Source organism: Somniosus microcephalus, chromosome 7 (genome assembly GCF_052327205.1).
Source record: "Somniosus microcephalus isolate GS21.2 chromosome 7, FLI_Smic_1.0, whole genome shotgun sequence".
In the NCBI taxonomy this organism is placed as follows: domain Eukaryota; kingdom Metazoa; phylum Chordata; class Chondrichthyes; order Squaliformes; family Somniosidae; genus Somniosus; species Somniosus microcephalus.
Genome location: NC_140993.1, coordinates 105,729,974 through 105,802,062, shown reverse-complemented (window position 1 = coordinate 105,802,062; position 72,089 = coordinate 105,729,974). Strand labels below are relative to the sequence as shown.

The 72,089-nt window shown below is 42.7% G+C and overlaps 1 protein-coding gene across 3 annotated transcripts; it reads right to left on the bottom strand.

Moving 5' to 3' along the window:
• Positions 1–37,407: 37,407 nt before the first annotated feature.
• On the bottom strand, positions 37,408–70,381 carry LOC147114830 (uncharacterized). 3 transcript variants are annotated; one of them, XM_085992809.1, is made up of 10 exons: positions 69,642–70,380; positions 64,717–67,279; positions 56,957–57,065; positions 56,013–56,082; positions 53,727–53,847; positions 52,425–52,556; positions 51,280–51,369; positions 50,350–50,493; positions 49,813–49,997; positions 37,408–40,563 (listed from the first exon to the last, which is right to left on the bottom strand). In XM_085992809.1, exons 1-10 carry the CDS (start codon positions 69,683–69,685, stop codon positions 40,431–40,433), a joined length of 3,591 nt encoding a protein of 1,196 aa, XP_085848935.1. In that variant the 5' UTR covers positions 69,686–70,380; the 3' UTR covers positions 37,408–40,430. The 3 variants fall into 3 exon arrangements, with proteins under 3 accessions (XP_085848935.1, XP_085848936.1, XP_085848937.1); XM_085992810.1 differs by having other exon boundaries at positions 64,738–67,279; positions 69,642–70,379; XM_085992811.1 differs by lacking the exon at positions 51,280–51,369 and having other exon boundaries at positions 69,642–70,381.
• Positions 70,382–72,089: the final 1,708 nt, after the last annotated feature.

Sequence of the window (72,089 nt, the reverse complement as noted above, 5' to 3'; positions counted from 1 at the left end):
ATCATCAATGTACACTACAAACAGCAAAGGACCCAGTATCCCTGCGGTACACCACTGGATACAGGCTTCCAGTCACAAAAACAACCTTCGACCATCACCCTCTGCCTCCTGCCGCAAAGCCAATTTTGGATCCAATGTGCAAATTGCCCTGGTTCCCATGAATTCTTACCTTCTTGACCAGTCTCCCATGCCGGACTTTGTCAAAAGCCTTACTGAAGTCCATGTAGACTACATCAACTACACTACCCTCATCTGTGGAAATATAGAATATCATACATATAGTTTTGTGTCAGTCTTGCAAAGTATGATGGGATAGTTGACATGGGTTAAAAGTTTAAGTATTGGTTTAGTTGATGCAAGACTGTTGGAACACGGCCAGAACAGAATGTGCTAGGTACCAAAACCGCTCCCAAGGTGCAGCCTGTAACTGAACAATGTAAGAGGAATAGGAGTAAGTCTGTGGTGACAGATGTCTTTGTGTATGTAGCAATGATTAACTATGTGAACATACAGGAATGTGACAAGATGTTCTATTCATTGTTCTTGTGCATGAAACGGTTTGATGTATGATAATGATGTGTCAATCAGGAGTTGTTTACTTCACTGTATAAATATAGAGTCCGAATTCATGCTTGTTGAAGTTGTTGCCTCAGCCATTGACTGAGACACCCTTCCCTTGTGCAAGTAAAACATTAAAGTGTTACTTTTCTGATGAAACCCGGTGTCTAGAGTCTTACTCGGAGTCGAGATTTCGACAGTATTCTTTGGAGGTTCCACCGAGATCGCTTGCTGTTGGCTGGTGAGTAAACGGACGGAATCATTGTGCTTGCCTGGGGATGGTTCTCTGCTGGCCAGTTAAAGAGATTCCTCCTTTGGCACGCTCTAAATGTGTTCTGTTTGCCACTACCCACAGTACTGCGATCAGTTAAGACTCATGTTTCAGGGCTTAATACACATCTCGCGATTGTTTCCTCTTTCAGGATATGGAACAGAGGAACCATGCTTGAGGATCTGAATCCTGAAACACCGTCGAGAAAAGGCAAAGTAAAGGTACCTAGATAAGGATAAGAAAGCGCTATAGAAGTAAGACTGCAGCAGGTAAAGAGGGGAGAAAGAGAGAGAGTCCCTCAGCAGGGTTAAAATCCCTGAAAAGCTGGGGATAGGAAGTCCCGCGGCGGAACGTATTGTTTGGGAATTGATTGTTGTATTTTTACAAGGACTTGCATTAGCCCTGCATCTTTTTCCTCTGGTGAGATACCTTCCATGAGGGTTCGTGTCCCTCGCATTAAAGCATAAGGATTTGATTACTAAGACTAATGTGACTTGGTCTGTAGGGGCGTACAACGCAGACCGAGATATAGTTGAAATAAGTTAATAATTGCTACAACCATTGTTTACTGTCTACTTGTTGATTGTTGGTGAGATTGTTAAGAATGGGCGCCTGTACAAGCAAACCACCCGAGAAAGGCATGCCGGCAGCCTTTATGCTTAAAAATTGTGGTCAGTCATCTATCGATCATCTACCAAATTGGTCCAAATGGACGATAAGTAAAGCTAGACCCTTTCCCCCAGATGGTTCATTTAACATAGAAAGAATTACTTGCCTCGAGGAATGTTTAACGGACAAGAGAGAAATAGAGAACAGCCAGATAAAAAGACTGCCTCTATGTTTGTTGAGTCAGAAGAAAAAATTTACCCCGAAGAAACACCTTTCTCCTCTATTATGGTAGGACAACAAGGTAACTATAGAAGGATGAATAGAGGGGAATATAGAGGAAGACGTGATAGAGGAAGAGGGTATGGATGATCTGGTAATTGTTACAATTGCGGACAACCCGGACATTGGGCAAACCAATGCCCTGCGAAAAATCGTCAGAACCAAACCTCCAATAATGGACCTCCGTTAGAGAATAAAGGTCCTAATTTCACCGTCCATAACCCTTTTTCGGACCAGTCAGGAGGTTACCCTACAAACGGACAGGGATTTAGGAGAAATAGAGATCAGAATTACTGACTGACACCAGCAGCCCCAGGCGCCACAGACCACCAAATGCCCGTTGTTTCTTTAAATTCACGCAGCGAACCTGAAATTAAAATGCAAATAGCTGGAAGACCTATGTCATTTTTAGTAGACACAGGAGCAACCTTTTCGGTGTTAGGGAAAGGATATTCTGAAGGAATGCCTATTAATGGGAAAAAGACCCCGATAGCTGGATTGGCTGGAATACTACAATGCTTGAATCAATCGACTCCCCTCACAGTAAAAGTAGAAGAATTTGAGGAAGAACACTCCTTTCTGTTATCAGGAGATGCCTCTATGAATTTATGTGGAAGAGACTTGCTGTGCAAAATGAATGCTACAATCATTTGCTCCCCATCAGGAGTAACGGTAGAAATCCCAGTAGATAAGGCATATGCGTACCCAGTAACAGAAATAAAACACCCTGTTCTTTACGCATGGGAAATTGCCGACCCAAGTTTGAGTCCCGAACTTGTCAGTCTGTTAGGAGCGTGGGGATTCGTTACAAGCTCCATAAAACAATACCAGGAATCCCTGAAACTAGGAAAATGGCATTTAAAATTGCACTGCACGGCCTGTTATGACAAAACAGGACAAGATTTCACGATTCAAAACTTTTATCAGCCGTTTTTAAATTTAAAATACCTCCTAACTATTAGACAAATTTTCGACGGCCCAGAAGGCGTTGCAGCCTTAATTAACCTCTCACAAGCTACGAAGGCACTCTACAAGGTAAATGATGCCGATCCTCACTGCACTCTTGCAGTAGCCAAATTTCACCATTCTAAAGATTTAGGACCTATGGTGAAGCGTATGGGCTCTCTACCCACCTCGAAAACTTGGTGTAGGGGTGGTGCCACACTTACAGAATACGGAGATAAGGGATTTTCCGTTAGATTAAATCGGAAAATAACTTGACGGACTCCTGACAAGAGAAGAAAAATTGGAAGCAAGAACGTGGCTATGCCAAGAGGCTGAAATGCTTTTAAAACAAGTACCCGATATTTTGTGGGCAAAACACCCAAACGAAGTGGGAAAGATGTATACTGTGCAGCCCTATAAAGTTACAATTAATCCAGCTGTACCATTACCCAAAAGGTCACAGTATCCATTGTCAGAGAAAGCAGAAAAAGGAATTGAGCCAGTGATGGAATCATTGTTAAAACAGGGAATTAACGCCGGATAGAATAAAGGTCGTTTGCAACACACCGTTGCCAAAGACTAAAAGAGAAATGAAGCATTTTCTAGGAATGACTGGCTATTGTAGACAATGGATATTGAACTATTCAGAAATAACCAGACCACTATTGGACATGAGCATGTCATCACTTCCAGAAGAATTAAATTGGATACCTGAGCCACAGGACGCCTTTCATCAACTGAAACAAGCCATGGTTTCAGCCCCAGCGTTGGGACTGCCAGGCTATGCTAAACCCTTTAATCTATTTGTCCACCAAAAATCTGGCTTTGCCCAATCAGTCCTGACACAGTTACATGGGGATAAGCAATGACCGGTAGCTTTCTTTAGTATTCAGTTGGATCCAGTGGCAAGAGGATTACACAACACCTTACCTCCGCCAGAGCCACTAAATACGAAGTTGAATTGTCGTCAAATCCGAGACTGATAATCAAAAGATGCACCACTCTAAACCCAGCTACATTATTGCCAACAGAGGAAGATGGAGATCCACATTCATGTGAAGAAGTTACGCAATCAGTTTCGAAACCTCGTATCGATCTAACCGATGTTCCCCTGTCCAGCCCAGATTTGTTTATTGAAGGACATTGTGCCTCGCTTTGGGATACCAGCAAAACTGTCAAGTGACAATGGATCCCACTTTACAGGGACAGTGATCAAGGAACTATGCAAAGCCTTACAGATTAACCAGCACCTTCATTGCAGTTATCATCCACAGTCGGCTGGACTAGTGGAAAGATACAATGGGATGCTGAAAAATAAGCTTGCAAAACTGTGTAAAGAAACTGGACTTAAATGGGTTGAATTGTTGCCCATAGCTTTAATGACAATGCGGTCTGCTACCAATAGAACTACAGGATTGTCGCCTCACGAGATCGTCATGGGAAGACCACAGAGATTGCCCTTTTCGGCACCTTTAACAGCTAGACAAATGGACATTCATAAAATGGAGGAAGATATGTTGAGTTATTGCATTGCACTAACCAAATGCATTTCTAGTTTCCATCAACAGGTGAAGGAAGCCCAGGTCGACCCCGCTGAAGGAAAGTGCCATACTTTTGAGCCAGGAGATAACGTCTACATAAAAATCTTTAAGCGAAAGAATAGCCTTCAACCCAGATTTGAGGGACCCTTCCAGGTACTCCTGACCACAAACACCGCTGTAAAAGTAAAGGAGCGACCAACATGGATACACGTGTCCCATTGTAAGAAGGCATCAGTTGGAGACGATACACTGCCAAGATGAACTGGATTTGGACTCTAATAAGACTGTTCCCTTTGTTAACGATAATTGAAACTGCCATATGGATTTACCCAGATCCCCTGAAGGGCAAACCATGCACAGAAGAATGTGTACTTTTAAACAGTAATCTCTTTTATATTATATGCTATAACGAGACTATGAAGGTTCAGCTTCAGGATCACACTATGCAGGTACCCCCGTATCAACTCCTGAGTCTTAGGATTAGGTAGGATAAGATAGTAGAAGAAGATAGTGGACAGAAGCTTGATAAGCTATGGGTTACATGTCCCGATACTGTGTTACCAAGTGAAAGAACTACGAATGAAGGAGTTATCTGTAGTGGTAATTCCAGGGGAGGACTGGCACTGACGGCCAGGCCAATGTTTTGCAACAATCCAGTTACACAGCCCTTCGTTTCAACATTAGCCACTCAGAAAAGAAAACCTAATAGGAAAGGTAAGAAACAGGGAAGAAGAGGTAGAAGGCTGTTAAACAAACATGACTACCATCATGTTAATACTTTTGTATACATGAGTTACTTGTATGCTAAAAGACAGAACCTTACTAAATGCTGGGTATGCAGTCACATCCCTATACATGCAGAGGGTGGAATACCTCTGCGGCCCATTCCCTTTAAAATAGAGGAGATGGTAGGGTGGTTATTACAATCTAATACTACCTGGAATAATGAGGACACAGTACAAACCCAAAATAGCTTAAATTCAGATCTACTGGAAAATGAGTGGAAGGGAGCAGGATATAACCCCACGAAATTCGAAGGATGGTTTCATCCCCAATATGATAATCAAAGAAATCCAGAAAGTTTAATAGTCACCTCAAGGGGGGGCGCTAAAAAAAATACAAAAGGAAAGGCCTGCCTGGTAAACAACGATGGGGAAGGATTGATGGTCGGATGGAGCGAGTGCAAATGTAATTACACTTTGACCAAAACCACTACTAAACCACCAGGTGCAGTTGAATGGCCCTACTCAGGACAATGGAACCTATCCACAGTGCAAAATCTTACCAGCAAGAAACCCTGGGAGGGGGAGCAAGGAATAGGAATGATGCACCAGATATGGAACAAATTTGAAGCCTATAATAATACTTATTTTATCTGTGGGCATAGAGCATACCCTTGGCTACCACAAAATTGGACTCATGATGATGGAAGAATATGAGAATATTGATGGAGATACTTTTGAAATGGAGTTTGCCAAATTAGGACAGATAGAAATTCCATAGAGTTGTCCTTAAAAAGGACAAAAGGGGGGAATGTGGAAATATAGAATATCATACATATAGTTTTGTGTCAGTCTTGCAAAGTATGATGGGATAGTTGACATGGGTTAAAAGTTTAAGTATTGGTTTAGTTGATGCAAGACTGTTGGAACACGGCCAGAACAGAATGTGCTAGGTACCAAAACCGCTCCCAAGGTGCAGCCTGTAACTGAACAATGTAAGAGGAATAGGAGTAAGTCTGTGGTGACAGGTGTCTTTGTGTATGTAGCAATGATTAACTATGTGAACGTACAGGAATGTGACAAGATGTTCTATTCATTGTTCTTGTGCATGAAACGGTTTGATGTATGATAATGATGTGTCAATCAGGAGTTGTTTACTTCACTGTATAAATATAGAGTCCGAATTCGTGCTTGTTGAAGTTGTTGCCTCAGCCATTGACTAAGACATGCTTCCCTTGTTGCACCAAATAAAACATTAAAGTGTTACTTTTCTGACGGAACCCGGTGTCTAGAGTCTTACTCGGAGTCGAGATTTCGACACATCCACACACCTAGTCACCCCCTCGAAAAATTCAATCAAATTGGTTAGACGTGATCTCCCTCTGACAAAGCAATGCTGACTATCCTTGATTAATCCTTGCCTCTCCAATTGGAGACTAATTCTGTCCCTCAGAATTTTTTCCAATAATTTCCCTACCACTGATGTTAGGCTCACTGGCCTGTAATTCGCTGGTTTATCCCTACTACCCTTCTTGAATAATGGTACTACGTTAGCTGTCCTCCAGTCCTCTGGCACCTCCCCTGTGGCTAGAGAGGTTCTGAAAATTTGTGTCAGAGCCCCTGCAATCTCTTCCCTTGCCTTACACAGCAGCCTGGGATACGTTTCGTCTGGGCTTGGGGATTTATCCACTTTTAAGCCCGCTAAAACCGCTAGTACCTCCTCCCTCTCAATACTAATTTGTTCAATTATATCACAATCCCCCTGCCTGATTTCTATACCTACATCGTCCTTCTCCATAGTGAACACAGATGCAAAATATTCATTTAAAACCTCACCCATATCTTCCGGCTCTATGCACAGATTGCCACTTTGGTCCCTAATGGGCCCTACTCTTTCCCTGGTTAGCCTCTTGCCCTTAATATACTTATAAAACACCTTGGGATTTTCCTTTATTTTGCCCGCAAGTGTTTTTTCATGCCCCCTCTTCGCTCTCCTAATTTCTTTTTTAGGTACCCCCCTGCACTTTCCATACTCCTCTAGGGCTTCCACTGTTTTTAGTCCTTTGTATCTGCCAAAAGTCTCCCTTTTTTTCCTAATCCATTCTTGTATATCCCTTGACATGATGGATGCTGACAAAATATTGGTAGCAGTGGAAAAGGTAGAAGCAATGGAAGGGGTGAAAATTAATAGACAGGATGTACTAGAAAGGCTGGGTATGCCTAGAGTGGATAAGTCGCCTAGTCCAAATAGCTTGCATCCCAGATTGCTAAGGGAATTGGGGGAGGATATAGCAGAAGGACTTGCCATAATTTTCCAATCTTCCCTTGATGCGGGGGAGGTGCCTGAGGATTGGAAAGTGGCAAATGTGTCACAATTATTCAAGAAATGGTGTAAGGGCAATCCTAGTAACTACAGGCAGGTCAGTTTAAGATCAGTGGTGGGTAAAGTTTTAGAAACAATAATCAAGGAAAAAATTAACAGGCACTTGGAGAGATTTAAGCTAATTAAGGAGAGCCAACATGGATTTGTAAAAGGCAGATCATGTTTGACTAATCTAATGGAATTTTTTGATGAAGTAACAGGGAGGATTGATGAAAGGAATGCAATGGATGTTGTCTACATGGATTTTAGGAAGGCGAATGACAAAGTACCACATAGAAGACTGGTTAACAAAATTGAGGCTCATGAAATAGGTGGGTCAGTGGCAGTTTGGATAAGGAATTGGTTTAAGGACAGAAAACAGTGAGTTGTGGTAAATGGCTGTTTTTCAGACTGGAGGATGGTAGACAGTGGTGTTCCCCAAGCGTCAGTGCTGGGGCCACTGCTTTTTTTGATATAAATGACCTAGATATTGGGATACAAAGTCGAATTTCTAAATTTGCCGATGACACCAAACTTGGGGGGTGTGGCAAAGTGATGACGATACCAATCGACTGCAACAGGACATAGAAAGGCTAGCAGAATGGGCAGACAAGTGGCAGATGAAATTTAATACAGAGAAGTGTGAGGTGATGCATTTTGGCAGAAGGAACAGGGAGAGGCAATATAAACTTAATGGCACAGTTTTAAAGAGTGTGCAGGGACAGAGGGACCTGGGAGTTAATGTGAATAGGTTCCTGAAGGTGGCAGGACATATTGAGAGAATGGTTAGCAAAGCATATGGGATCTTGGGTTTCATAAATAGAGGTATCGAGTACAAAAGTAGAGAAGTTATACTGAACCTTTATAAAGCGCTGGTTAGGCCACAACTGGACTATTGCGTCCAGTTCTGGTCACCACACTTTAGGAAGGATGTGAATGCACTTGAGAGGGTGCAGAGGAGATTTACCAGAATGGTTCTGGGGATGGGGGATCTTTGCTACAAGGACAGGTTGGAGAAGCTGGATTAGTTTTCATTAGAGCAAAGGAGGTTGAGGGGTGATTTGATAGAGGTACACAAGATTATGACGGGTTTGGATAGGCTAGATGGGGAAAGGCTGTTCCCACTAGTTGATGGTACAAGGACTAGGGGACACACATTTAAGGTTTTGGGCAAGAGATAGAGAGGGGATGTGAAGAAAATCTTTTTTATGCAGCGAGTGGTGAGGACCTGGAACTTGCTGCCAACGGAAGTGGTGGAAGTGGAGACACTCAATGTTTTCAAGGGGAGACTGGATAGGCACTTGAGGGAAATAAACTTGCAGAGCTACAGGGGTAGAGCGGGGGAATGGGACTGACTGGATTGCTCTACAGAGAGGCGGCATAGACTCGATGGGCTGAATGGACTCCTGCTGTGCCGTTATGACTATGACTCTATAACACAAAGCACTACAACTAGTGTAGGCAAAAAGCAGCAACTCCTTTCCCCTCTTCTCTGAATTCCCACTTTTTCCAAATTCCCAAATAAAATACTCTGTTCAAGTCCACTCCATAATCCCGCTCTGTGCTCTGCAGAAATGTTTACTTTTATACACTAGGAGCCTCACCCAATTTACAAGTGATGACTCATCTCCCCTGCTCCTGGTGATTAGTGCCTATTCAAGACAAACACTTACAGCTGATTGACAGTTAACTGCCACTGGCAGTCAGCTTTTGTTAACTACAATTTTTAAAGTTCTAGTTTAAAATCAAAATCTTAAACTAAATTTCACTTTTTACAGCTTCTATTTAACCAATACATACCAGAAATTCCCACTCTTTCCAAATTCCCCCAAAAAGCACTCTGTTCAAGTCCACTCCGTTTAATCCTGCTCTGGGCAGACCGTAAACAATAAGCAATCTGTTAACCTATGTTAGTAATCAATAAATATCTATTGTGTTGGGAGGTTCCAGAACTTGAATGTTCGGCAGCAGTTGTCTAGGATAGGCCTGACCTTTGAGTTGTGAAAACACAAAGATACAAAAAACAGATGTGACCTGTCAGGGTTTTTAAAGCTGCAAAGGCAAGCATTTGCCAGACTCAGGAGATTAGAATTCAAGAGAACGGTTATTTTGTTTAAGTCAAGCAAGACAACTCACTAATGTGGGTAAGCATGCACCTTCATTATTTTGTATTATAATACAGATAAGTTGTAATGATTGAACTAAGTGACTCCGATGAGAACGGCTCTGTTATGTGTTCAGAATCTGGCCTTGTCCTACAAAGTGCTTTCTCTGTGTCAGCTTTCAAAAAGATTGTGGAGGAGCACATGTGAAAGACAGATATCTAGTTAAGATTTCAAAGGGATAATATTGGGCATCATCATCATATAGTTAGATATGTTCGGTGCAGGCACATCCCTAAATGTTAGACACGCTTATGGCTGTGCCTGGGGGAATATCGAAGACCCTAAACTTGTAGCAACATTAATTGCTATCACATTTCAGACATTGCCAATAGACACACAAGATGTTGGGAGGGACTTAATTCATATATACACAGCAGGGAAGTTAGTTGACAGGGGGCTCCACCAGGGGAAAGGCTGGCTAGAAAGAAAAGTATTCAGCACAGTACCAGGGCAGGGTCATGATATCATAGTTCCAGTTACTGGATAGACAAAGTAAACTCCTGATTCTGAAGGATATGGGGGCACTTGTGAGTGACTAGTGACACTAACCCAAGAGAATAACTAGCAATGTTGCAAATTTTGTAACAGGACATAAAGGTTGACGAACAATTAATAGTACCAAATTTGGTTAGCAGTAGCATCAATGGTTACCACCGTCAGACTGCGGGGTCGATTTTCGTGGAGCCGTCAGGCGGGGTTTCAGGCATATGGGGGAGGGGAAATCCCAAATTTGGGGGTCCCGACACCATCCCGCCCAAAACCCCGCTCCACGCAACTTTCAGGGGCGGCGGGTACCCGCCCCGCACAGGGACCCGCCGAAACCAGGTGGGAAGGGATTAGTGCCAATTAACTGCTGGGCGGGCTCAACAAGGTCAATCAAGGGAAAATCGCGCGGATTGGCCGGACGTCGAAGTAGGCGGGTCTAAAACCCGAAAGTTGTAGTCCCGCCTCCTTCCCGACAGCTTCGGGAAAATCGACCCCTGCTTGTCCAATATCCAGTATTGGATGAGCAGAAATTTCCCCCAACTAAATATTGGGAAGACCAAAGCCACTGTCTTCGGTCCTCGCCACAAACTCTGTTCCCAAGTCACCGACTCCATCCCTCTCCCTGGCAACTGTCTGAGGCTGAGCCAGACCGTTCGCAACCTTGGTGTTGTATTTGACCGCGAGATGAGCTTCCGACCACATATCCGCGCCATCACCAAGACTACCTACTTCTTTCCAGCTCCGTAACATCGCCTGACTCCGCCCCTGCCTCAGTTCATCTGTTGCTGAAACCCTCATCCATGCCAGACTTGACTATTCCAATGCTCTCCTGGCCGGCCTCCCATCTTCCTCCCTCTATAAACTTGAGCTCATCCAAAACTCTGCTGCCCGTATCCTAACTCGCAGCAAGTCCCGTTCACCCATCACCCCTGTGCTCACTGACCTACATTGGCTCCCATTCCAGCAATGCCTTCATTGTAAAATTCGCATCCTTGTTTTGAAATCCCTCCACAACCTCTTCCAGCCCTACAACCCTCCGAGATCTCTGCGCTCCTCCAATTCTTGCCTCTTACACATCCCCTATTTTAATCGCTCCATTGGTGGCCGTGCTGTCATCTGCATAGGCCCTGAACTCTGGATTTCCCTCCTGAAACCTCTCCGCCTCTACCTCTCGCTCCTTTAAGACGCTCCTTAAAATCTCTCTCTTTGGCCAAGGTTTTGGTTATCTGTCGTAATATCTCCTTATGTGGCTCGGTGTCAAATTTTGTTTGATAATGCTCCTGGGACATTTTACTATGGTAAAGGCACTATATACATGCAAGTTGTTGTTGTGCAGAGGCATAAATATAATCTCCAAAAGCAGTTCCTAGGATACATGTTCATTAAGGAATCCATAAATGAGACAAAACTCTACATTTAGTTCATTGTTAGTTTTTTTTAATACGAGGCAAATAACTATTCAGTATAAACATTACCACAGCCTGAATTCCAGATTGTAGGAGGTGTATATGCCTATTAATAAGGGACCCATTAAATTAGCGTTTTGTTTTACCTTTGCCATGTTTTGTAGTTTATGCTATTTGTGGAACAGAACTTTACTTTGGGGTGTGTGCAGTTTAAGCAAAATAAATGCAATTTCTCCAATATAAATGTTCTTTTAAAGAAAATTTAGTCAAATTCATTGTCAATACCAAATTGAATATTTATAAATAGCAAATATTGTAATAACCAGCTGCAAAAGGTGAAAGAATGACTTGCATTTATATAGCACCTTTCACGACCACCAGATGTCCCAAAGTGCTTTACAGCCAATGAAGTACTTTTTGAAGTGTAGTCACTGTTGTAATGTAGGAAACGCAGCAGCCAATTTGCACACAGCAAACTCTCACAAACAGCAATGTGATAATGACCAGATAATCTGTTTTAGTGATGTTGATTGAGGGATAAATATTAGCCAGGCTACCCCGCTCTTTTTCTTAATAGTGCCATGGGATCTTTTACGTCCACCCGAGAGGGCAGATGAGGCCCCGGTTTAAAAGTTTCATCTGAAGGACGGCACCTCCGACAGTGCAGCACTCCCTCAATACTGCACTGGGAGTGTCAGTCTAGATTTTTGTGCTCAAGTCTCTGGCGTGGGACTTGAACCCACAACCTTCTGACTCGGAGGTGAGGGTGTGCTACCCACTGAGCCATGGCTGACAAGAATTGCTCTTTATTGCTTGTATTAGTTAGTGGCTATTTCTGGAAAAATACAACAAAATATGTTTTTACCTAACTGAATAAAATATAGATGAATAGTATCTTTTTCCAACAATGTTAATTTTTATGCTTGTTTAGATGAGGGCTGTCCATGTTAGGGAATGGAAGATCTTCTCTGAACCAATGTCTGGTGCAGCATGGTCATTCCCGGGTCAAATACAGTACAGCCAATTTAACCTCAATTAGTACCAAATTGGAAGATGGTTGTACTATGGGCATTAACTCACAGTGAACTGTGTTAAGATGGCCTAAACCCAGGTAGGATCCTTACAGCTAGCAGAGAGATTTCATTTTTATCCTATCACTCTAAAGTGGATTTAAAGCCAGGTTCTAGGGGTATGGGTTAAATGTAGAAATAAAGATGATAAGCTTGAACATAAGAATTAGGAGCAGGAGCAGGCCATACAGCCCCTCGAGCCTGCTCTGCCATTCAATGAGATCATGGCTGATCTTCTACATCAACTCCAGCTTCCCACCCTATCCCCATATCCCTCGACTCCCTTAGTGCCCAAAAGTCTATTGATCTGAGTCTTGAATATACTCAGTCTTGAATATACTCATTGATTGTGCATCCACAGCCCTCTGGGGTATGGAATGCCAAAGATTCACAATCCTCTGAAGAAATTTCTCCTCATCTCAGTCCTAAGTAGCTGACCCCTTATCCTGAGACTATGCCCCCAGTTCTGGACTCCAGCCAGGGGAAACAGCCTCTCAGCATCTACCCTGTCAAGCCCTCTAAGAATTTTATACGTTTCAATGAGATCCCCTCTCATTCTTCTAAACGCCAGAGAATATAGACCCATTCTACACAATCTCTCCTCATAGGACAACCCTCTCAGCCCAGGAATCAATCTAGTGAGCCTTTGTTGCACCCTCTCTAAGGCAAGTATATCCTTTGAGAAATTAGATCGGTCTACAGAAAATAAGCAGTTTGTCTAAAATTTGGTTCCTTTGTCACAGTACTTTGGTGCACAGATCATTTGGTCCATAGGTGCAAATTGCATTTAATCAAAATCTCAACTGAGAAGAGAGGGTCCTGTTATGTATTGTGTGTTCTCCTCCCACCTGTGGTGGCACTGTCACAGGAGATAAATGGTTGGGTATTCTCTCAGTTAAGTTTAGCTCTCTTTGTTCGGAACTTGCCAGAACTTCCTTTCCTTCCAATAAAGCACTTCATGTTTGAATCTCTGAGTTCTGAGTCCTAAATTGTGTCTAGGTAGAAAGGTACCGACACAACAAGTGGCAATGAGGAGCGGATGAATCTGCGTACGTTACGGGTGCAGTGAGTAAACAGAAAATTTAATTTGAAACGTGAGATGGCTACTATATTAGGAAGCATTGGTGATTTTGATGAAAATGTGGAGCAATGGAGCGCATATATGGAACGTTTTGACTATTTTGTATTGGCGAAAACGGTGGCAAATGAAAAGGTCGTGCCTACCTTTTTGAGTGTAATCGGGCCGAAGGCTTTCAATTTACTTCGCAGCCTCGTGCAGCCAGATAAGCCAGGAACTAAAACATATAAGCAACTAGTGGAAATTCTTGGAGCACATTTTTCACCAAAACCTCTGGTTATTGCTGAGAGATTTAGATTTCACAAACGGAATCAAGAGGAGGGGGAATCAGTGACGATGTTTATTGCTGTTTTTAAAAAGGTTGTCGGAACACTGCCAGTTCAAGGAGGTGCTGAATGACACCATTAGAGACAGACTTGTGTGTGGTCTGCAAAATGCAGCCACACTGAAGCGCCTTCTTACTGAGGACAACCTTACTCTTGAAAAGGCCATTGAAGTTAGTGTCTCCATGGAGATGGCGGAAAAGGAGGCTCACAAGTTGAGTTCAACAGGGAGAGTTCACAAGGTGTCGTCTGAGCCTAAAGGTGCGCGGAACGGCACATGTTACCGTTGTGGGAAAACGGGCCATCACGCTAATGACTGCTGGTGTACGGAGCTGGAATGCCGAAATTGTGGCAAAAAGGGTCACATTGAACGCGCCTGTAGAGGTAAAAAAAAGAACAGACAGAGCTGGGAAGCATGGAAGCAAAATGTCTGTATTTGGACAAGAGAGGAAAAGGAGTGTTCATTCAGTGCAGTATGATGGAACAAGCAAAACAGAGGGGAGCGACACCTCTGAGGAGGAAGAGGTGCACATACTGACGGTTGCAGGTGGTTCAAATGGCTACTGGGTGTCACCACTGGTGGAGGGACAATCAGTGCGGATGGAGGTGGACACAGGCGCGGCTGTGTCCCTTGTTTCAGACACTGTCTACAACAAAATGCTAAAGCATCTTACCCTTCAGCCAACAAACATTGTGCTAAAGACTTATACCGGTGAACCTGTGGCCATGAGAGGTGTCATTGAGGTGACAGTTAAATTGAACGGACAGACTGCAAAACTGCCACTATATGTGGTAAAGGGAAATTACCCATCGCTACTGGGACGTGCGTGGCTAGAGAAAATCACACTGGACTGGCCTGCAGTCCGCATGATGTCAAAAGGGGAGTCAGGTCTGACTGCAGTGTTAAACAAACATGCAGAACTCTTCAATGGGGAACTTGGGAGCATGAAAAAGATCAGCGTGAGACTGGACATTAAACCTGACAGCAAACCGAAGTTTCACAAAGCCCGACCTGTACCCTATGCAATTAGGCCAAAAGTTGAGGCTAACTTGGAGGCCTTACTCGAGAATGGAGTCCTGGAGCCTGTGAGCGTGAGCAAATGGGCCACACCCATTGTTCCTGTCCTGAAAAAGGATGGATCTGTTCGAATCTGCGGGGATTTTAAAGTGACTATTAACCCGGTGCTGTCTGTGGAACAGTACCCTCTTCCCCTCATTGATGATCTTTTTACGGGCCTGGCTGGGGGGCAAAAGTTCAGCAAAATAGACTTATGCCAGGCTTTGCCGCCTTCCGTTTGGAATTACGTCAGCCCCTGCTCTATTCCAAAGGGCAATGGATCAGATTTTGAGTGGACTGCCAGGAGTCCAGTGCTACCTGGACGACATCCTTGTCACTGGGACAAATGAGGAGGATCATCTTCTGAACTTGGATGCGACACTACAACGACTGAAAGAGTACGGACTCAGAGTTCGTAAAGACAAATGTCTTTCAGTCTTCAGTTGAGTACCTGGGGCATGTGATTGACGCTACTGGCCTGCATAAGGCGCCGCCAAAGGTCAAGGCGATCGTGGAGGCCCCAGCACCCCAGAATGTGAGCCAGTTATGTTCATTTCTGGGGCTACTTAACTACTATGGGAAGTTTATTCCAGACTTAGCAACATTGCTGAAGCCGTTACATCAGTTGCTATGTCAAGGCAAAACATGGAAATGGACTAACTGTGCAACGAAGCTTTCGCCCAAGCAAAGAAAGCATTGCTGAATTCGGAGGTCCTGACACACTTCGACCCAAAGCTACCCATGCAGCTAGCATGTGATGCATCACCATATGGTGTGGGAGCAGTCATATCCCACATCATGCCTTCGGGTGAAGAGAAACCTATCGCCTTCGCATCATGCACCTTGAACAAGGCCGAGAGTAACTATGCGCAGATCGAGCGCGAGGCCTTGGGAATCGTTTTTGGAATTCGAAAATTTCATCAGTACCTGTTTGGGAGAAGGTTCACACTCCTGACAGACCACCGTCCATTGACTTCAATCTTCGGGCCCCACACCGGAATTCCGTCTCTCGCTGCAAGCAGGATGCAAAGGTGGGCTTTACTGTTGTCAGGACACACATACGACATCAAATATCGCAAATCAGACTTGCACGGCAACGCAGACAGTCTCTCGAGGCTACCTGTAGTGTATGTACCTTTAAGAGCCCCTGTGTACTGTAATACCGGTAGTGACCACTCGGGTATATAAGCCTATATAGCGTCTTGTATCTTTTAGTTCACCTCCAGACTTTGTTCAGTAAACACCTGTTAAACCAACTCCTGCATTCCGTGTCTCCATTAACACATGGATACAACAGTGGCGACAAATTGGAAACGGACTTACCTGCAATTCGGCAGCACCTCAAGGAGATCGATTCCTCAGACGAAGGTCAAAGAAAAAAAAACTGTGGTTTCACCAGCTAGCCGGGCTGGTGGCAGGTACTGCACTAATCCTTCCTGGGCGGCGGGCTGGGGCTCGATCGGGTGGCTCTGCAGCAGGGCCGAGCAGCGAGTCGGAAGGCGGAGGCAAACAGAGACGGAGGGTGGAGCACTCGGGAGACGGCTAGCGCCGCAAAGCAGGTCGGCATTCGGACCAAGCAGAGGGAGGGAAAAGTCCCAGAGAGTCCGGCGGGAACGAGTCTCCAACTATTAAAAATATCTGTGTAAATAAAAAACCGCGGAGAACAGCGTTGTCAGCAGCGGCAGCGGCGGGAAAGCGCGGGAGGCGCCATTTTTTCTCGGCAGGGAAGAAAGGAAAGCGCGGGAGGCGCCATTTTTGATTTTCAGGATGCCTAAGACTGGCAATATTACTGCTTTCGATAGTGATATAGAGGATTGGACCACATATGCGGAAAGAGTGGAGGTATATTGCACAGCGAATGAAGTAGAGGATGATAAAAAGGCATCGGTACTTCTAAATCTGATGGGCACAAGGACATACGGGCTGTTACGAAACTTAATCACTCCAGCCAAACCGATGGACAAGAATTTTAAGGAGATTGTTGATACCCTACAGGAGCACTTAAACCCAACACCGCTGCTGATAGCGGAACGATTCAAATTCTTCAGGAGGAATCAGCACAAGAATGAAAGTAACGCTGATTACCTCACCAAATTAAGAAAGCTGACAAAGCACTGCCAATTCGGGGCAGGACTGGCAGATTCTCTACGAGACAAATTCGTCTGCGGTCTCCTAAGTGAAGGAACACAGAAAAGGCTACTTTCTGAGAAAGATTTGACACTGGACAAGGCTTTCAGTGTGGCTGTATCATACGAAGCAGCAGCAAGAGGAGCTGCAGAGATACAGCAAAAGCCACAGGACTTCGGCACCCATGAAATGACACGGGGTTTCGAGAGATGTTATCGCTGCGGCAGATCCACCCATGACCAGAGGGACTGCTGGTTCAAGGACAAAGCATGCAGGCAATGCGGAAAGATGGGACACATTGCACGTGTATGCCGATCTGGAAACAAAAAATCCACTGACAGAAAAAAAATCAATAAGGAAAAGTACAGAAAGGTACAAATGATGACGGACAATAGCTCCGAAGACCAGAAGAGCGATAGCGACTCCGGAAACAAGAGACTAAGCTGTCTCAAATTACATAATGTAATTGCCAAAGAAGATTACCAGACCATTTGGGTTACCCTCACGATAGCGGGGTCCCCAGTCAAAATGGAGCTAGATACAGGATCAGCTCTGACCGTCATAAGTCGACGGGATTACGAGCGGCTATTTCCGCATATACCTTTGAAAGACACATCCATTATCTTGAAGACATATACGGGGCAGAAAGTATACCCCAGAGGGAAAATAAAGGTGCCTGTTGTATACAACGGCAAGGAAATACAGAAGTTGTATTTATACGTTCTGCAAGATGGTGGTCCACCGTTGTTGGGGCGTGAATGGATCAGGAAGATACGTTTAGACTGGCACTCCATTCAGGCACTGACGGTGACCAGTAAGAAAAAAAATGATGATGATGTCATACCTGAATGATTAAAAGACATCTTGGCTAACGCCAAAGAAGTGTTTCAACAGGAACTAGGAACCCTGAAAGGCGTCACCGCCTCAATAAAAGTGGAAGATGCGGCAATTCCCAAGTTTTTTAAGGCAAGGCTAGTGCCATACGCAATTCGTCCAGCAGTCGAGGCAGAGCTGGAGAATTTGGAGAAAGCAGGCGTGTTATCCAAGGTAGATTGGAGCGAGTGGGCAACACCCATCGTCCCGGTCATGAAGAAAATGTTGAATAATGATAAATCTGAAGAACAGAGAAAAATTCGCATCTGTGGGGACTTCAAGGTGACTGTAAACCCGGTCCTTCACACGATACAGTATCCTCTTCCAAGGATAGAAGATATTTTCGCCTCACTATCCGGAGGGAAACGTTTCACCAAAATTGACTTGGCACAGGCATATCTACAGATGGAGGTTGAGGAGGCCTCTAAAAGGTATCTCATGATAAACACACACAAAGGCCTGTACCAGTACAATCGACTGGTTTTCGGAATAGCATCAGCTCCAGCTATCTGGCAAAGAGCTATGGAGCAAGTCCTGCAAGGGATTCCGGGGACTCAATGCTACCTAGACGACATCCTTGTAACAGGAGAAAACGACAACGAGCACCTTGCCAATTTGGAGCAGGTGCTCACTAGGCTGAGAGAACGGGACCTACGAGCAAATCGCCCCAAGTGCGAATTTTTCCAGAAACAAATATCATATTGTGGCCATATAATTAACGAAGAAGGGTTGCATAAGTCACCTGAAAAAATTGAAGCGGTCATAAAAGCCCCAGCACCTGAAAATGTCTCACAATTAAGGTCGTTCCTGGGATTGATAAATTACTACCTGTATCATAAATTTTTACCGAACTTGTCAACTGTTCTGCACCCTCTTAACGCACTGCTACAAACGGGAGTAATTTGGAAATGGAGCGAAGACTGTAAACATGCCTTCCATAAATGCAAAGGCTTGATCACGTCCAAGGAAGCGTTGGCTCATTACAACCCATCACTGCAATCAGACTGGCGTGCGATGCATCCCCTTATGGCGTAAGAGCGGTATTATCGCATAGATTCCCTGATGGCTCGGAGCGGCCGATAGCTTTTGCGTCACGCTCATTGAACTCAGCTGAGCGTAACTATGCCCAGATCGACAGGGAAGCACTCAGCCTGGTGCGGGGAGTGAAGAAATTCAACCATTACCTACACGGACAAAAATTTACCTTGTTGACTGACCATCAACCCGTCTCCATATTCAACCCTAAAAAGGGCATTCCCATTATGACAGCGCAAAGGCTACAGAGGTGGCCCCTTTTCCTAGGGGCACACCAATATGACATAGAATACAAAGGATCAAAACAGCATGGGAATGCTGACGGTTTATCGCGCCTACCGTTGCTAACGGTAGAAGAGGCACCTACAGTGGACCCAGTGGAGATGTTCCACTCAACCATAGTAGAATGTCTACCAGTAACAAATTCTACCATTGAAAAGGAAACGAGAAATGACCCGACTCTCTCACGAGTCTACGATTTAACGGTGAAGGGATGGCCAGCACATGGCGAACCACTGTTGCCAGCATTCTCGCAAAGAAGAGAACAGCTGTCAGTGTGCCGAGGAACCTTGATGTGTGGGTCCAGAGTGGTGATTCCACCCAAACTCCAGGATAAAGTGCTAAAGGAGCTTCACGAGGGGCATCTGGGTGGAGTGAAAATGAAGAACCTAGCCAGAGCGTTTGTGTGGTGGCCAGGTATCGATGGAAACATCGAAGAAATGACCAAGAGCTGTCTAGGATGCCAGAAGGTCCAAAACGCCCCACCACAAGCCCCTCTACATCCATGGGAGTGTCCCTCATCTCCATGGCAAAGGGTACATATCGACTTTGCTGGTCCATTTATGGACTCAATGTTCTTAATCGCGGTTGATGCACACTCCAAGTGGCCGGAGGTAATAAAGATGTCCTCCACCACCACGGAAAAAACCATCACAGTATTAAGGACCATATTTGCCAGGAATGGGCTGCCTGAACAGATCTGTTCTGATAATGGACTGCAATTTGTGTCTGAAGAATTCAGGAAGTTCTTAAAAAACAATGGGGTTAAGCACTACACGTCCGCCCCATACCATCCCGCCACCAATGGATTAGCTGAAAGGTTTGTCCAGACCTTCAAGAAGGCCATAAAGGCCATGGGTAATGAAGACATAAAACTTCAGCATAAGGTAGATAACTTCTTGTTTGCATACAGGAATGCAACACATGTGGTTACAAACCAAACTCCCGCCATGATGTTTTTCAATAGAAGACTAAGATGCTGGCTGGATTTGATCAAGCCAAACATCAGAAGGGACGTAGAGAACCGGCAATTTCAAGGCATGAATGAAAGGCCAACTAGAACCTTCCAGATAGGTCAACAAGTTTTGGCCCGTGACTACCGTACCGAGAAATGGCAGCCTGGAACTATTTGCACACGACTAGGACCGCTGATGTATACCGTGGACATTGGTGAAAGCATAATAAGGCGCCATGCTGACCAGATCATAGAGTCATCCGAAAAGGGACAACCTACACCACAACTCTATACGCCTAATGATGAAGCAGAGATACCCATAGTATCTACCTCCGATCCGGTGATACTGGAACCAGATTAACCCGACACTGGCATTCAAGCCGAATCGACCTTGCGAAAAGAACCTACTACACCACCGAAAACTACTACACCACCGAGGCGTTATCCGGACCGAGTCAGGAAGCCTCCAGAGAGACTGAATTTGTAATTGATTAACTGCAGCAAATGTGTAGATTATTGTTCTTGTAAACATGTTAATTAATGATTACTTAAAATGTTATGTACTAATTATCTAAAAGGGGAGGAATTGTAGTGTATGTACCTTTAAGAGCCCCTGTGTACTGTAATACTGGTAGTGACCACTCAGGTATATAAGCCTGTATAGCGTCTTGTATCTTTTAGTTCACCTCCAGACTTTGTTCAGTAAACACCTGTTAAACCAACTCCTGCATTCCGTGTCTCCATTAACACACGGATACAACACTACCCTTGCCTGTTACTCCCCCAGAGCCTTGTCAGATAGACATCTTCTACTTTAGACAAGTGGAGGGAGCACCTGTCACTGCAGTTCAGGTGCGAAGGTACACCCGCAATGATCCAGTCCTGTCTGAGGTAATGGACGATGTCATTCGAGGGAGAGCGATAGGAGATTCTCCTAGTTTGAAACCTTACGTTTCAAAAAGAAATGAGCTCTCCGTCCAGGCAGGTTGTCTTATTTGGGAACGCCGTGTCATCATTCCGCCACCTCTGAGGGAACCTATACTGCAACAACTTCATACAGGCCACAGTGGGATGGTTCGGATGAAGGAAATGGCAAGAAGCTACTTCTGGTGGCCAGGTCTCGATGGGAATATTGAGGAGAAAGCCAAAACATGTTCCCCATGTCAAAGGGTCCGGAATGTTCCACAGCTGGCAACCCTACACCCCTGGGATTGGCCTGCAGAAGTGTGGCAGCGAGTACATGTGGACTTCGCCGGTCCTTTCGAAGGGAAGATGTTTATGGTGGTTGTGGACGCTCGTAGCAAGTGGCCAGAGGTCGCTGTGATGAGGTCTACCACGGCAGAGAAAACAATTGAGAAACTTGGTGAGATGTTCAGCCGTTATGGCTCACCGGAACAACTCGTAAGTGACAATGGTCCACAATTTGTATCACAGGAGTTTGCAACCTTCCTGCATGTGAATGGTGTCCAACACATCAGGTCTGCGCCCTATCATCCCTCTACTAACGGCCAGGCAGAAAGGTTCGTGCAAACTTTGAAGCATACCTTGAAGGCATCGCAAGGTCAGGGCTCAATCCACCAACATCTGAACAGCTTCCTGTTGTCCTACAGGAACGAGCCGCATGCCACAACCAAAACTTCCCCCGCTTCGCTCATGATGAAGAGGCAGTTGCGGACAAGTTTTGACTTACTCAAACCTCCAAGGGCAGAGCAGGTTGTCCATCATCAACAACAAGCTCAAGTTGAAAAGAGACAGAAAAGAGCCAAGGAGAGACGGTTTCATCCGGGAGAGCACGTCCTAGCTCGAAACTACAACACTGGACCGAAATGGGTTCCTGCTACGGTGATCGCGCAGACGGGCCCTGTGTCTTACACAGTTGAGACTGCTGAGGACGTCGTCTGGAGAAGACACACAGATCAACTGTTGCTAGGAGCAGAGACAGCCACAGAGGCTCCAACGGCTGGTTGGCCTGAACTGTTTCCGAATGATACCGCAAACCAGCATCCTTTGCCACAGTGCTCTTCTCCAACACAGGAAGTCAAAGAGACTGTTCCACCTGTGCAAACTCCTGACTTTCAACTGACACAGGCACCTTCTCCATCCAGGCCTGTGTCAATGCCTACTGCTGTGGAAGCCAGCGATGACCGCCGGTATCCTGTCAGAGAGCGGCGGCCTCCAAGACGCTTGGATCTGTAGGCTTAGTGACTTACCCACAAGACTGGGGCAGAATAAACCCCAGGGTAAAGTCAGGGTTTGAGGCAGTCTACCTCTACCCTAGGTTAGTTGAGTGTATTGAAAGTAACTTACCTATTGAGGAATAATGTGGACCTTCCATTTAAGAGGGGAGGAAATGTTATGTATTGTGTGTTCTATTGTGTGTTCTCCTCCCACCTGTGGTGGCGCTGTCACAGGAGATAAATGGTTGGGTATTCTCTTGGTTAAGTTTAGCTCTCTTTGTTTGGAACTTGCCAGAACTTCCTTTCCTTCCAATAAAGCACTTCATGTTTGAATCTCTGAGTTCTGAGTCCTAAATTGTGCCTAGGTAGAAAGGTACCGACACAACAGGTCCATTGTGGTGACACGCCACCATTGGACATAATCCGCTCACGGCGGCACGGACAGTTTACGCAGGCGCACTGCCGGCAGCAGCCGCCCCCAGCCGGGGGGCCCTTTCCTCCGGCAACTTGTTTTCCGCAGGGACAGGCTGCCGGGAGCACTTCCTGTCTGGGGAGTATTTAAGTGGTTGCGCGGGCTTTTCAAGCTCTCTTTTTGCCATGATGTAAATTAAAGCAGTTGTGTTCCATCAACTCTGGTCTCGACTCCCACGTTTGCCGCGGTATCTCAACACCATAAAGAATATACCATTTGCATCATCAAGCAGAATCAATATTTAGGCTGTAACAGTCACATTAGTAGCCCCAACATCACTATGTTCCTCACACACTATCGCAACAGTAAGTAATTTGGTATGCTGCAAAATTCCACCATAAATTTCTCTCATTTTGATGCAAGGTTTGGGATATTGAATGTATTACCACAACTGACTACTGAAGTTGTCAATCACAACATTTAAGAGGGAAATAGTCACAAATAAATATTAAACAGTACAGGAAGAGAGCAGGGAAATAGGATTCAATAGCTCTAGAGAGGGCTAGCACAAGCATGATGGTTTGAATAGCCTTCTCCTATACCAAACTTATGATTCAGTTTAGTCTGCTTTTAACTAACAAACTTATTTTGTTTCTTCCCAATTTTCTCTCTTCATTCTATTGCTCCTGAAGGCCTTGAAAGATATGGATTCATGGTGGCAGATATCCTCTAGTACCTTAGCCAAGTGGCCATTCTTTTTGCGTGGACTCAGTGTGTAATGGAAGACAATTTACCAGTTAAATGGATCAGAGTGCACTTCAATCCCGTCTTCACCTGATGTCCATAGACACAAAGTCACCAGCAAGGATTACTGCATAACGAACTCTTTTTTCTACCACCCAGTCCAGCAGTACCTCTACTGCTGCGCCTGTTAAGAGCAGTTCCATAACACACCTGAGTAACAAAATCATTATATGCTCATAGTATTACTATATGTACAAAAACCTACCAAAATACAATTCCTTAAAATACAATTTTCACTGATGCTATTCACCTGTAACAAACTAAAAACACAATTAAAATCTTCTATTTCACCGCAGGTAAAGAGTGAACAGGCAGACAGGAAATGGGTGACCGCCAGACAGAGTAAAAGAACTAGGAAAGTAGTTCAGGAGTCCCCTGGGTCCATCTCCCTCTCCAACAGATTTTCCATTTTGGATACTGATGGGGGAGATGGTTTCTCAGGGGAATGCAGCAAGAGCCAATTCCGTGGCACTACGAGTGGCTCAGCTGCACAGGAAGGGAGGAAAAAGAGTGGGAGAGCAATAGTGATAGGGGATTCTATCGTAAGGGGAACAGATAGACGTTTCTGTGGCCGCAAACGTGACTCCAGGATGGTATGTTGCCTCCCTGGTGCCAGGGTCAAGGATATCACTGAATGGCTGCAAGGCATTCTGAAGGGGGAGGGCGAACAGTCAGAGGTCGTGGTTCACATTGGTACCAACGACATGGGTAGAAAGAGGGATGAGGTCCTGCAACAAGAATTTAGGGAGCTTGGTAGCAGATTAAAAAGCAGGACCTCAAAGGTTGTAATCTCTGGATTACTCCCGGTGCCACGTGCTAGTGAGTATAGGAATAGGAGGATAGAGCAGATGAATGTGGCTAAAGAGTTGGTGCAGGAGGGAGGGCTTTAGTTTCCTGGATCACTGGGTCTGCTTCTGGGGAAGGTGGGACCTGTACACGTCGGACGGGTTGCCCCTGAACCGGAACGGGACCAACATCCTTGCGGGGAGGTTTGCTAGTACTGTTTGGGGGGGGGGGGGGGGGGGGGGAGAAAGGTGGTGGTATTTAAACTAACTTGGCAGGGGGATGGGATACAGAGTGGAGCTATAGTAGGGGGTGATGCACAACCAAATATAGAGGAAAAAACAAGTCAGCCTGGAAGGCAGAGCAAATATGTAATGGCACAAGGGAGTATGGCAAGGCTAGATGGCATTTATTTTAATGCAGGAAGTCTTGCGAGTAAGGCAGATGAATTGAAGGTGTTGATGAACACATGGGAGTATGATATTGTTGCTATCACAGAGACATGGTTGAGGGAGGGGCAGGACTGGCAGCTCAATATTCCAGGGTATAGAACCTTCAGGCGAGAGAAGGGGGAGTAAAAGAGGAGGGGGTGTCGCAATATTAATCAAGGAGTCAATTACTGCTGTAAGGAGGGATGATATCTTAGCAGGTTCCTCTAATGAGGCCATATGGGTAGAACTTAAAAGCAAAAAGGGGGCAAGCACTTTGCTGGGAGTGCGCTATAGGCCCCCAAACAGTCAGGGGGAGATAGAGGAACAGATATGTAGGCAAATCTTGGAGAAGTGTAGAAATAAAAGGGTAATAATAGTAGGGGATTTCAACTTCCCCAATATTAACTGGGATATTCAGCGTGTGAAAGGCTTAGAGAGTGCGGAATTCTTCAAGTGCATCCAGGAGAGCTTTTTGAGCCAGCATGTAGAAAGTCCTACAAGAGAGGGGGCGGTACTGGACCTAATTCTAGGGCAAGTGGTAGAAGTGTCAGTAGGAGAGCATTTTGGTGACAGTGACCATAATTCGGTGAGATTTAAGGTAGACATGGAAAAGGACAAAGATGGACCGGAAATAAAGGTTCTAAATTGGGGGAAGGCCGATTTTAATATGATAAAGCAGGATCTGGCCAAAGTTGACTTCGATCAGCTACTTGGAGGAAAATCCACATCAGAGCAGTGGGATTCATTCAGAAAGGAAATAGAGAGTACAACGCCAACATGTTCCCGTAAATGTCAAGGGTGGGACCAGCAAACTCAGGGAACCCTGGATGTCAAGGGATATACAAGAATGGATTAGGAAAAAAGGGAGGCTTTTGGCAGATACAAAGGACTAAAAACAGTGGAAGCCATAGAGGAGTATAGAAAGTGCAGGGGTGTACCTAAAAAAGAAATTAGGAGAGTGAAGGGGGGCATGAAAAAACACTGGTGGGCAAAATAAAGGATAATCCCAAGGTGTTTTAAGTATATTAAGAGCAAGAGGATAACCAGGGAAAGAGTAAGGCCCATTAGGGACCAAAGTGGCAATGTGTGTGTAGAGCCGGAAGATGTAGGTGAGGTTTTAAATGAATATTTTGCATCTGTGTTCACTATGGAGAAGGACGATGTAGGCGTAGAAATCAGGCAGGGGGATTGTGTTATACTTGAACAAATTAGCATTGAGAGGGAGGAGGTACTAATGGTTTTAATGGGCTTAAAAGTAGATAAATCCCCAGGCCCAGATGAGATGTATCCCAGGCTGCTGTGCGAAACAAGGGAGGAGATTGCAAGGGCTCTGACACAAATTTTCAGAACCTCTCTGGCCACAGGGGAGGTGCCAGAGGACTGGAGAACAGCTAACGTAATACCATTATTCAAGAAGGGTAGTAGGGATAAACCAGGGAATTACAGGCCAGTGAGCCTAACATCACTGGTAGGGAAATTATTGGAAAAAAATTTGAGGGACAGAATTAGTCTTCACTTGGAGAGGCAAGGACTAATCAAGGATAGTCAGCATGGCTTTGTCAGGGGGAGATCATGTTTAACCAATTTGACTGAATTTTGAGAAGGGGCGACTAGGTGTGTGGATGAGGGGAGTGCAGTTGATGTAGTCTACATGGACTTCCGTAAGGCTTTTGGCAAAGTCCCACATGAGAGACTGGTCAAGAAGGTTAGAGTCCATGGGATCCAGGGCAATTTGGCGCATTGGATCCAAAATTGGCTTAGTGGCAGGAGGCAGAGGGTGATGTTCGAAGGTTGTTTTTGTGACTGGAAGTCTGTGTCCAGTGGTGTATTGCAGGGATCGGTGCTGGGTACTTTGCTGTTTGTAGGTGTACATTAATGATTTAGATATGAATGTAGGAGGTATGATCAGCAAGTTCGCAGATGACACGAAAATTGGTGGAGTGGTAAATAGCGAGGAGGGAAGCCTCAGGCTACAGGATGATATAGGCGGGTTAGTTAGATGGGCAGAACAGTGGCAAATGGAATTTAGGTCCAGTGTTGGGGGAGCAGCCAGTGAGTATTTATACTCAGTTTCGCCGGTTTTTTCAGAGGCCCAGTGTCGGGAGCAGCCGGTGAGTATTTATACTCAGTTTCGTGGTTTTTTCAGAGGCTTACCAATCTCACAGACCAGCGGCGGCGTTCCAGAGCCACGTCACAATTCAAAGAGTGACATGGGCAAGAGGAAGCAGCTGATTGGGTGAGTACGGCCAGGTGGGTATTTATACTACTCTATAGTTTGACAGTTAAGGTGAATAGTGTATAAGGTTTAGATGGTCTTAATTTTGTGGTTTATAGTTTCTAAGGTCTCTGTTGTGTAGTGAGGAGTGCTAGTAAACAAGTGCCCTTGAGTATATCATTTAATTGTAGTGTAATTAGTGGTATTGTTTTGATTTAATTTAATTTGAATTAATTAAAGGGTAAGTCATGGCAGCACAGCTTGGCCCTGTGGCATGCTCCTCCTGCACTATGTGGGAAATCAGGGACACTTTCTGTGTCCCTGACGACCATGTGTACGGGAAGTGTATCCAGCTGCAGCTACTGGCAGACCGCACTGCGGTGCTGGAGCTGCGAATGGACACATACTGGAGCATTCGTGATGCTGAGGACATCGTGCGTAGCATGTTTAGGGAGTTGGTCACACCGCACGTAAAGGCTGCACAGGCAGGAAGGGAGTAGGTGACCGCCAGGCAGAATAGTAGGCGTAGGCGTAGGCAAGTAGTGCAGGGGTCCACTGTGGCCATCCCCCTCTCAAACAGATATAGCGCTTTGGATATTATTGCGGAGATGGCTTATCGGGGGAAGGCAGCAGCAGCCAACTCCCTGGCACCATGGGTGGTTCTGCTGCACAGGACAGGAGGAAAAAGAGTGGGAGAGCTATAGTGATAGGGGATTCTATTGTAAGGGGAATAGATCGCCATTTCTGCGGCCACAAATGAGACTCCAGGATGGTATGTTGCCTCCCTGGTGCAAGGGTCAAGGATGTCTCAGAGTGGCTGCAGGACATTCTGGAGGGGGAGGGTGAACAGCCAGTGTTGTGGTGGATATAGGTAAAAAACGGGATGAGGTCCTAAAAGCTGAATAAAGGGAGTTAGGAGGTAAATTAAAAAATAGGACCTCAAAAGGTAGTAATCTCAGGATCGCTACCAGTGCCACGTGCTAGTCAGAGTAGAAATAGAAGGATATTTTAGATGAATACATGGCTAGAGGAATGGTGCAAGGGGGAGGGATTCAAATTCCTGGGACATTGGAACCGGTTCTGGGGGAGGTGGGACCAGTACAAACTGAACAGTTTGCACCTGGGCAGGACCGGGACTGATGTCCTAGGGGGAGTGTTTGCTAATGCTGTTGGGGAGGGTTTAAAATAAAATGGCAGGGGGTTGGGAACCTGTGCAGGGAGAGAGAGGAAATGGAAGCAAGGATAGAAGCAAAAGACAGGAAGGAGAAAAGCAAAGGTGGAAGGCAGAGAAATCAAGGGTGTAAATCAAACAGGGCCACAGTAAATAATAATTCTAAAAGGACTAAGTGTGTTAAAAAAACAAGCCTGAAGGCTTTGTGTCTTAATGGGAGGAGCATTTGTAATAAGGTGGATGAATTAGCTGCGCAAATAGATGTAAATGGATATGATATAATTGGGATTACGGAGACATGGCTCCAGGGTGACCAAGGCTGGGAATTCAACATCCAGGTGTATTCAATATTCTGGAAGGACAGGCAAAATGGAAAAGGAGGTGGAGTAGCATTGCTGGTTAAAAAGGAGAGTAATGCTGAGGTTGGGGATGGCATTAAATGGGAAATTAGAGATGCATGCAATAAGGGAGCAGCAGTTATCATGGGTGACTTTCATCTACATATAGATTGGACTAACCAAATTAGTAACAATACTGTGGAGGAGGAATTCCTAGAGTGTATACGGGATGGTTTCCTGGACCAATATGTCGAGGAACCAACTAGAGATCAGGCCATCTTAGACTGGGTATGATGTAATGAGAAAGGATTAATTAGCAATCTTGTTGTGTGAGGCCCCTTGGGGAGGAGCGATCATAATATGATCGAATTCTTCATTAAAATGAAGAGTGAAGTAGTTGACTCAGAGACTAGGGTCCTGAATTTAAATAAAGGAAACTACGATGGTATGAGGCGCGAGTTGGCTAGGATGGATTGGGGAACGTTACTTAAAGGGTTGATGGTGGATAGGCAATGGCAAACATTTAAAGATCGCATGGATGAACTATAGAATTTGTTCATCCCTGTCTGGCATAAAAATAAAACAAAAAAGGTGGCTCAACCATGGCTAATAAGGGAAATTAGGGATAGTATAAAATCCAAGGCGAGGACATATAAATTGGCCAGAAAAAGCAGCAAACCTCAGAATTGGGAGTTTAGGATTCAGCAAAGGAGGACAAAGGGATTAATTAAGAGGGGGAAAATAGAGTATGAAAGTAAGCTTTCAGGGAACATAAAAACTGACTGTAAAGGCTTCTATAGATATGTGAAGAGAAAATGATTGGTGAAGTCAAGCGTAGGTCCATTGCAGTCAGAATCAGGGGAATTTATAATGGGGAACAGAGAAATGGCAACCAACTAAATACATACTTTGGTTCTGTCTTCACAAAGGAGGACACAAATAACCTCCCAGAGATGTCAGGGAACATAGGGTCTAATGAGAGGGAGGAACTGAATGAAATCAGTTTTTGTAGGGAAATGGTGTTAGGGAAATTGACGGGATTGAAGGCCGATAAATCCCCAGGGCCTGATAATCTACATCCTAGGGTACTTAAGGAAGTGGCCCTAGAAATAGAAGATGCATTGCTGGTCATCTTCCAAAATTCTATAGACTCTGGAACAGTTCCCATGGATTGGAGGGTAGCTAATGTAACCCCACTATTTAAAAAAGGTGGTAGAGAGAAAATGGGGAATTATAGACTGGTAAGCCTGACATCGGTAGTGGGGAAAATGCTAGAGTCCATTATAAAAGATGTAATAGCAGAGCACTTGGAAAACAGTGACAGGATCGGACAAAGATAACATGGATTTACAAAAGGTAAATCATGCTCGACTAAGCTACTGGAATTTTTTGAGGATGTAACTGGTAGAATAAATAAGGGAGAACCAGTGGATGTGGTGTATTTGGACTTCCAGAAGGCTTTCGATAAGGTCCCGCATAAGAGATTAGCGTGCAAAGTTAAAGCACATGGGATTGGGGGTAAGCTACTGACTTGGATAGAGAACTGGTTAGCAGACAGGAAGCAAAGAGTTGGAAGAAACGGGTCTTTTTCCGAGTGGCAGGCAGTGACTAGTGGGGTGCCGCAGGGATCGGTGCTAGGACCCCAGCTATTCACAAATATATATTAATGATCTAGACGATGGAACTAGATGTAATATCTCCAAGTTTGCAGACGACACAAAGCTGGGTGGCCGTGTGTGCTGTGAGGAGGATGCCGAGAAACTCCAGTATGATTTGGACAGGTTGGGTGATTATACTGCATCTGCCATGCATCTGCCCAATGTGGATAAATGCGAGGTTATCCACTTTTGTGGCAAAAAAGGGGACAGGCAGATTATTAATAGAACGGCAATAGATTGGGAAAAGGGGAAGTGAAACGAGACCTGGGTTTCCTTGTGCACCAGTCGCTGAAGGTAAGCATGCAGGTGCAGCAGGCAGTTAAGGCGGCAAATGGTATGTTGGCTTTCATAACGAGAGGGTTCGAGTACAGGAGCAAGGATGTCTTGCTGCAGTTGTACAGGGCCTTGGTGAAACCACACCTTGAGTATTGTGTGCAGTTTTGGTCGCCTTATCTGAGGAAGGATGTTCTTGCCATGGAGGGAGTGCAGCGAAGATTCACCAGATTGATGCCTGGGATGTCAGGAATGACGTATGAAGAGAGATTGGGTCGATTAGGCTTATATTCGCTAGAGTTTAGAAGAATGAGAGGGGATCTCATTGAAACTAATAAAATTCTAACAGGACTAGACAGACTAGATGCAGGAAGGATGTTCCCGATGGCGGGGGAGTCCAGAACCAGGGGTCAAAGTCTAAGGATAAGGTGTAAGCCATTTAGGACTGAGATGAGCAGGAATTTCTTCACCCAGAGAGCAGTGAACCTGTGGAATTCTCTATCACAGAAGGCAGCTGAGGCCAATTCATTAAATATATTCAAAAAGGAGTTAGATATATTTCTTAAGGCTAAAGGGAGAAAGCAGGGACAGGGTACTGAATTTGGATGATCAGCCATGATCTCATTAAATGGCGGAGCAGTCTCAATGGGCCGAATGGCCTACTCCTGCTCCTATCTTCTATGTTTAACCCTGAAAAGTGTGAAGTGATGCATTTTGGGAGGACTAACAAGGCAAGGGAATACACAATGAATGGTAGGACCCTAGGAAGGACAGAGGATCAGAAGGACCTTGGCCTGCATGTACATAGATCCCTGAAGGCAGCAGGACAGGTAGATAAGGTAGTTTAAAAAGGCATATGGGATACTTATATTCTATGCCTCGGCTAATGAAGGCAAGAGCAGGGAGGTTATGATGGAGCTGTACAAAACACTAGTTAGGCCACAGCTGGAATATTGTGTGCAGTTCTGTTCGCCGCACTATAGGAGGGATATGATTGTATTGGAGAGGGTGCAGAGGAGATTCACCAGGATGTTACCTGAGCTGGAGCGCTTCAGCTATGAAGAGAGACTGGACAGGCTGGCATTGTTTTCCTTAGAGCAGAGAAGGCTGAGGGGTGAACCTGATTGAGGTGTACACAATTATGAGGGGCATAGATAGGGTAGATAGAAAGGAACTTTTCCCCTTAGTAGAGGGGTCAATAACCAGGGGCATAGTTTTAAGGTAAGGGGCAGGAGGTTTAGAGGGGATTTGAGAAAAATCTTTTCACCCAGACGGTGGTTGGAATCTGGAACTCACTGCCTGAAAGGATGGTAGAGGCAGGAACCCTCACAACATTCAAGAAGCGTTTAGATGAGCACTTGAAACGCCATAGCATACAAGGCTACGGACCAAGTGCTGGAAAATGGGATTAGAATAGACAGGGCTTGATGGCTGGCACGGACACGATGGGCTCTTTCTGTGCTGTATCACTCTATGACTCTATGAACCTATCACAAACTCCTTAAACAGATATTTAACATAGGATGCTAAAGCTGAACATTCTCATCATTAGAAATAGGATCACTGGGTAAAGAACAGCCTGAAAAATCTTCAATTTCAAAATTTAATTAGAATCATGGAACGCTACAGCACAGGACACCATTCAGCCCAACATCCCTGTGCCAGATCTTTGAAAGAGCTATCCAATTTGTCCCACTCCTCTGCCTTTTCCCCATAGCCCTACAAATTTTGCCCCCTCAAGTTTCCAATTTCCTTTTCAAAGTTATTATTGAATCTGCTTCCACCACCCTGGGTTTCAGGCAGTGCATTCCAGATAATAACTCGCATCCCTGATACCATTCTAGTAAATCTACTCTGCACGCTCTCCAAGGCCTTGATTACTTCCTAAAGTGTGGTGCCCAGACTTGGGCACAATACTTCAGCTGGGACCTAACCTGTGATTTACAAATGTTTAGCACAATTTCCTTGCTTTGGTACTCTATGCCTCGGTGTATAAAGCCAAGGATTCCATTAAAAAAAAGCCTTCAAAGGTTTGTACACGTACACCCCCCAGGTCTCTCTGTACCTGCACCCTCTTTAAAATTGTATAATTTAGTTTATATGGTCTCATGCTTCCTACCAAAATGCATCACTTTACAGCATTAAATTTCATCTGCCGGGTGTCTGGCCATTTCACTAGCTTGTCTATGTTCTCCTGAAGTCTGGCACTATCCTCCTCGCTGTTTACTACATTTTCGAGTTTCGTGTTATCTGCAAACTTTGAAATTATGCCCTGTATACCAAAATCCAGGCCATTAATATACATCAAAAAGAGCAGTGGTCCTAATCCCCTGGGGTGGGAGGGAGAAACTGGATCGGACACACACCACTGTATACATCCCTCCAGTCTGAAAAACAGCCAGCCATTCACCACTATTCTGCTTTCTGTCCTTTAGCCAATGTTGTATCTATGCTACCACTGTCCCTTTAATCCCATGGGCTTCAATTTTGCTAACAAGTCTATTATGTGGTACTTTATCAAACGCCTTTTTAAAGTCCATATATGCAACATCAACCGCACTACCTTCATTAACCTTCTCCATTACTTCATCAAAGAACTCAATCAAGTTAGTCAAATACGATTTGCCTTTAACATATCTGTGCTGGCTATTAACCCATATTTTTCCAAGTGACAATTAATCTTGTTTTGGATTATTGTCTCTTAAAAGTTGTCCCATCACCACCGTTAGGCTGACTGACTTGTAGTTGTCAGGTTTATCCCTCTCTTTTTTTGAACAAGGGTGTAACATTTGCAATTCTCCAGTTTTCTGTCATATCCAAGGAAGATTGTGGCCAGAGCCTCTGCAATTTGCACCCTTACTTCCCTCAGTAACCTATGATGCATCCCATCCAGACCAGGTGACTTTTCTACTTTGAGCACTGCCAATCTTAAGTACTTCCTGTTTATCTATTGTTAGCCTATCCCATTTCTGTACCACCTCCTCTTATTGTGACATTGGCAACGTCCTCTTCTTTAATGAAGACAGAAGTACTCATTTAATACCTCAGCCATACCCTTTACCGCTACAAGATATCCTTTTTGGTCCCACCCTTCCTTTGACTACCCTTTTACTATCTATATGTTTATAAAAGATTTTTGGGTTCCTTTCTGTGTTCTCAATTTTGCAGGAGAATTGTTAATTTTGCTTTTGGTTGCAGTAAGATTGCACATGGGTGGCTGCCAATCATAAATTGGATGCCACAGCCAGAAAAATGTGAATTCACATTTAGAAAAACCTGTTTTAGCATTGATAAAAGCAAACATGGATTAGTTTTCACAAAAATGTATACAAGAGCCCTATACTATGCAAAAATATCTGTGGCTCGCCACCTTTTCCACTTAACCTGGTTTCCCCTCTAGTTGTACTTCAAATGCATCACTGTTCTTCTGCCATCACTGTAGAGGATGTTATTAATGGTCAGGGTAACAAAAGCCAAGCTAATTTTTCTGTCCATCATCCAATTACGTTTCTCTAGAATTTGGAGTTTCTTCATACAAAACATACTGGGCCAAATCTTCCTGAAAAAATAACAGCGTGTTAATGACACCCATTATTATTAATGTGCAAATTGACCAGCAACTTCAGTGGAAGGATATGGCGTGAGTTGCGAATTTCCAGAACTTGATTGATTTATGCCGCATCTTGCCCTTCGCCTCCCTGTTACTTTTGAGAACTTGCTGGATTTGCACATTAATTGCAATAATTGCTTAATTAACAGCACAAGTACCCTTTTAATATAATTGTTAATGCAATACCAATCAACCTCTCTGGCTCAGAAAAGGAACAATTTAAACTGTTGAGTCTCACTTCTGTGTGTCGTAAATTCAGTTTTTCAATTTATTTTTTCTTACTTTTCCTTTGTCAGTTTCTTTCTCGATCCTTAAATCTCATTGGTTGAGATATACTGTTAGTCCTGCTTTTCACCAAGGTCCAAGATGTCCCTTTGCCCTTACCAGCAAGTTACAGCACAAATTATATTCCAGCTGAAGGGTGCAGGAAAGTTTAACAGCGCACACCACGAGATACCACGCTCCAGCAAGATTTGGCCTACTGCCTTTTGCAGCTGAGAAGCCCAATCATAATACAAAAACTGGTACAAATTAAAAATTGATTTACTCCTTTGTGGATGAGCTGAAATTACCTCCAATTAAGACTGCCTACTTCCACCTCTGTAACATGACCCATCTTCAGTCCTGCCTCATCGCATCAGCTGTTGAAACCCTCATCCATGCCTTTGTTACCTCTAGACTTGACTATTCCAACGCACTCCTGGCTGGCCTCCCACGTTCTACCCCATGTAAACTTGAGGTCATCCAAAACTCTGCTGCCGTGTCCTAACTCATACCATGTCCCGTTCACCCATCACCAGTCCACCACCGTCTCAAATTTAAAATTCTTGTGTTCATATCCCTCTATAGCCTTGACCCTCCCCATCTCTAACCTTCTCCATCCCTCCCATCCTCTGAAAACTCTGCTTTTCTCCCACTCTGGTATCCTGTGCATCCCCCACTTCCTTTGCTCCACCATTGGCAGCCGTATCATCAGCCATCTAGGCCTCAAGCTTTGAAGTTCCCTCCCTACACCTCTCCTTCCTCTTAAGATCCTCCTTAAAACCTAGCTCTTTGACCTGTTCGAATATCTCCTCCTTTGGCTCAGTCAGGTTTTATCTGATTATGCTCCTGTGAAGCACCATGGGACATTTTATGATGTTAACAACGCTATATAAATGCAAGTTGTTGTTACTATGATCAAATCCCACCTTTGTGGCAGTGGTTGGCAAAGAAACAGCTGCTTTACTTCGAAGACCAAAGCCTTTTTGATAAAAGGACTTCCTGATGATCCTGAGAAAGTTATTCTCAATAGTTAGTTCACTGAAGTGATGAGGAATCACCAGTGAGCCCTGCTGGAACAGCCTGCCAGGTGGTCAGCATTAGCTGCAATTAACCTATAGCCAACATCACTCCCTGGGCAGAGTATCTGGGTAAGCTAGTAGCCTGGTACCACCACCTATGGAAATACACATCATAACACACCACTTTCAGGAGATAAAGGCCTTTGGAGAATGGGGTGAGGAAACTAAAAGCTTTGGTTGTAGGTCAGTAAGACTAAGCCAGAGCCCTTGGACTACAGGCCATACCACCACTCCAATCAGTTGCTGTTCATTGCGTAGTGATCTATATTGGTTATCTCCAAACGCATCCTATAACTATTTGTTAACGGATGACTTAACTCAATAGATTTACTAATCTGGCATTCTTCATTTGAGACACTCCTTGGGCACACCTCCTTTCCTGTGATTGTCCAGTCTTGGCGAAGTCTTTGCTTTAATCAAATTTGCATGTGAAATATCATTGAGGAATCTTCTGTAGGAATAGGAACTCTAGTTTGTTAGTGCTGCACAGACAAAGGAAACCCACCACTCAGATCAATTTGATGGAATTAGGGGGGGGGGGGGGGTGCGGTTAGAGGGGCAAATAATTGGAAATCCAAGGATGGAATTCGCACAAGATCCAGAATTGATTTCAAATATTTAGCTTATTTATTGAGTTTACTCAGTACTGGAGGACAATTTTATAATGCTTGCTCTACAAATATGCATTCTGCCAAGTAAGAGATTCATGAGATATTGCCCCTTTAAGAAATTTATTTCCTATAGTAGTCACATAACCATTCCCAGGTCTACACTGAATGCAAGGCCTCATTCCAAATATCTCTATTTTTTCAACAGCAGTCCAATTACATAGAATGCAAAGCACAGAACCAGGCCATTCAGCCCAACTGCTTTATGCTCCACATGAGCCTCCTCCCACCCTACTTTATCTAACCCCATCAACATATCCTTCTATTCCTTTCTGCCTCATGTGTTTATCTAGCTTCCTCTTAAATGCATCTGCGCTATTCACCTCAGCTACTTCTTGTGGTAGCAAGTTCCACATTCTAACCACACTCTGGGTAAAGAAGTTTCTCCTGAATTCACTATTGGATTTATTAGTGACTGTCTTATTTACGACCCCTAGTTTTGGTCTCCCCAAAAGTGAAAACAGCTTCTCTTATGTCTAATCTATGAAACTGTTCCATAACCTTAAAGACCTCCATCAGGTCAGCCCTCAGCCTTCTCTTTCCTGGGAAAAGAGCCCCAGCCTGTTTCCGGATAGGTCTAACCACTCAGATGTGGTATCATCCTTGTAGAAATGTTTTTTGCACCTTCTCCAGTGCTTCTATTTATAATAATCCTTTTTATAATATGGAGACCAGAACTGTGCACAGTAACTCTAATTGGGTAACCGGTTTCAAAAATGTTAAACCCCCTGTTCATCAGTTATTTCCACATGATTATTCATGTTAATTATTTAGCAATTTAATGGTCTTTCACAAGGTTCTTATAATCCAATTGTACTTTGAAGGATAAATGCATTCAAATTAAGAGTTGTCCAAGTCAGATGCCCCAACAGGAGTGGATACACACAAGGCATTGGGTCTCATTGAAACATCAAAAATTTTACAGTGCCATCTGATTACAGAAAACATGTGGTTAGGATATCCATGGAATAGATACAAGAGTTTCATTTAAATTATAAAACTTTAGGATTTTAGGGCAGCACAGTGTAATCGGAACCCAACATTCACCACAGAATGAGTTACTGATCAGTTCAGCCAATGTGGAGATACACCCAGCAAAGGCTAGGCGCTTTGGTATTTTCTTTGGGGGGGGGGGGCAAGAGGAGGGGACAGGTAAATCAGGAGAGTCACCCTCAAGTTATAGCTGGGTTTCACAGAAGTAATGGTGAAGGTCTGCAACAGGTCACACATCCAGAGACAATGTATGATGTGGAGAGACCCAAGGGAAGGGAAGAAAATCTTTTAAGAAAAAGCATTTTATTTAGTTCTACTCCAGCAGTTTATTAGCCTACAGTAATTTGACAGTTTGCACAATTTACCAGAAATAATTCACCTAAACAGCACTTAGCCCTCCAACAAAATCAAATTTATTGTATTAACAAAGTCATTTATAATTTAAACTCCAGAGCATTTTCTTAGTTACAAAGTATTTAACAGGAGCAAATACACATGGTGTTGCGTATCTTCCAATTGGATGCATTAGTAAGTCTTTTCCTTTCAGAAAAATACACAAGACATGTGGCCGAATCACAAGATAAAGTTGACTAAGATAACAAACACACAAGAATGGCATCAGTTAAAACTTACAGGGCGGGGGCTGTATTTTTCAACTCAAATTGTTAAACAATCTGCAGTAACTTGCAAAATTAGTTCCATAAAAGACAGATATAAAATTAATGTATTCACTAAAAAAAGTAGGTTTACTTTTTCAAACATTTTTGTCAGATAGTACTGAATGGTTTAGACATTCAGTTGTGCATGGTTTCTTAAAATCATAGGATTTTCAAGTTACCCGTTAAGCAATCCTCTAAATGCAAATATAGGTCTGCTCAGAAGATTAATTCTGAAACTGTTTAAAAGTAAAAGTCAAACTGGAAAGTTAATTTCAACCCATCTGCATTTGGTCCATTTAACATTTAGTGCATATACAGTACTAGGTTGAGGGAGTGATGTACAGCATCACATTAACAACTTTAGCCTCCTCCCAGTCAAACAAATCAGAACTTGTGTGTGTATTATACACACACACACACACATCCACACACACACACAAATCATGTAGAGATTCATACCACACATGTCTGAGTTGCAGTGGGTTATTTTATAACCTGTAATTTGTAAGCAATGCTGCTAATAGCACATGACCTTGGGCCACATGACATTCACCAGCATTTAACTGTTTAAAAAAAACATTTTCTTATTGTACCATTATGGTATAAACAGAATTACCACCTTGGGAGCAGAGGGATATTGGAAAACAATACATGAAGGAATAATGAAATGTATTCTAACCACCCTTCAGCTTTAGGATTACATCTTCTGGACCTCACTAATTTTCTGTATCCCACTGCTCCAACTTGACAATTCTATACCTATTTACAAATAATTATATTACACGAGGTAAATGTTAACCATTCTGAACTTGGGCGACTGAAAAGATCACTGGGTATATGATCAGTTCTAGAGTTTGTTCTACTGTTGTAAATTGCAGATCAGACTTCATTGTATCTTTTGAGGTTTTAGAATGCTGTAAATAGGATAAGTAAGTGTTTTTAATAAAAAATGTAGCCAATATTAAAAACCTTTAGCATTAAATTGTTTCCTTATAATAATATATATTCCTAATTTCCACTTCAAACCCATTCTGTTAAAATTAAACTTGACTATACCAAAACAATTTTAGTTTAAAACACTTACTCATCATAACCGGAAACTAAAATCATCTAAACTTCAAGCAACACAAGAATGTTTTACTTCTTATCCAAGTGACCCAGGTTAAGAAAGGTACATAAATGCAAACAGTCCAGGAGTCATTCATTCAATACCATGGGATTCTGCAGATTATGGCTTAAACCGGAGACCTTAAAAGAATGCTCCTACAGCAGGTCACTGTCCTTGATGAAAAGATTTTAAAATGTATTCAAGAAGTGAGCTCACCAGGTTCAGGAATACAAAACTGAATTTAAAAGCTAGAACTTGACTCCTCCATCTGTAGAACATTTCAATTTTACTCCTACTGGGAGACATACTCTGAATTTTTTTTTTTAAAAAGTCAAGTAATCCCACTTCAAGTACAACAGGCAAGATAACCAGACTGACCTCTGACGTTGAAATGCTAGATTTCTTATACACTTTCTAAAGCATAAATAAACTTCAAATATTTTGTTTAGGACAGTTTAGTTCTGGTAAAACCACTAATTAGCATCATCAGTTTCAGATTCTCACCATCAGACCTCATTGCTCTCTCTACCTCAAATCAGAACATAGGTGCTCAACATTACAGATCAAAGTGAAACAAAGATTGAAAATAGTGGCAAGTAATATGAAAGTCTTCAGTGAATTTTGCTTTAGTATTTACCACAAAGGCTGGTAACAATCTTTCAATCCATGTTTATTTTCTCAGCAATGGAGTTTGCTTACTGATCTTCATGTACTGAATTGATCAGCTGTTCCTTAAAATAAAGCCAATCAAAGCTATTTTATATAAGTAATCCAATAGAGTTAAACCAGTTAAAACCATTGCATTCAATCCCAAAGTCTGACCTACAGTGAAAAAGGCACAGTTATCAGATTTAACAAATCTTTTCAAAACCAAGTCAAGACATTAATACAAGGTGCCAATTATGATCTTGAACACCAAATATTGCAGTGGTTTAACATCAATACTAAATGAGGTATTACATTTTGAATGTTGACAACTGTATATTCCCAGAGCAAAACCAACAGCAAGATTTTTACTAGTTTGACAAAATATGTAACTGATCAGATAACCTCATAAGCAGTTTTGCTTTTAGTGTAGCAGTCTGATATCCCTGAAAGAAACTAGGAAAGTTCCAGTAACACCTTTCACAATAACCCAGATATCAGACCACTCACTTAATTCTTCAAAAAAAAACATTCAAAGCTGCTTGTTCACTGTACAGTATATACAGACCAAGAAGGCCACAGAAGAGTTTTGGAAACCCCAATACTAATTTTCTCAATTATATAGCATATTTTATGTACATTGTATAACAAGTTTAATGTTTATACAGTTAATGGTTTTCCTGCCTTACAGAAAACATCCTAAAATCTGTAAGCATGACTGAACTAAATTTTAAAAAAGGCATGCTTTTCTGAAGAGACAAAATACAAATCAAAAAGAATGTCAAATGTTACTGCATCCTTTCCAGTTTTCTAAAATATAAACAACCATTTGGTTGCCATCGGTCCTGAGTTCACAGTAATAAAAAGCAGTACAGTTCCTACAGTTCAGCTCCTGAAACTATGGGTCACATTTGTGAACAGGTCATACAATTATAGCAGTTGTCTAAGGCTGTATTAAGACATCTTCACCGGTAGGAAGTCTCTTGCATGAATCTGTAAGGTTAGCTGACAAAGTTGTACACCAGGAACCTGGGTGTTCCACAATACTGTGTTGCAAAAAGTTTACCATCTGGAGTTGGATCAGAGAATGCAATCTCATCTTTACTCAAATACGAGCCATATACGAAATTGCTCCTGCAAAACAATAAATTATTTTTCTTTTACAATTAAATACAGCATAAATGTTAAAAAAACTAATTTTAAAAGGACACAAATTGCTAAACAAAATCTTAAAGAACATTTCCAGGGCCAGCTTCATGTGTAGTCTTCATTTATGGAGATTTCCTTCCCCGGCACCCCACTTCCTCCAAAAAAAGTTAAAATTTTCCCTCAGGTATTCAGTGCTCTACTTTCTGTAACCTTAAAGGTATCTTCAAAACATACATTTAAGAATCAGTCTAACCAACTAATTAAAAAGGTACAATAGCAAAATACTGCGGATGCCAGAAATCTGAAGTAACAACAGAAAACACTGGAAAAACTCAGCAGGCTAGGCAGCATCCGTGGAGAGAGAAACAGAGTTAACGTTTCAGGTCTGGGACCCTTCATCAGAACTGGAAAAAGCTGGAGATGTAACAGATATTAAGCAGGTGCAGAGACCGGGGGGGGGGGGGGGGGGGGGGTGGAGGGAGGGGAGGGGAGGAAAGAATTGAAGGAACAAACTGTGCTTTTGTAAGAGGCAGGAAAGATAAAATGTTGCAAAAGGGAATGGCAAAGTCATACAGCATGAAAGATGAAAAAGGTAGACTATTTGTAGCAGCTGGATACCAAAGAACACTTCTTGATGGGAATATAATTCTCATTTACAGGAAACTCTCGATTTACCGGCACCTAAATAACCGGAAATCTCTTAACCAGCAAAATTCAGGCGTAGGTTCAGGTAAGTTTTACTTCATATTAGTGGCCGTTCCTGGATCTGTGGCTGTGTAACCAGGGTTCCTGCACCTGTTGCTAAGCAACAGGGAAGCCTGGATTTGTTGCTGTGTATGGAGCTCTCGTACCTTTTACTATACCTCTCTGTAATCTGGACTTTTTGATAAACCGGCACCACGCCGGTCCTGGATAAAAAAAAGTTTCCTGTATATAGCACGTCCCATATAGACAAATGCTTCATACAGCTTTACAAGAGCAGGAAGTAAAGAATTTGGGGTGGGGAGAGGAGAGGGAAAGAAACCAAAAGGCATGGTCAAAGTTATTTTTAAAGCAGGGTGAAAAATGACAAGTGGTTTTGGAATGAATATTCCAGTGCACTTTATGCTAAAATATACCTTTATAGTTTTCAAATACCAGTTAGGATCCTTACTCCAGTAAAAAATTACAACCATGGAAGTTTAAAAGCATAAAAGGTGGCCATTTGGCCCATGTATCAGCTGTGGCTCAGTTGGTAGCACTCTCGCCTCGGAGGTCAGAAGGTTGTGGGCTCAAGTCCCACTCCAGGGACTTGAGCACATAAAGCTAGTCTAACACTCCAGTGCAGTGCTGAGGGAGTGCTGCACTGTTGGAGGTGCCGTCTTTTGGATGAGACGTTAAACCGAGGCCCAGTCTGCTCTCTCGGGTGGACGCAAAAGATCCCACAGCACTATTTCGAAGAAGAATAGGGGAGTTATCCCCGTTGTCCGGGCCAATATTTATCCCTCAGCCAAGGTAACAAAAACAGATTATCTGGTCATTATCACATTGCTGTTCGTGGGAGCTTGCTGTGCGCAAATTGGCTGCTGTGTTTCCCACATTACAACAGTGACTCCACTTCAAAAGTACTTCATTGATTGTAAAGCGCTTTGGGACGTAGGTGGTCATGAAAGGCGCTATATAAATGCAAGTCTTTCTTTTTCTTTCATGTGTCTTTACACAGCTGTAATTTTCTTTGCCATAACTGATTAATAGACAATTCTTTCAGCCAACTGCATTGCTCACTTATAATTTACTAATAATTGACAGTAGTCACTTAATATTAAGCCAATGTGGCTTTACTCATCGGTTTTGAATCAACTGTATAGATGGTCAGTGCAGTTTTTAAGTAGGATCACCATGCCATCTTCTTTGCTTTGGACAACTACACAAGTGTGAAGATATTTATCTTACTGGAAATAAAGCTATTTTTCTTTCAGGTCATTGAAACTCTTACTGAACTTTCGCAGATGACTGTTTACTTGGAGCCACTCATATCTAATTTTAGTTACTTTCTTAACCTATGTCATTTTGACCATCACACAAACATCTGCCAAATATTGGCATCCAATGTTACACTGATTTCAGTTGCACGTTTGGCAGCTGTGGGCCCAGCTCATTTTTATGTACTCATTCTTGATTTTTATTTTTTTTATTTTTTATTCGTTTATAGGTCAGGGCGTCGCTGGCAATGCCAGCATTTATTGTCCATCCCTAGTTGCCCTCGAGAAGGTGGTAGTGAGCCGCCTTCTTGAACCGCTGCAGTCCGTGTGGTGATGGTACTCCCACAGTGCTGTTAGGTAGGGAGTTCCAGGATTTTGATCCAGTGCCGATGAAGGATCGGCGATATACTTCTAAGTCAGGATGGTGTGTGACTTGGGGGGGGAACTTGGAGGTGGTGGTGTTCCCATGCGCCTGCTGCCCTTATCCTTCTATGTGGAAGAGGTCGCGGGTTTCGGAGGTGCTGCCGAAGAAGCCTTGGCGAGTTGCTGCAGTGCATCTTGTAGATGGTACACACTGCAGCCACGGTGCGCTGGTGGTGGAGGGAGTGAATGTTTAAGGTGGTGGATGGGGTGCCAATCAAGTGGGCTGCTTTGTCCTGGATGCTGTCAAGCTTCTTGAGTGTTGTTGGAGCTGCATTCATCCAGGCAAGTGGAGAGTATTCCATCACACTCCTTACTTGTGCCTTATAGATGGTGGAAAGGCTTTGGGGAGTTAGGAGGGGAGACACTGCAGAATATCTAGCCTCTGACCTGCTCTTGTTGCCACAGTATTTATGTGGCTGGTCCAGTTAAGTTTCTGGTTAATGGTGACCCCCAGGATGTTGATGGTGGGGGATTCGGTGATGGTAATGCCATTGAATGTCAAGGGGAGGTGGTTAGACTCTCGCTTATTGGAGATAGTCATTGCCTGGCACTTAAGTGGCAGGTAACATTCCTGCCACACATCAGCCCAAGCCTGAACGTTGTCCAGGTCTTGTTGCATTCAGGCATGGACTGCTTCATTATCTGTGGAGTTGTGAATGGCGCTGAACACTGTGCAGTCATCAGCGAAATTGCCCAGGTATGCCCTGTCTACAAAAAGCAGGACAAATCCAATCTGGCCAATTACCACCCCATCAGTCTACTCTCAATCAGCAGTGATGGAAAGTGTTGTTGACAGTGCTATTACCAATAATCTGCTCACCGATGTTCAGTTTGGGTTCCACCAGGACCACTCAGCTCCAGATCTCATTACAACCTTGGTCCAAACATGGACAAAAGAGCTGAATTCCAAAGGTGAGGCGAGAGTGACTGCCCTTAACATCAAGGCAGCATTTGACCGAGTGTGGCATCAAGGAGCCCTAGTAAAATTGAAATCAATGGGAATCGGGGAAAACGCTCCATTGGCTGGAGTAATACCTAGCACAAAGGAAGATGGTTATCTGAGCCCTAGGACATCGCTGCAAGAGTTCCTCAGGGCAGTGTCCTAGGCCCAACCATCTTCAGCTGCTTCATCAATGACCTTCCCTCCATCATAAGATCAGAAGTGTGGATGTTCGCTGATGATTGCAGTGTGTTCAGTTCCATTCGCAACTCCTCAGATAATGAAGCAGTCCGTGAAGCAAGACCTGGAGGACATTCAGACTTGGGCTGATAAGTGGCAAGTAACTTTCATGCCACATAAGTGCCAGGCAATAAGAGAGTACACATACTGTGGCTGCAAGAGCAGGTTAGAGGCTGGGTATTCTGCGGAGTGTGTCTCACCTCCTGACTCCCCAAAGCCTTTCCACCATCTACAAGGCACAAGTCAGGAGTGTGATGGAATACTCTCCACTTGCCTGGATGAGTGCAGCTCCAACAATACTCAAGAAGCTCAACGTCATCCAGGACAAAGCAGCCCACTTGATTGGCACCCCATCCACCACCTTAAACATTCACTCCCTCCACCATGGCTGCAGTGTGTACCATCTACAAGATGCACTGCAGCAACTCACCAAGGCTTCTTCGACAGCACCTCCCAAACCCGCGACCTCTTCCACCTACAAAGACAAGGGCAGCAGGCACATGGGAACACCATCACCTGCAAGTTCCCCTCCAGGTTACACACCATCCTGACTTGAAAATATATCGCCGTTACTTCATCATCGCTGGGTCAAAATCCTGGAACTCCCTCCCTAACAGCACTGTGGGAGTACTTTCACCACAAGGACTGCAGCAGTTCAAGGCAGCAACTCACCACCACCTTCTCAAGGGCAATTAGGGATGGGCAATAAGTGCTGGCCTTGCCAGCGACGCCAACATCCGAGGAATGAATAAAGACAACACCCAGCTCTCTCAACTCCCTCCACTGCATCCGCAGCCTGCTTGTCGAACATCCAGTCCTGTATGAGCTGCAACTTCCTTCAACTAAACATTGGGAAGACCAAAGCCATTGTCTTTAGTTCCCGCCATAAGCTCCGTTCCTTTCACCCCCTCCCCAGATGAATCAGACTATTCGCAACCTCAGCGCCCACTTGACCTGGATCTGAGTTTCCAACCCCATATCCTCTACATCACAAAGACCATCTATTTCCACCTCCTTAACTTTGCCAGTCTCCATCCCTGCCTCAGCCCATCCATGCTTTAGATACCTCTAGACTCAACTATGTTCTCCTGGCTAGCATCCCCTTCTCCACCCTCCTTAAACTGGAGCTCATCCAAAACTCTGCTACTCCTATCCTAACCGGCACCAAGCCCTGCTCACACATCACCCCTGTGGCTCGCTGACTGACACTGGCTCCCAGTCTACCAATGTCACAAATGTAAAATTCTCATCTTCATGTTCAAATCCCTCCATGGCCTCATCTCTCCCTATTCCTCTAACCTCCCTCAGCTGCTTTACAACCCTCCCGAGAACTCTGTGTTCCTCCAACTCTGGCCTCTTACACATCCTCCCCATTTCCTTTGCCTCACCATTGGTGACCGAGCCTTCAGCCAGCTAGAGCCGAAGCTCTGGAATTCACTCCGTAAAACTCTCCAGCTCTCTCTCTTCCTTTAAGACCCTCCTTAAAACCTACTTATTTGACCAAGCTTCTAGCCACCCCTAAAATCTCCTTCTTTGGTTCGGTGTCAATTTTTGTCTGATTAAGCTACTGTGAAACATCTTATGGCCTTTTCGTACGTTACAGATTTATATTTTTCAACAGCTGTTATCCGTGGTTCAGCAGTAGCATTCTTGCCAGTGAGTCTGAAGGTTGTGGGTTCAAGTCCCACTCCAGAGACTGGAGCACATAATCTAGGCTGACACGCCAGGTGCAGTACTGAGGGAGTGCTGCACTGACTGAGGTGCCATTTTTCAGATGAGACCTTAAACCGAGGCCCTATCTGCCCCCTCAGGTGGACGCAACAGACCCATGGGTAGCAACTTTCAGGATTCAAAACAGCAATTGCCCAAATACAGGAACATCTAAACAGTCCTACAGCCTGCTTGTATTTGAACTGAATGGAACAGATCAATGGGTTAAGCCAAACACTTTGATGACCCCAATGAAAATGGCCATATGATAGTTATAGGAGCAATCCAATTGACACCAATTAGTCCACAATGATCAACATTAAACAGCTGTATATCAGTGCCTTTGGTGTAGTAAACATTACTGTATATTCTCTGCAGCTAGTAATAACCAATTTTAACACTATGTGCTGTGACCAAGAAAGAATCCAATAAATAACCTTATTAAAAAAATGCTTAATTTTTGTCACATCATTGAGCCCTTCACAAAGGTTCACCACTTCACTTGTGATGACCATGCACATGTATGTTCTTGCCACAGTCTCATTCATGTGCAGCGAAGGCTGTGGGTGTGGCCTGGCTGGCATCATATTGCTCACATTGGATTTCTGGCCAAACGGCTGTGCACCTCCAGCTCTATCTTTCAAAAGTATTTGGAGAAGTCACACAACACCAGGTTATAGTCCAACAGCTTTATTTGAAATCACAAGCTTTTGGAGCGCTGCTCCTTCGTCAGGTGAAGGAGCAGCGCTCCGAAAGCTTGAGATTTCAAATAAAGCTGTTGGACTATAACCTGGTGTTGTGTGACTTCTCACAATTGTCCACCCCAGTCCAACACCGGCATCTCCACATCAAAAGTATTTGGACACTACTACAGGCTTTTCTACTCCCTGTCCCGGTTGGTTTATTTGACACCTAACTGAAGTAGACTCAGCCAGCAAGATGTTTGTTCTTTGGTCAAACGTGTAAACGTCATGACTCCACTGCCGCCTTCCTTTGAGCAGGCAAGGCACACAAAGCTACTTCACCCAATGAGGCGTGACGTGGAAACATTTTCATGTCACACAAAACATCGGAGTAGATGAAAATAAGTTCCCTGGATAAAGTATCTCTTTAAATCTGGACTGTGCTGTAAGATCAGGGCTCGATGCCCATCCCCCGCCAGTCCCTCAGGTGGTGTTGGCTTCAAATTAGTGCCTCATGCCATTTCCCATTAGGAGACGAAAAGCTATGGGAGTATATGGGCAAAAACTAGATTTTGTTCGGGATGTTTATTGAAGTCCGAGATTTTAGTAAGAATGGATGGGAAGTTCAGTGAACCCAATTTTTCAGAAGAGACCTGAGCCAATTTTGCTCGCCATCACGCATCCTTTTTCAATGTCTTCATCCAATGACTTTTTTGAAGTCTGTTCTAAGCATCCAAAAATTAACTGCAATGGTTCTTTCCACAGATATTATGTTTTAGGCAGACTTGCTCAGGGATCTAAAGCTCCCTACTCGCCATCTTAAACAATGGCGCTAACCACTGGGATACATTGGTAAATATCCTCAAATGTGGTATTATGGCTTTGCACAGTTCCAGAGGGGACTTCAGAAGTATTGACTGGAAGATACAAGTGGCATCTATTCCAATTAGGTAGCTTGGCGTTCTTCAGATGGATGCCAACATTAGCCTGGACACAATCCTTCAGGACCATCGAGAAGAGGTGATGGGCATTTTCGCTTTTCTAATCTTTCTTCAATGATTAGAAAGTTCCAATGCAGGATAAACTTGTATAAAAGGCATGTGCCCAACCACTTATCCTTCCTGGTTCAGAACTCTGATATGGAACATAGGAGCATCCTTTGGTCCACGTCCTGGATCAATGACGTAGATTTGTGGTAAAAATGGAAACTGTTGTAGGAAAAGAAGGCTCCAAACTATACCTATCACAACACCATGGAGTGTTCAAGGGCACTGTAAATGAGTGATCAGCCTGGTCACGGAAGACTGAGTTTTTCAAACTCTGCAACAAATAACCCAGCCAGCCAGCGTATTAACAGGAGGGTGATCGGAGCTGGGTAAGCAGCAGGAAACCTACTACTGCTGCGTTGGTAAGCCGCGAGGTTTAAGCCTTGGCTCTTGCCAACCTGTATTTAGGCTCTCTAGCCTTGGTAACCAGGATGTGCCCTGATGGGGACAAATTTGCACTCCATACTGAGCAAACAAGAACTTGACTTGTGTAGATTTTGCAGTAGTTTGGTTTGGAGATTCATAAGCGTGGTGATGGGCATCCACAGATTAGATACGCAGTAGACAAAAAAAATGTAAGTTTTGACACTAGTTCCAGATTTCAATGGTGATTTGGGAGGACCATCCTCATCCTTGTTTACATACCTCAACTGTGGTATCACCTGGACCTTTACTGATTCGTTTCAGCCATGTCCCTCAAACTATGGCTAATCAAATTACACAAATACAATCATGTGGCAGCACTGTGCAGTTGGGCCACCCTTCAAGGGAAGGAGAGGTGAGCATAGATTGTAGTTGCAATCACACAGCACACTTGCCTCTATTTGAAATATTGATCACCTCCTAGTTGAACTAAACTCTGGATAATTGAAAATGTATTGGTGACAATTATATAAATTGGGTTAGCTGTAAGTGGCCTCCTGAAGAGCTCTCGGTGACTCAATATGATTATGGCTGCGGCAATTAGTTACGTTCTAAGCTCAAGTTCTGTTTCTCACTCGGGGTGGGAGCAACTGACTGAATGGTGTTTGGTGCTTTAGTGCCACAAAGACTAGTCCATAAAAACTATGGAACCAAACAAGATTAAAAACTGACTAGCACACATGTGCAATACAAAAACTTACACTGGTCATATACTAACACTTTTGCAACTTAAAAATTGAGATTTCTTATTAACATTAATTATATATACAAGGAGCAACACTAGGCCTCCTATAACCATTATAGTATTGCAAAAAATTTACACAGGTTACTAGAAAATTGAGATATTAATATCAATGGCCCTGTAATTGCAGTGTGTATGATGACTTACTCGTACACTATTATATTCCCTTTGAAATGCACTGCAAGTTTGGGATTGCCACATGTGCTTACGTGTTGACAGGCCCTCCGCAGGAGCCATGATAAAGCAATCACTGGCGCAGAGTTGGGCTATTGATAAAGCAATCGCTGGCGCAGAGTTGGGCTATTTGCAGGCGCAGGGCCTGTTTGCTTCAGCGTGAGGGGATATCTAAGCCATTAATTAAACATTTTCACATCCTAAATTATGCACATATACACCATGAAATGAGTTTGTGCAAATACAGGCCCGGATTACAGTTTTAATGATTGATAATTTTATACAAGTTAAATTTTTAGTGAGGTTGGTGGAATGAAGGTAACCATGAATAAAATTCCAATTCTGTACATTGTATAATTATTAGATTTGGGGATTCCATTGCACTTCATCAGGGGATTCCCTTCGGAAATGATTAAAATGGAATTCTGCTTATTGATTGCAGGACCAGGCCCATGTGATCCCAGGTATGCTTCCACACCACCAGTGTCCCTGGGATCTCCGTAGGCCATTACGCTGCCCTCTGCCTTGAGGCCTGAGACCGCAAGTTTTCACAGCCTGGCTGCCAGCAGGTACTTTCGTAAATCTTTCACGAGTCGGAGGCGCACTCCGGAGGTACGCCTCCAACCACAATTTCCAGCCATATAAATATGTGCAATAGCACTTTGAAGCCAGAAGTGCCTAATTAGTTTACAGAGCGCCAAACTCAAAAGGGAGATGTACTAGTAAGTTGGATGTCAGAGTGATCAGTTGAAAGAACGAAGAATAAGCGCATTATAAATCATTTAGTGAAGCTGGAGAAACACTACAGATTGTATATATAAATCCACTATATTTAGAAAATATAAAAACATACAAAATATATATATACACACACACAAAATTTGTTCTTTACCTAAGGCAGTCAGTCATTCTTGTAGCAATTGCCTTCCGCCGCATCATACTGAAGACCCATACCCTACTTATTCCACAGATTGCAGGCTCTGGATTGGTCGAACAGCACCACGCTCGCTGGCGTTCAAGCATGATTGCATCATTCGATGATTGCTGAATGGCTTTATCTGCTATAACCCTGAAGCCCTGTATAGTTAAACAGCAAAAAGATTTCATTTCCATTGAACTAAGCAGACCTATTTTTTTTAAAATCTGAAGAGGATCAATAACTACATTGCCAGTTTAAGTTACTATACATGGTGCTAATTAGAGGGTTGGGAAAAGGAGGAAAATTTTTTAAAAATGCACGAGACAAACACAATTGTATTAACATGACTTATTCTGCTATTGCTTCCCATGTGGCTATGTACAACTTGGATCATCACAGTTTGTCGTACGCATTTGTTTTTATACACAGGTACTACATTCATGATACAAATTGAATAATATAAATTTCTATAAGGTTTTTAAACAAAGTAAGTTCAAAAAAAATACAAACCCGCTGTATGTGTTCTGCAATTAAACAGCCAACTACTTTTCGGTCATTAGAGATGAAAAGAAGTGCTTTTGTCCTGGAAGGACACTTCAGCTCCGCCTGCTGAAACCCAAGGTCATTATCAACCACCTCTCGAATCTCTTCAACCTGTGGTAAATATACTGGTCTTAATTCATAAATCGGTTACTGAATTTAGCCTTTAATGATGCCCAAGTACTTATAACATAAGCAACCCTAAGCAAGCGCGTTCACATTGAATTTCATTTGATACTCAAAAATGTTTACATACACCTTAAAAGCCACAAGGATTTCAGGATCCATGCAGGTAAAGAAGAAAAAAAAACTTGCAAGCTAGAAACCAGAAAATGCTGGGAATACACAGTAGCTCAATCAGCATTTGACTAAGACAGGTTAGTCACAAATAGGTTCTTTCATCAAAACATTGTTTCAAATGCAGATTCACCTGCTGTGTACCTCAAGCATTTAGTTTTTACTACAGAATCAGCAGTCAAGCCCTATACTTTCAAAGTTTTGATAATCATCTGTGAGTATAAATTAAGAAAAATATGTCCCAGACAGCAATTAAATAAGCCTACTTTCAATAGTTTTAATACAGGATCTAATTTATTACAGCCAAGCATACTCACAGCATATTATTCAAAGTTACTGACTCCAATTTTGTACAGTTTACAGGACTTGTGTTTCTAGCAGATGCACAATAGTTTAACATTAGTTTAATGTACAATGTTAAGATGGAATAAATCACATTTGAATTAAAATAATTTAATGGACAATAAGCATTTTATGGGATTCCTGAAATCTTGCTGAACTTACAAGAACCAGTACTGTAGAAGGCTTTCCTTGTAAAGTGTGCCAAAGCATATAAACGAAGCAGAAAATAGCTAAATGCAATAAAGAAGAAAACAAAACTACCTTTTTCAGGGCATATTTTGGATCATCGGGAAGAACCATTATTATTTTACCATCAGGATATTCACCTAAAATTCTCTCCTTCTTCCAGCCCTGGTTGAAAAATCAGAGTTTAAGGTGGTACAGGTACATTTAAAAATGACCTTTTGGTACACATTATGAAAGAGTATTTGAACAATCTAGCAGTACAGCTAGTCGATGTACCAGTCCTATATAGTGACAGGACACGAAGGTGGTGGCCCCAGCTGGCATTGATTTATTCATTCAAATTGGAGCAATAGGGTCAATAGGTAGGACTGGAAAAGATGCCAAGCCGCAAGGGCAGTCTTATAACATGCTTCAATGAAGGGGGGGGGGGTCTTCCATCCAGGAGACACAACGATTGTCTCAAATACATTGTATTTTTGTGGCTTAGCAAAAGAGGAATTAGTCTTTTCATAACAGAAATTAGAATTTTAAGAGAGAATTTAAAAAAGCACAAGCCTTTCAGATTCAAAGCATTCCCCATCTCCAGTGTTGGTGTTTTTTTAATTAGAAAAGGATTCTAGAGTAGAACAATGGCACAATGCACTCTAAGACACCGCAAAGTGGCAAGATTTGGGTACAAGGCTGAAGTCTGCTCCATCCCTCAATTTCCATTCTTGCCAAGCTGGAAGGATGTTGCTTTTTTGGAAGGGTGAAAGGAAGAGAAGCAGAGAAAAAAAAAATCAGACAAGTACTCAGCAGGCTGCTCCAACATGCATTCTAGCAGCTAGCTCAAGAGCAGCACTGATGGTAGTTTGAGTTTGCATGAGTCAGCCTCTCCGCTGGAGTGAATTCACGACCCCGAGACCCTGAATAAGGAGTGTAACAAAGTAACTTGGTGGTTGGGGTGGGGCATAAAAGAGAGACAAGTACTAATGGGAGAAATAATAAAATCACATACATGCTCATGTTTATATCAATCACACCAATTAGTTACAAGTCTTCACACTTCTGTTATAGCAGCAGTGATCATCACTTTATATTTAGGCAGGTTTCTGAATGGCAAATTGAAAGGTAACTGCAATCCATTGCATTACTAGAGATTAAGTGTATACTGTTAAGACAATCAAACTCTATTAGGTAGGCAAATATCTTCTCACCACAATACCTTCTAATGCGCTTACCACATATTTTACAGCACTAATAAAACGCTTGTGAAACTGAAAGTGCTGAGCTTCATCTTCTGGAATAGAAGCTGCATACAGCATTCCACATGTAGTGCAAGAAATGGCTCCAATCCTTTTCTGTCCAGCATCCTGTGAAGATATACATACACTTATTCACATACATCCCTAGTGTTTTATGCAATTATGTTTACTTTCCTGTTAATTTCAAATTGCTGAATTTTGTATCCACATTTCCATTTAATTTCTATGCACTAATTCACTGAAACGAACATGTTACAAATTGCTACTCCTGTTCTTATTTTCCTATACATATTTCACTCTAGATTGACACCTGTCCATTTCTTACAAGATTTATCTCCCAAATTATCTTGCTGCAAAATAATTTTATGTTTTCCAATCACTGGAGAAAGGAAGCCTAGATTTGAGTAATTCAGTGCAAAGTAGTCTCCATTTACATAAAGTTATCGAACATATCTGCTCTTTTGCAGGAAACAATTTACTCTTACTCAGTTACTTTTCTCCCATGAAGATCATCTCTACATCTGGAGCCAGCCCAATGACATAGGTCACTGATAAGTCCTGGAGTGGCTTTATTCATTGCATGGCAGTTAGTGTTTTAAGCCAGACTGGTTACTGATTTGGGACATGTACAAACACAACTTAAGCACCAACAGAGTACTCATAGTATTCACAGAAATCACAGAAACCTCACAGTGCAGATAGAGGCCATTTCGGCCCATCGAGCCTGCACCGACACATATCCCACCCCCGATCCCCGTAACCCCTACACCAACACATATCCCACCCTATCCCCGTAACCCCACGTATTTAATCCCCCTAACACTAAGGGTCAATTTTATCATAGCCAATCAACCTAACCTGCACATCTTTGGACTGTGGGAGGAAACCCACGCAAACACGGGGAGAATGTGCAAACTCCACACAGACAGTCACCCGAGGCCGGATTCGAACCCGGGTCCCTGGAGCTGTGAGGCAACAGTGCTAACCACTATGCCACCATCAGTCAGCACTAATAATGTCTACTTCCGAATGCAGTCCAATTTGAAGTGCCAAATTACAGACAAGTAATTGGAGTCACTCTAAATGGACTGCCCCATCAGAATGGCTGTAGATGCAAGTGGAGACAGTGGCTGAACTTACATTTCACATATTGGTGAATGAATATTGCTGCTAGACTATCATGTAAACAGTTAACATTAGCATGTTTAAGAACAGATCCGCTCAAAAATAGGATTAAGAAGCAAAGGTTTCTTGTATTTGATTTGGGCCTACACTTACAATGTTTGGTTGTTGAAGATCTCCGTCTGCATTGCTCATTGGCTTGGTTTCTTTCTGTACAGAAAGTTCAGGGGTAACTGCAGTGTTCTTCGCTATGGTTAGCTGATTAGACAAAGATACACTTTGAAGAAATAAAGTTGACACATTGTTTGTTAAAAAAATAAAAAAAATTCTCAAACTGTACTTTCATCAGCTCTACAATTTACATTTATATACAGGGAAGGTGATTAAAACCACTAGGAATACAGTATTTACATTTAAATGTGCATCCATTCCATTCCCCAGCTGTTGGCAAGGTATCTGGTCATGAATAGAATAAGCAGAAATTACCCATTACAGCTACAATCCTACTACATTTAATAGTGTTTTCAGGTCAAGCTATGGGCATTCAAATAGCCCTACCTCTAAATAGAGTGTGATGGCAAGGAACAGCTATGAACTCCCTGGAAACTGATGCTGGTAATTAGAAGACCCAGAAGAATTGAGATCTGGCAGAGGCAAGGATGAACAGCTTGAGTAATAAATCAGACACATTGAGGGGTGAGGGATGGAGATCAGAACAGAGGTTCCTTTTTTTATATAAAACTTATTGTCACATTTGATTCCGAAACAAATCCATTAAGAGTGTTCTTGCAGATAAATGAATTGGTACTGTATATCCTAGACTGTACATACTGATGACAGGGAGACAACAGTGACAATTTTTATTACATAGATTTGATCAATATACAATTCTAAAATTTCACATAAAATGAAGTAGTGTAACCATGCAACAACTGGAAAAAAATGGAGGCTGCCTTCCCGCACTAAAGTTCAAAATAGATGACTGGAGTCTGGCTGCCTGCAGGAACTAGGCAAGGTTGATAATGTGGAAACTTAAGGAGCTTGTTCTGGGTGCAAACTGAACTGTATGCTGTTGGAGTATTAGCAGTTACACTGAACCCAAATGACTTGAGCAACTGCTCATCAGCACGGCTGCAATAACTCCCTTATATTGTGTCATTGATCAGGATTGATTAATAACTGTGACTTCAGAGGTTGTACTGAATAAAAATTGTGGGATTTTCCTGTAGTTTTCAATTTTGGCAAAAGAATTCAAACTCCATAGGTGAAGTGGATCAGTCATCCACAGGCTACAATTCTTCATACAACAGAGATGAACCTGACTGTTCCTTCCAAAAGATTAAGAACATAAGAAATAGGAGGTGTAGGCCATTTGGCCCTTCGAGCCTGCTCAACCATTCAATAAGATCATGGCTGATCTTCTACCTCATCTCCACTTTCCTGCACTAGCCCCATTTGTGGACACATTCTAGTTCTGCAAAGTATTTACAGCACAGAAACAGGCCATTCAGCCCAACATGACCATTCTGGTGTTTATGTTGCACATGAGCCTTCTACTTTTCAATATTTTGCTGTTTATTAATGTTAGAAGTTTACATTCTTGCTTGAAGATATTCTCTATAGCGAGAATAAGCAATCTGAACGTCTTAAATTTAAGGCTGTGCCTGGGATACTCATCATCTAATACAATAGTGTAATCCAGGGGTGTAATAATAGTATCCCCTTATGATCTGAACTGGACATTCACGTCTTTCAGATACAAGCTCCTTCGGACTGAGAAAACACCTGGGGAGGGAAGGCCAGATACAAATCGATAAGCTGCTTTATTTCAGTGAGTGAACAGTTGTGATCAGATTTACTTAGCTCAATCAGTACAACTTGGCATCATCTAATAAAATAATGAACTTCCTCAGATCAATGGGTCATCTTACTTGACTTAAGCAAAATAACTCCCAACTGCACTCCTGTATTCTTGCTCTCAGCCTAGTGAAAGCAGCAACCTGCTACTTTGTTTAAAAAAAAAGATTGCCTTCACAGCTTTAGTGGGACCTCTCACCATGTGAGCTTGTGTTCTCTTGTTCCCTGTCCTGCAGGAAGTTGGGGCTTGGTTCCTGACCCCTCCCCCTGTCCAAGAGTTGGCAATCAAGTCTGTACCCACTTTTTGAAACTAGTGTCATGCAAAGCTGAACACCCCGAGGTGTGAATGTTTGCTTGGAGTGCCCGAGATTAGATAACTGTCCTATTGTCCTCAAAATACTCAAGTTTATTAGCACAATTGAATGTCCTGTGTGTATAATTATTTCAACATGCTGTACAACAGTTTCAATGCTGAATGGTTAATTCAGTACAACTGTACAATATACAATTATCTATATTATTCACTAATCCAAATTGTTCATGTAATTGGTGTCCTCATAACTATCCTAAAACCATGACAAGTACCTTTCATTATTCGTCTTCGATGAATCTAGATTACTGAAGAGTGTCCGCACGGTTTCCTTCAGCAATGATCCTACAATATTATTCAATAAGACAAAAAAAAAAAAAAATATATATATATATTTGAACTCCTCTAAACAGATATTTTAATGAAATGAAAATTAGCCTTGAAGGCTAATACAGTATAGGCAAATTGAATATGGGCGTAAAGTTCAAACATTACACTATTTCAAAATGATTCTTAACTTTCAGTTTTTAAATCGTCTGCTCAAATTAAGAATTGCGTCAGGGAAATAGAAATAGCAGCGGCTTTGATTAAACTACTGGATGTGAAAGACCCATGCATGATTTCTTTTGGAAGTTGTTAGTGGGGCGCAAAGAGAGAAGGGAAGAAAGAGAAATATTTCAGCACTAACAGGAAAACTCTCATTGGTGTAATATGGATGGCACAGTTAGTTAGGACCAGAGTTTGAATCTAGCCCTTCTGATGGGGAACAAAATTCTGATGGGGAAAAAAATTATTTGCTGCCTGAAATGGTCCTACGTGAAATTAGTTTAGCAAGTTCCAATCCAGTTTCTATGGGGTTAGGTCTACAGTACAAACAGACTAACTTGACATTAACTGACAAGCTCACTCAGATATGGCTGATGTGGCAAATGGAAAGGTGACGTTGGTGCAGTAGGGAGATCCTTTTCTGAGGTAGAGCTTATTGGGCATTACTCTGCATCTCGTTGCACTTTACCCAATTTAAGAGTCTGGTAGATACTGGGCATCTGAATGAGAAATCTTTATTTGTTTTCTTCTCTCAAAAATGTATTACTTTCACACAAAAATAGGAACTGGGTTTTCTAGTCACTTTTATATTCAACAATTTTTAAAAAAAATGTAGATTCATAAACTACACATTTCTTGGTATTCAACAATGAGTATAATTTTTCTACTTTACCTTCTGACTCAATTTCCACTTGCTCCTTAACTGGTTTCAGTGGTAATGCTGTAAAACAGTTTTTTTCCGGACTACATTCAGGACTTGACTCCAAATGTAACCTGAAACTCTGAAGAAAACACAATCTCTTTCAGGTGGACTGATAGCAAATTAAGCAAATAAAAACAATTATGCAAATCTCCTTTCGGTAATGCTTTACTGCAGAGCATCTTTTTAGAAATGTAGGATATACAACACAAAATCAAGTATTTATAAATAGGCATTTAGGGCAGAAGTCTTATAATGCCAGTCAAGGAGACACTTCATTACTAGCTGCTCTCCAGTGCCAATGCACATGGGTGGTCTAGAGCCCACTCAAGGTTTAACTGCTATGGTGAGGATGTGTTTAACTATGCTGTTTCCTTTAAGGCCACTGCTCAACTGTTCCCTGTAAAGTGATCTAAATAGGCATACCCAAGGTGAATTAGAAGCTAGTTGCTATTACATGGAGTTTCTCCAATTGTCTTTTAAATCCTAGCTCCTTCCCTTAGGGAGAAGCCAGCTCAGAGGTTAGAGGAAATCAACAGGGAATAACTTGTCATCTTTAAGATCGTTAATTAAAAAAGACACTGAGCCAGATGCAAGTGAGACATAGATTTTGAATGTTGGCACTTCTAACTGCAACATTTTTGAAATGGGACGCATTCGTGCAGTGGCTTTGGACTGTAGTTCATCCAGCCTGGGCTGGATTTGAAAGTCCCTTCACTCTACCAGCTGCAATAATTTATGGCAGTCTCAATCCAGCTCTTTGTGGATGTGGACTCAACAACTTCTTCTTCGGCAGTTCCTCGCAACCGAGGATGACTTGCTTCCACATTAAAATTGAGTTCTCAGGTGACTGATGAGCCCAATGTGGGACTTACAGTCTCTGTCACAGGTGGGGCAGGCGGTGGTTGAAGGGGCGGGTGGGTGGGGTGCTTGGGTTGACGTGCGCTCCTTGCGCTTGGCTTCCACTTGCTCCTGGCGAAGAGACTCAAGGTGTTCGGCACCTTCCCGGATGCTTCTCCTCCACTTTGTGCGGTCCTGGGCCAGGGATTCCCTGGTGTCAGTGGGGATGTTGCATGAGACTCTGAGACTCAACACAGAACTGTTCTTACTAATTTGCCAACTGCACTCGCACAGGCCTCAAATATGTTATCAAGGAATGCCACTGAAGCAAACAATCTAAAGTTCAAGACACAATTAGCCAAGTTTCTTGAGAGCAGAGAAAATGATATGGTGATTAAGTAGTCAGGAGCAGTTCATGCATAAAAAGGAACACTTCATGACCTTGATGTTTTTTCCATATTCCTAGAAGTCTCTAGCTGCCTGCAATAATAAAAAAAAACTTTGAGTGCGCTAAACAGAATATTACCGGAAGGTGTCAATGCTAATGTAGGAGAAACAGATGCACTAAATATTCTTGCTGATCTTGCAATTAACTCAGTTATCTCAACATTACAAGCTATAAATAGAAATGCATCTTAACACTATCACGCATCTGGGACGTGGGTTTCTGACAAAACTAATACTGTTGGAAGTGATAGATCATGAGAAAAATTTAACGATCTATTTGCTAAATAGAATGATTGATTGACTAACAAAAATCAAGGGTAGAAAATATGTCACAATGAATTTATCCATTAGGTAGACTGCTAACCAGTCACGTGCAGGGATTAAGTTTGTTCTCATGGTGCACCCTTGAGTGCAAAGCTACCTGGGAGATTTCCCAGGCACAGGCATGATGGGCCGAATGGTCTCCTTTTGTGCTGTATGATTCTACGATTTCAAACATTCAGCCAGGCAAAGCTACCTGGGAAATTCCAGTCAGGCAAGCATCAGAGTCTTCAAAGGTAAGGCAGAGGAGCAATGGCAGGAGCTGCACAAGACACCACGGCAGACTCCTTCAACTTAGTGGGCTGTGTGCCTGACTGCATTCTTTACAAAATGGCTGATCTTCATAATGACCCATTTTCAGGTAGCTGAACTGAGTTCGGGTGCAACTCTAGGCCTCACTTAACATATCAGCAAAAAGAAACTGAGAGCAACCATATATATGCACTGAATGTGCAAAGAGTTTTGCAGTGTCATGGATCTTTCAGTCACCAGCAAATTCACGCTGTGGGTGTACTAATTCTGTCAGCTAATATACTTAAATACCTTGCGTACTCTTTAATGTTATGATTTTAAGTTGTGTTAAAGGAATGTTAATGATTGCCGGAGTTCCTCTTGATAATTCAGTAAGAGGTTAACTTACGCTGTACCATGCTGTCCTAAAAAGGGGATTGGTTGTTAATTTAAGACAGTTCAAAGAAACTAAATTGTAGTCACCTAATAATCCCCAGACATATTTTTGATGATCAATCACACTATTCTTCTTATACTACATTGTTCCATTTCACATACCCCTTGTGCAATTCCTCAAAAAATGTAAATGGTTTGTGGTTGATTCACTTTATATTGATTATTAAACTTTTTGATATCTAGGGATGATTACAAGCTTAATTAAGGAAGGTGTGTGTGCATGTGCGCGTAGAAAGAGAGGGGAAACAAGACAATGAGGGACTAGAATTCAGCCTAATGGACATAATGAAACAAAACTGAATATTTGAACCTCTACTAAACTACACAGATAAAAGTTCAGAGTTGCTATCAGGCGTGTCGACTTACAAATCTCTGCTCGGCACTTGTGAGCCACGAATGCCGCTACGGCCTTGTTACTGTCAATGCTGACATAGCCATTTCTTCTAACATCCAGATTATCAAATTAAAAAAACAGCACAATAAGGTTCTAAATTGAAACTTTTGATTTAAAATTCTGAAAACACTACATACCACCATTGGGGTAGAGAGAGCATTAAAATAGTTTTTGAAATGTTGGATATTCTGTACAATCAACTAAGTGAATTACAATCAAAATCATGCATGGTTGGTAATGCTGCAAACTTTGTAGATTTCTGGATAACATTCCTGCATAAAAATATACCAAACATTTGATTTCCCTATCTTTCCCTCCCCTTCCATTCTCCTGTGCAATTTCTATCAGTCACACTATTCATTTGCCTGAACTTTTACTTGAAATGCAGAATTATATCTACACACCTTCAAAGTTTTAGGTAAATTCATTTTGAAGGCAGACTCAACTATTTCTTGTGTGCAGTGAGTTAATGAAATACAACATCCACAGAACTAGAAAATTAAATCCGAAGCTCAAAGATAACAGCACTTATACCAAGTCCAAGGGAGAGCTTCATCACTGTGGAAATGCTCAAAGAAACAGTAGGTAACAGGCAGGATTAATAAAATCTCATTGAAAGCAATAGGTCAACAGGAATTCGCAAGTCTGCACATCAGTTAATGTGCGGCATTTAAGAGTCAAAAAGAGAGCTGAAAATGCAGAGAACTTGCTTTACTTGTTTGAAAAAAAAATACACTTAAAAAAATACTACTCTTTGCAAGCAGTCTCTTGGGTGCAATACATATTTGTTGTTTTGGAACAGTATTGTGTTGCTCTAGTTAAGTAATTGCAGTAACTCCTCCTACTAAACTTATTGACATTACGATCATTTATTTCTGACCTTCCCATCATAGAACAAAATAATGTAAAAATGCCATAATTTTAAGAGTATACTTCAAAGAGAAGCATAGGATCCAAATAGTTACAAACCTAAATGTTCTGGAGAACTCTAAATATAAATACTAGCATCTCCTTTACCCTTCAATTAAAATAAATTGTTTTTGCAATATTGCCTAGCTCCAGTTTTGAGAAGGTGATGGTGGGCCTTCTCGAACCATTGCATTTCTTGTGGATGGTGCACCCACAATGGTGTTTGGGAGCAAATGAAGAACAGCGACATATGTCCAAGTTAGGACAAATTTGCAACTTGCAGCAGAACCTGGAGGTAATTGTGTTCCCACAATATTGCTGCACTTTTCGGTGTTAGAGGTCACAGGAGAGGGAGGTGCTGTCAAAGTAGCCGTGGCAAGTTGTTGCACTGCATTCTTTGGCTCATACATACCGCAGCCACAATGCACTGGTTATGGAGGGGGTGGACACCGAGACCAGTGGCAGGGGTGCTAGCAAGGAATCTGCTCTTTCCTGGATGGTATTGAGCTGCCCCACCTGAGAGAGAGACTGTAGGTCCTGCACTGGACTCATCAGTCACCTGCGAACTCATTTTTAATGTGGAAGCAAGTCATCCTCGGTTCTGAGGGACTGCCTGAGAAGATGATGATTGAGCCGAGTGTTGTTGCAGATGCAACCATCCAGGCAAATGGCAAGTACTCCATCAAATTCCTGACTTGAGCCTCAGAGATAGAGAGGCTTTGAGGGGTCAGGGGCTGAGCTATTCAGAGTACCCAGGCTCTGAACTGCTCTTGTAGCCAGTGTTGATATGGGAGATACAGTTCAGCTTTGGAATCAATGGCAAACCCTTCGATGTTGATGGCAGGAGGCTGAGAAATGATGATGCAGCTAAAGGTCAAGGGAAGAGTGCTGGGCTTTCTCTTGTTCAAGATGGTCATTATCTAGCACTTATGTGACGTGAATGCTACCTGCTACTCGTCAGCTCAAGCCTGGATGTTATCCACATCCTGCTGTAGGCTGGGGTGGGCTGCTTCGTTAACAGAGGAGTTGTGAAGTTGAACACTGTGGCCAGCTTCACTCCTGAATTTATGACAGCGAGATGGTCAATCATGATGGTTGGCCTTCGACAACTACAACCGACTTCCTTCAAATCGAATAACTAGGGCAGTAGATAAGGCTTTAAATTAATGAAGGGGGGTGGGTGGGAGGAATCAGGAAAGAGTAAATTCAAAAGCAGTAAGAGAAATGTCAAGGCTGTAGAGCAGAGGAGCGATTTGGATAAAAATAAGCAGAATGGGTCAGGAAGGGACAGAGAGCTCAACAAAGGTAATAAGGCATTAGTAACTAAGGTGACATCAGGGAAAAATAGAAAAACGTTTTAAAATAAAGGCACTATATCTGAATGTGCAAAACATTCACAAAAACTGATGAATTCATAGCACAGATAAAAATAAATGGGCTTGATCCAATAGCCATTACGGAGACGTGGTTGCAGAGTGACCAAGGTTGGGAACTAAATATTCCAGGATACTTGACTTTTAGAAGAGATAGGCAAAAATGAAAAAAAGAGGGAGGGGTAGCCCTGAAAATAAATGGGATAAAGACAGTAGAGAGAAAGGATCTTAGCTCCGAAAATTAAGATGTAGAATCACTTTGGGTGGAGCTAAGAAACAAGGGGCAGAAAACACTGGTGGGAGTAGTTTTAGGCCCCCTAACAGTAATTGTAGTGTCAAACACAGTATAAGTCAGGAAATTAGAGGTGCATGTAACAAGGGTAATACAGCAATCATGGGGGACTTTTAATTTTCATATAGACTGGGCAAACCAAATTTGCAGTAATAGCACCGAGGACGAGTTAATGGAATACATTCAAGATAGTTTTCTAGATCAGTATGTCGAGGAACCAATTAGGGAACAGGTTATTTAAGTCTAGTATTGTACAATGAGACAGGGTTAATTAATAACCTTGTAGTAAAGGAGCCTCTGGGGGAAGAGTGATCATAATGTGATAGAATTTTATATTGAGTTTTAAATTTGAGAGTGATTTAGTTAAGTCCGAAACTAGGGTCTTAAATCTGAACAAAGCAAACTACGTAGGTATGAGGTGTGACTTGGCTAAGGTAGGTGGGAAACTAGATTGAAAGATATAACAGTAGTTAAGCAATGGCAAACATTTCAAGAAATAATTCACAACAAATATACATTCCCTTAAGGAATAAAAACACCATGGGAAAACCGTGGCTAATAAGAGAAGCTAGATAGTAGCAGATTAAAGGAAGAGGTTTATAATGTTGCCAAAAATAGTAAGCTTGAGGATTGGGAGGAATTTAGAATTCAGCAAAGGGTGATCAAGAAATTGATGGAGAAAAAGAGAATACAAGAGTAAGCTAGCAAGAGACATAAAAAGATTGTAAAAGCTTCTACAGGTATCTGAAAAGGAAAAGATTAGCGAAAGTAAACGTAGGGCCCTTTCAGGCAGAGACAGGAGAAATTATAATGGGGAATAAGGAAATGGCAGCGACATTAAACAAATACTTTGCATCTTTCTTCACAGAAGACACAAAAAACATTCCGGAAATAGTGGGGAACCAAGGGTCTAGTGAGAATGAGGAACTTGAAGAAATTAGTATTAGTAAAGAAATAGACTAAAAGCCGACAAATCCCCTGGACCTGAATGCCTACATCCAAGGGTTTTAAAAGAGGTGGTTACAGAGATAGTAGATGCATTGGTTTTGATCTTCCAGAATTTCCTAGATTCTAGAACGGTCCCCGCAGATTGGAAGGTAGCAATGTAATCCCGCTATTCAAGAAAGGAGGGAGAGAGAAAACAGGGAACTGTAGACCAGTTAGGGAAAATGCTAGAATCTATTATTAGGGATGCGGTAACAGGGCACTTAGAAAATCATATGATGATTGGGCAGAGTCAACACGGATTTATGAAAGGGAAATCATGTGAGACAAATCTGTTAAGAGCTTTTTGAGGTTGTAACTAGCAGGGTAGATAAGGGGGAACCACTGGTTGTGGTGTATTTGGATTTTCAGAAGGCATTCGATAAGGTGCCACACAAGAGGTTATTAAACAAAACTAGGGTTCATGGGATTGTGGGTCATATTAGCATGGATTGAGGATTGGTTAACAGACAGAAAACAGTGAGTAGGGATAAACGGGTCATTTTTGGGTTGGCAGACTCTAACTAGTGGGTACCGCAAGGATCAGTGCTTGGGCCTCAGCTATTTACAATCTATATTAAATGACTTAGATGAGGGCACCGACTGTAATGTATCCAAGTTTTCTGATGATACAAAGCTAGATGGGAAATAAGTTGTGAGGAGGACCCAAAGAGGCTGCAAAGAGATATAGACAGGTTAACCAAGTGGGCAGAACATAGCAGATGGAATATAATGTGGAGAAATGTGAAGTTAACCACTTTGGTAGGAAAAATAGAAAAGCAGAATATTTTTTAAATGGTTAGAGATTGGGAAATATGGTATTCAGAGGGACCAGAGTGTCCTTGTACACGAATCACAAAGTTAGCATGCAGGTACAGCAAGCAATTAGGAAAGCAAATGGTCGGTTAGCCTTTATTACAAAAGATCGGCGTGCAAGAGTAAAGAAGATCACGCTCGACAAATCTGAGCGTTCTTTGTGATGACAGATATGGTGGATGGGTGAAATGCAAGGGATGGACTTTCAGAAAGGCTTCCACAAAGTAGCTCAGTGAACACTATTAGAAGAAAATTAAAAAGGGTATACAATTAGTGAAAACAAAATTGGATTAAAAACTAGTTAGAAGAGAAGAAACAAAGTAGGAGTTAAGTGCAATTTCTCAGTGACTGGAAGTGGGTAGTAGTGTCAGACAGGGTTCTGTTCTGGGACTGCTTCTGTTCAGTGTACAATGATTTGGATATAGGACCAAAGGGAGTGCTGTCCAAATTTGCAGATATTAAAATTAGAAGGCAAGTAGTAATTGAAACAAATATCGTGTCAACATTTAAGAATAGGTTAGATAGGTGGCTGAAGGAGAGGATAAAAACTAGTGCTCATGTGGTAGGTAAATATCAGACGTTGGGCTGAATGGCCTGTTTCCATGTTAAAATTTCTAAGTATTAGTAAGCTCTGACATACCACATTAACAATTAACAAAAAAGTACATACTTCATCGAAATACAAAAATACCTCATCTGCTTCAGATTCAGTCTCCACTTTTGGCATCTGTGCCTCATCCTCTTTTCTGTCAAATAATTTTACTACTTTTTTAATTTCTTCAGGTGTATGGTTTTCAGATGTCTTTTGACCATTATTGGTGTCTTTTCCAACTTCCATTTGAGAAAAAGCAATTTGGGATTTATGTTGCTCACATGTGATGCCATTTTCTTCTTTGAGCTGTACAGGCACCCCATTTGGCAGTTTCTCTTTCTCTACCTTCTTATCTGTTCGAACTACTACTTGTGAAACTGCTTGCCTAACCTGTAAATTTCTAAACTTATTATAGGTAGAATTGATGGTAGTTAGCTTTTTTTGATCAGTTTCAATTTGCCTAATTCTAGTCCAACTGTTCCCTCCTTTTTGTAAAGTATATCTTGTAGTTACATATTTATGATGCTCAATTAATTTACGTTTTACACATTTTTGTCCTGAAAAGTGGAATCTGTTTAGGCTGGAATAAAGTGGCTTTGTCCGCTTTGTTTTCTCAACATCTTCAGGCGTTATGGCTTCTGGTTCTTTTTGGATATTTTCCTCTATCTTTGCAGGCTCCTTTTTCACTGCAAGATCAAGAGTGTCAGAAGCAATCTCTTCTGCAATTTCTTCACACAGCTCAAGAATACTTTGACGCTTACATTTGGCATTGTCAGTTTGCAGACATGGGATTTCCATAGCTGTTTTAGGACTAGAAATTGCATTTTTATTAGCTTTACGAATAGTTTCTCGAGATTGTTTTGAACCTTGTAATTGTCCTTTCACAGAATTATTTAACCTTTTCTTATTTTGTGGAGCATTATTCGCAGTTTTATTTTGTTTCTTTTCAGTAGGTGATTTTACTCCACTTTTTCCTTTAATAGCTTTGACACTGCAATTTGTTGCTTTTGCCAGTTTCTGAACCTGACCTTCCAATTTTTTCCCATTGCTTTGTAATGTTGCACACGAAGCACCTCTTTTGATTTTTGTTTCACAATGGTCTTGAGGAACTGGCTTACTGGATTTAGTTTTCTCTTGTGGAGTTTCTGAAGATACTAAAGTCTGATCAGTAGGAGTATTTTCTGCTTTCTCCAGTTCAGTTTTTCTTTCACATGCAACACATGCCTTTGTTTCTGCAGCATTTGAGTCTTTTTCTTTGGGAGTTGTAACTTTCGTTGCTGGAGTTTTTCTCCCACGTTTACCATCTACTTTTATTCCTGCAACTTTTGAAGCCTTCTCTTTTGGAGTTTTTATAACTTTCTCCAGCTTAGTTCTTCCAAGCTTACTATCTACTTCCATTATTTTTTTCAAAGGCAAGCTATTCTTGGGACTTTTAGGGCATAAATCACTAAATGTCCTTTTTATCAGTTTCCTTTGAGTGGGAACTGCACTAGATTTGCTGGCTGTGGAAAGGAAGGATTTTGTCAATAACAGAGGGTTCAGATTCAATCTTGGAGATGACCTGGTCTGTCTTTCATTCAGTATTTGCTTAGTCACAGATCTTAACTTGGAATTTACTACCTGTTGAACATTCTTTTTTGAACGGTTTTGACCAGATCTGGTTTGAGGTCTTACAGCATCAGCCTCAAAATTATCCTTACCTGTAAGGTGATGCAGTGATGACTTTGACCTCACTGTCTTTGTTTGTTGAAGCTTCTTTACAGATTTTGTGCTAGTCTGTGTCTTCACAGAAGTTTTCTTTGAAGAAACTTTATTTACCACAGTTTTAATACCTTTATGTGAGGTTAATTGTTTAGTACGACTACTCTTGCATGTCACAGGTTTAACTGCTTTTTTGACAGGCTGCTTCTTAGAGGTCGTAGCAGTTACTGACAAAGACTTTACATCTTTCTTTGCAAGTTTCATCTTGGATATGTTCATGGTAGATTTAGGTTGGAGTTTCACATTTTTCTTACTCGGATGTGAAGAATTTACCACAGTTTGAAGAAATTTTTTTTTAGATGACAATTTACTTGTCTTTTGTGAAACTTTTGATGACTTTCTTAAAGCAAGTTTTTTAGAGGTCTCTTTGGAAATACGTAGATCTTTTTGTGCAAGTAGTGACCGAGAAGTTCTATTACTCTGAAGTAACTTCTGTGAAACCTTCATTGGGATTGATTTACCTAGAGTTTGGACACAGTTCTGTTTTTTTGTGGTTTTCCTTTCAGGTAGTACTTTGCCTGATCTCCTCTTTGATACTGGAGGAACTACAGTTTTCTTCTGATGAGAAGATTTCAGTAATGCACTTTTTTTAAGTAAAGGTTTAGTAGATTTCTTCTTCAAAGGAGCCATTCTTTCATTTTTTTCAATGATCATCTTTGTTTCTTTCCCCGTTAGCTTTGTAGTTGTTTTTGCTGATAATGTGGTCGCTTTAACAGTTGTTCTAAGCAATTTTGAAGCTTTTTTAATGGATACACGACATGGTTGAGCAGCAGACTGCTTTGCAAACCTTCTAAGTTGAGACGATGTTGTCCTTTCCTCCAAACATTGCTTTTTGGTTGAAGGTTCACCTCTTGTTGAGCCACTTTTTTGCCAGGGTGACCTATCAAATAAATTATGATTTATTCTATAGCAGCGGTATTTTCAATGATTAATTCATGCTAGTGAAAAATAAAATTGAAGAACACATTTAATCATTTGAGAATGATTATCTGGTTACTTACTACCAACACCTCTACTTCTTTGAAATTGTGACAGTGTATCATGGGAACACACTTGCCTACAATGGTATAATTTAAAGAACAAAAACTTTGCATGTGGAGGATTCACTGCACAAACACGAGACATCTAGAAGTGGGCCAACTTAAAGAATACTAATAAAGATCCTTTAATTGTTCTACAAAACAAGTCAAAGGATTTATTAGTTTAATGTTAGAAATCTTCAATTAGATCACAATAAAAATAGCAATACATTAAAAAGAAAACATGAGATGTACAATTCATTCACAATGATAAAAGACCTTGGTTATATAATGCACAAATTATACCTAAATTTGGCATTTATGTTGCACATTTTGGACTAAGCCAATGGCAAATATTCAGTCTAATATCACACAATTCAGAAGTTTGGCACCAAAGGGCAAGGCGTGATCTCACACTAGCAATGCATAGTAAATTATTTTAAAATCTTTATAAGTTAATCATCCCTCCCAAGTTGGCATGCTACATTTTCAAATTGTAATGATTGAAGAGCTAGATCAACTTTTCCACCCCAAGTTTCTCCCCTCCTTTCCTGAAGGTTATGCCTCATGGGACATGATCGCACTTACACTGGCAGTCGGCTATTTCAACCAAATAGCTATTCTTTGTGCGCAAGCAGGTTACAAGCATCAGCCAACTATTTTAATATGTGGGGCATCTCTTGAGCCCCTATGCTGTTGTTACTTGGCATCCACACATGCACACTTTCCACTACTGAATATTAATCACAAATTGAACCTTGGGCCAATTATTTCTTCTTTAACCCAGGATCACAAGAGGCCAATTGTAGTACACTACTGGCACATCAGCAGAGATCAGCTAACTCTGCACATAAGGCAAAACTGGCAAGCTTCATGGTCTGTGACTCCGAACTGCACCACCCCTACCAAGCCACGAGAGGGGGCGAAATCCCTTAGCTATTTCAAATCATTATAAAAAAGGAGCAAGATTTCAAAATAAAAATATAAGCAGGATGACAAAGAATAAATATCTTACGTTTTTAATTTCCTGTCTAGAGTTCCTGTTTTATAATTCGTGTTTAGTATCTTTAGTTTGTTTTGTTCGGAGGAGTAAATTACAAGGCAATCATCATTAAACAAACATTTCAGCAGCCACCTTACTTCACATCCAAGCTGGCAAACAGATTATTTCACTTTCCAAATCTACAATAACTGCCCTGATCACTCATTTTCTCAGCAGTTTGTCACAAAAGAACGCAGGGTAATCGTGGACAAGGAGTCTACGCTTCCCCAATTCAGAGCTGAATGCATTACCTCATCGTAGTGCTCTCCCAGTAAGCAGTCCTCACACTTTTTAAACTCTATTTGGACTGCTGAACATTACTCCAGCTGAAATGCACTCGAGACAATTTCAGATATTGACAGGTTACGAAAGTGAAAACAGTACTGCCACGGCGAAACCCTAAATGAAGGGATACGAGTCGCCTGCATGAAGTTGCATATGAATACATAAGCAGTTTCCAGTTCTGGAGGGGGAACTAGAGAATTGTGTGCCCATGTGTTTGCACACATATATTTCTATAATAAATTAACAGAGAAGCAAGAGGCTAATGTTTGTGCAAAATTTTAACACAAGATCATGAATGGGACAAATGATCAAATCAGTTGAAATTTTAAATGAGTCGCCTTCTTAATGTGCAGTCCAAATACCACAGTGTTTCTTAAAGTAACGCTATGCTCATAAAGTTGTCTATTAAATGTGTGTAGGACATTTTAACAAGACCATTGGATAGAGATGTTAATGATATAACTCATGGCATCCACATCTTTCACCCACAAACACACACACCCCCCAAAAAATTGCGTGTACAATCGGAAGACAAAATCTCTTCTGGGTTACAAATAAGACTTTTGTTCACATCATACGATGCAATTAATTGTAAAGCAGCGATGCCGAGCTAACAGAAAGGTGATGCTGTGGGTTAAATAAACAGTGGGGACGGAAGCGGAAATTGACTGCAACATGGCGGTGCCCGTTCCCAGCCTCGCATCGGACGGACAGAAACACCCGCCGCCGATTCGCGTCAACACCAGTTGCTGCGAGGAGAGGCCCTTTCACCCACTGAGTTGGGAGCGGGTGAAAGGCCGAGCACCGAGCAGCAAACTGCCACCCGGTCTGGGTCTGGGCCCAGGCTCTCGCTTTGTTTCCGGGCCGCCCGAAGAGATGCTCTGACGGTCACTCACCCGCTCGCCGGGCTCGGGGCCGCTTTCCGTTTCTGCGCTGCCATTTCTCAATGATGATGATGATGCAAAACAAAACTATACACACGACGTCGAACTATTTTTTTTGTGTTTCTCTAAGTATCAGCCTGTCACGTCTCTGCCGGCGGGGGCTGACACATGACCCCCGGCTTTCAGCTCCCGGCCGCACTGATTTTCTGTGGGAGACATGACGCCGGCTTGCGCACCGGCACCAGTTCCCTGACGCGCATGCTCCACACCCCCCGGGCCGGGTTATGCCAAGCTGCGCATGGGCGACTTTCAAGCACGTGATGCCAGGGGCTCGCGGGAGCCCGGGACCTGCGAAGCGGCGGCAAGTGCCAGGAGCAGATGGTTACACGCTGCGCAGGGAAAAGGAAATGAAGCGTGCAAAAAAAAAAAGCAGAACAACAAGATACAAAACAGTAAGAGGAGTTCCAGCAAGTATTGAAATAAAAAAACAGAAAATGCTGGCAGTGCTCAGCAGGTCAGGCAGCTTCTGTGAAGAGAGGAACGGAGTTAACCTTACAGGTCCACGAGCCTTTCATCAGAACAAAAAAATTGCGACGAACGCTGTAAATTAGACTGTTGGGCACCCCGACCCTCCAGCGGCAAATTGACGCCAAAATATAGTGGAAAACGGTTGAATACCTCACATTGAGAATACTGGCAAACCAGGAATGGTGCAGCCAATAACTATTAAAGGTCACATAGTACTTTGAGTGCTTTGCATAATTGAAATACTCAAAAAGTATTCCTTAGGGAATTAAGAAAGTAAAAATAACATTCATTTTGATAGCTCTTAATTTTGTTTTTGAGGTGTTTACAGGACTGATTGTAAAGAAAGAACTTAGCCTAGAAATTCAGGGGGTTTATCGCCTGCCGTTAAGGCCCATTTTGATGAAAAAATGGTTTCTGCAGCAGACACCATTTTGGGGAGGTTGGCAGTGCTCCAGATATTTACATTAGGCAGATCGTGACATTAATGTGTGTACATCGCTGATTTGCTGCACAATCTGCTATTTTGGATGTCGCCGCTCCCTTTAATGTCCTCTCCTAATCACGACCAGCTGACCAAGCATTCAGCAACAGGAAGGATTCCCCCAGCAGTGCCACTTAAAGGGATCATCAGCAACTTGCAGCTGACTTGCTTTTTCGGTTTTACTAGCTCTGTCAAAGTTTGTGCAACCGTTTGGAGCTTTTTAAAGTTGCTGAGGTCACAGGGAGTGTTGCTGCAAGTGGAGAATGCCTTATTTCTCATTTAAAGGCTTCTACTCACACCACTTGCTCACAGTCATGGGGGCTCTACTTGCAGTCCCCCTTGCGCTCGAGTATGAAAGGGAAGTGGAGCGAAGGTGTTGAAAAAGAGGATTAGATGCCTGCAGAGGGAGGAGGAGAAGGGGCAGGAAGGCTCTCAGCAGGAGGCCTTACCCACCTAGGGTCTTCTGAGAGCACTTCTCCTACCTGCACTTAAGCCAGGAGCAGTGTATTAGGAGGCTCTGCTTCACCAAGGAGGTGGTCACAGAACTCTGCTACCTCCTGCAAGCAGACCTGCAGCCTCAGAGCAGGACGACAATGGCTCTCCCAGTGGCCCTCAAGGCCACTGTGGCTATCAATTTTTTAACCACTGGATTCTTCCAGTCTGCAGCAGGTGACATAGCTAACATCTCCCAGTTTGCTGCCCATCACTGCATCCAGGAGGTCACAGAGGCACTGTACTCCAGGAGAAGGGACTTCATTGTCCTCTGAACAGAGAAGCAGGACAAGCGTGCATGTGGCTTTGCTAGGATAGCGGGCTTCCCCATGGTGCAGGGCGCCATTCACTGGACACACATGGCTTTGTGGGCACTGTATACCAAGCCTGAGATGTTCCGTAACCTAAAGGCTACCACACTTGATGTGCAGTTATTCTGCGGCCATGCCCAGTGCATCATGTTGGTGAATGCCCACTACCCTGGCAGCAGTCATGATGCCTTCATCCTGCGTCAGTCCGGTGTGCAAGCAATCTTCCAGCCACCACGTCACACATGAGGGTGGCTGCTCGGAGACAAGGCCTACCTGCTCTGCACCTGGCTGATGACTACCCTCTGCAACCCCACCACTCGTGGCCAGCATTCATGTAATGACAGCCATGCTGCCATAAGGAACGTCATGGAGCAGACCATCGGGGTGCTAAAGCAATGGTTTCCACTGCCTTGACTTCTCAGGAGGAGCCCCCCAGTAGTCAACAGAGTGGGTGTCCCATTTTGTAGTGCACAACTTGGACATCATGAGGGCACAGCCCTTGCCACCAGGAGTTCCGGGACCACCTCAGGAGGAAGAGGAGGAGGCAGGCAGCAGATTCCCGTTCCGGACAGGCTGTCTGTGAGCACCTCATCAGACTTTGATTCCAGTGAATGAAACCCCAGATTCCCATTGCTCACCGCTTCCCCA

Bases quoted from the DNA above. Each gene is read 5' to 3' on its own strand.
- LOC147114830 (XM_085992809.1), bottom strand. From the start codon at position 69,685: ATGGCAGCGCAGAAACGGAAAGCGGCCCCGAGCCCGGCGAGCGG. The intron at 56,083-56,956 runs GTAAAGTAGAAA...ATAATATTGTAG, and splicing joins AGTGGAAATTGAGTCAGAAG to GATCATTGCTGAAGGAAACC. The intron at 49,998-50,349 runs GTTTGTATTTTT...TTAACTATACAG, and splicing joins TTGCAGAACACATACAGCGG to GGCTTCAGGGTTATAGCAGA.